The 67,260-nt window shown below is 34.6% G+C and overlaps 1 protein-coding gene across 1 annotated transcript; it reads left to right on the top strand.

Moving 5' to 3' along the window:
• The first annotated feature begins 20,885 nt into the window (after window positions 1-20,885).
• Window positions 20,886-50,050, top strand: FGF7 (fibroblast growth factor 7). The gene is made up of 4 exons (XM_067305820.1): window positions 20,886-21,058; window positions 21,927-22,165; window positions 48,473-48,576; window positions 48,966-50,050. The coding sequence occupies exons 1-4, from the start codon at window positions 20,994-20,996 to the stop codon at window positions 49,158-49,160; spliced, it is 603 nt and encodes a 200-aa protein (XP_067161921.1). The 5' UTR covers window positions 20,886-20,993; the 3' UTR covers window positions 49,161-50,050.
• The last annotated feature ends 17,210 nt before the right edge of the window (window positions 50,051-67,260 follow it).

Raw genomic sequence — 67,260 nt, 5'->3', positions numbered from 1 at the left:
TGCTGCCCAAACTTCTGCTTCCACAGCTAACAATAGTTTCTCTCACTAGAAGGATTTATTCCCTTTTTCCATTTTTTTTTCTTTATTAAATTAGTTTGTTAGAAGCCCAATTTCATTGTACAAGACAATGAATTCATAAAAGACCTCTTGGAGTTAAGTGATCACTTCGATCTTTGAAAAAGAATTCTGCCTTCCAACAAGTATGGGAAATCTTTAAGATATTCTAGATACACGCATATTACTGATGCAACCACTGCAGATTTGATGCCAGGATTGCTAGAAGCACAGAACTTTGTGAAGCCTATCTTGTAAGTGCCCTCAAATATAATTTTTCAGTTTCATATCAAGTATCTAATCTAATCCACTCCCAATCTGCAAGAGAGAAATACTGGATCAGTGCCCTGAGAACAAGAACTTCAAATTGTTACACGTCTTCAGGCAGCTGTAGCACAGCAGAAGGCTTCAAAGTGTCTGACTTGTTCATCTAAATGCAAGAAGTTGGACCTACATAATGATATTGAAGAACTGTTGAATGTGATCATTATTTCAGCACATAAAGAAGTCTGATTTCCATAATTAGTATTGGTGTTTATTCAGAAACATATTCTGTACATGGTCCTGCTTTAGTGATGAAAGGTCACAAGCAGGACTGTAGCTTCTGCCATCTCTAACTGAATGCATGCAATATTTTACTAAAAGTACTTGCAAAAAATAGAACCATTATTATAATCACCAGCTTTCAATTAACTTCTTTTGTTTACACCCTCTTGTACACTTGCACACGAGCAAAACTTCATAGCATATGAGTATGCAACACAATTAAAGAAACCTTTCTCTGGAGTGGCTTTTTATAATGTGAAAAGTAGTACAGCAGTGTTTCATTTTTCTCTTCCTCAGATTAATTAAAACATTCTGTTTTTGATGGCTTTAATGTACTAGGAGAACTGCTATTTTTTTTTTAAACAAGCTTTAAGAATATTCAGCTGCGGCTGCAACCTGTACTATCAGAGTAATCCTCACCATCACCACCAATGCCATACTATCCAATGTGCCAGACATGTTCCCAGCTGGAGTGTGATTTTAGGAAAACAGTGCGGTTGTATAAAAAGTCTACATTTTATGAAGTCTTCAGAGACCACTGCAAATATATGCAGCATAATTTACAGCTCATACTCACATGAGTAATATATACGCCCTTACTGCAATGAATGCCTAAGTTGCCTGCAGCGGTTGGTCATTTCATCTCAACTGAAATATCAGTAATAACTAGAAGTGCATGTAAAGTTTGTCGTTAGCATCCAGTGCTTTGAATCAGCTGCTTCTGGTGAACAAGTGATAGTTCTAGGAGTTCCTGTTCTTTCAACATTACTTTTACAGCACCTTAACTGTTAGCTCACATACACAATGAGGAAATAGCATGGAAACTTGCCACACAGCTGTGTTAGGCCTTAACAAAATACGGCAGTAACAGTAAGAACTCAGAAAAACTGCTTGTATCAACTCAGATATTATCTTTCTCACTTAGTATCTTACCAATATCTTATCTCATCAATATCTTAATGTGTAGCGGGAAGTAATGACATTTTCTGTTGCTAGCTGAAAGACCTGAAAGACCTGAAAGTGTCTAGTAATATTCAGAATGGCTCAGTTTAAGAGAGGACAAGCAGGCGACCCAGAAGACCAACTGTCATGACTGGCCTTCAGATTATTTTTTCTGTTTGTGCAGTGCTAAGTAATAATTGAATCAGTGTTTGGCTCTAACATCTGCTGCTGGTTGAGATACATAACTAGCTTTTCCAGCTTCAATCTGGGATACATTTTGAACACTATTAATTCCCAGGAGTTAGTGTCAAAGACTGATAGCGAAAGTGAGCTGGTTGCCTCCTATCTTCCAGTATTTAATATCAGTTCTGGATAGAAACAGCTGGAAACAATATCACATTTGCTACAATAAATTTTCAGAGGAATTTGTTGAAAATATCTCACATCTACAAAGAGCCAATTTAGAAAACAGCCTTATAAATCAGTGGTACCTACAGGAAGAGCCACATGAGCAAACTGCTTGAGTTGATTACCTAATCAAGTTAAAGGACACAGTTAGAGCTAAACTGACATCTTCCAGAGTCATATGGAAATCTAGGTACAATTTTGTCCCAAACTCTGAATCCAAATGTCCTCAATTAAGAGGAGTCCAAGCATCTCATATCTATCTATTTAGTAATGATTAAGCTGTGAATGAGTCCTGCAATTCTCATGTGCAGCTCCTGCTTATTTTAGTAGATGCTTAGCAGGTAGAAACTTAAACTCTGTTTGCTCTATTGCTGTCATGAACAAATTGCATTATATTAGCTTTTACTCTGCTGTTTCTTCTGGCTTAAGTGAAAGCACTGAACCCTTTTTTAAATCTAATGTTTTTCATTATTTTAACTTAAAATGCATACTATCTAGACTGTCATTAATTACTGTAACATGTCATAAACCACCCACAAATTAAAGTAAGAAATGAAAAGTCATTAAAAATTTAAAGTGAGGCTTTATTTATAATTGTGATAGTGAAAAAAGTATGGCACAACTTTGATGGCGGACTTTTTTTCTCTTTTATGATATGAGGCAAATGACTGTTGCATGCATACCTAGGAATTTCCACTAGTTGTGTGCGCACTGTCAGAGAGATTACATGGTGGATTAACACTTCCCGAGCCTTGCTGAATTGTAATTGTATGCCACAAGAGAAAATCTCTCTTGTCAGCTAGGGAGACACTAATAAAATATTTGAAAAATCTACAGAAGCAGATTTTAGGGAATATCACTGAATTCAGTCAACAATGAAAATAAACTCGCTCTCTTTTCTTATTGACCCCCAAATCATCTAACTGTTGAACAGTAATGCTACACATTATAGCTATAATTTCATTTAAAAAACCCACATATTTAAAATCAGGAACAAATATACATTAGACATTAAAATTCCAAAATGTTTTGCATATTTTGCATGTGGAGGAGCAACAGGAGTAAAAAATATGTATATTCTTTCTGCCTTTCTGGTTAAATACAGTATGCAACCCTGTGACTGACAACAGTAACAGTATTGGTAGGAAAAAGTTGATTGATTTTTAATACGGTGGCACACAATTTTATAGGTGTCTTGAAAAATGATTAGCAATACTGCGGTCATTCAAATACACATGCAAAAAAAAAAACAGGTACAGAAATTCTGTTCCCCATTACTGCCATTCAGATTTCTAGATACTCTTGATTGAAACAGCAGGTTCAGAGAGACTTCAGGAATTCAATTTTTTCAGTAAACAATGAAACGCCTTTCTATCCTCTGAGGCTATTTGAGACTTAGAAAGACGAAGGAGATAACATTCTGGTTCTAATTATTATGGTAATTTTGAATGAACAACTATCAGGTGATGAGGACTTCAGGTTGGTAAGCACTTAGTATGTTCCCCAATTTTTCTAAAATGGAAGCAGAGAAGAACTGGTACTGCAGATGGAACTCAATTCTTTCTGAGATCCGTTTTACTTAGTCCCATTACATATCTAAAAACACCTAAAACTGTTTCCTTCCTGAAAGAAAGTCTGAGAAATTTTGTCTTATAGTTCATTTTCTCATTCATAGCACTGGAATGCCTTATTTCTTATTTTTTATAATTTTTAATAATACTTATTATCTCCCTGAATATCAGAAAATAGCTTTTAATTCCTAATCCTAATTAATTAATTATTACCATATATACAGCAATCCGAATGCTTTTACAACAAGATGTTTATCATCACAGAAGAAGAGTTTATTAAAAATATGCAATCTCTGGATGCTTCTGAGTTGAACACTACAAGCTTATTCATACTATTTTGAGGTTCTGATACTTACATTCATATGTAACGATCATTTTTGAATACAGACATGAATATTTCAGTAAAGAAAGCAGGAGGGGTACTTAACAAAATATTGATTGTATTTATGTTCACCGCCAAAGGAAGGAAAAGCACTGTGATAAAGAAGCTAATCAGGAAAGATTTATGATCTTGCAAATGTTAATATCTCTGGCTCTGACAATTAGCAGCTTCATTAATGCAGCATCAGCAGGATCATTTCCCTGTATTTGTGTTGGTTCCGCTTTCTTTTCCTTCTGCACAAATCTACCAACATCCTATTCACTGGCTTCAATACAGTTGTCTCTAGTTTGATAGAGCATATCACTGCTTCCAATGCAAATATTTTCTTGCAGCCAAAGAAAGCTCTGTAGGTTGTAGCATCTGAAGAAAAAATGGTTTATTTTAGGCTAAAATAAATCATGAACATTTTTTCTTGAATTGAATTTAACCACTGTTATGGACTGAATTGATTTGCTTCCTAGTTCTCTTCATTAAACTGGGGACACCTGCTAATGAGCACTTTTCTGTAAATTGTCATATGGAAGTCATATGAAATTGCACTAGTGCTTTCAGGAAATATCTGGCTCGTTTTTTTTCGCACTTTCTCCTGTTCCTCCAAAATCATGTAGACTGCACTAAAGTTACATTCAAAGTAACTAGTAGTAATATTGCTTATCATCCAATTTCCTCGAAATTTCAGAAAGCTGGGATTTATGCTTTTCCCCAGTGTCCCAGGGAGTCCTTTGTTTTTTCCTCTTTCTGCAAAGCGTGCCTCTTTTCAGACAACTCTTTAGCTTTCAGCTACTGGAATGGATGCTAAGGGGAGGATACAGTGACTCACTCCTATCACTTCCTCTCTATTTGGAATTGCTGTACTTTTATTGGAAAATAAAAATTTAATGTAAGCCCTAGACACACTGTGTCGGCTCCCTAACAAGCCCCTCCAAAGAAGTCAGTACCTGCAATACTTAGTCCTATTCCTGCAGAAAAGCAAGAGATTTCCACTGTGGTATGAATCAACCTCCACGTGAGAAAAGACAAAAATACAGTAGCAGTTTGCTTGAAAATCAGATGCCCGAGGGGAACAGAAGAGTGATCTGTGAATAGCATGAATAAGAAATGCTTATTCACTGTTTTTAATGTCATGAGAAAAGGGGGAAGGGGCACCTAGGAAAATGAACAGGCAGCAGGTTCAAAACAAATACAAAGAAGTTCTTTTTTTTTTTTTTTTATGATTTCTGAAATAAATGGTCCCAATGCAACAGTTTAGGAAATCCCTAAATCATTAACTGATGGATTGATGCTAAGGAAAGATGCTTTGTTCCTCTTGCTCTTCTGTACTAACCATTGCTGTGAAGAGTAGTGGGTTACATCTGACCCTGTAACTTTTCTCACTTTTTCCAGCTTTTATTTCAGTACTCAAGTGGAACATTCTCCTCGTCTCTGCTTCCAAGCTGAGTGGCAAGCTGGAACTGTAATCTTTCCAAAGATGGACAATAAACCACAGATCATCATTTTTTCAGGTGTAAGTATGTAAAACTATTTGCTTTTAGTCTCCTAAAATATGGAGGGCCATTTTTGATTAATTAAATTAATGGCTAAAATGAGGGATAAGAATGAGCAATTATTTTAGCTTTGCTCCCTATATCTAGTACTGCTTACTAAACTGTGTCATCAATTTGTAGGTTAGACCATCTGAATTCCCCCAACTTTTAGTATAAAATTACAGTAAAAGTAGTGAGAGGGAAAGAATGACTTTTTTTTTTTTTTTAACATGACCAGGAAGGCACCAGGCTGAGTCTCTGAACACATTGGTTACTGCTGTGCAGAAAGCACTGGAAACGTATCTCCATTTAAAAAGCAGACTAGTTTTCACACACACAAATGTATTCTCAGAATAGCAAAAGGCTTCAACAGGTGCAGTCGTGCAAGGAATTGCATGTGGACGCAGGCATGTGGTAGAGGATCTAGCAGGAACCCAGCTCTATAACCTTGGGTATTTTCCTACAGTTTGAAACTCTGTCTCCAAATATTTAATATACATGTTTATCTGTTTGTAATTAAAAGAAAAAAAAGCAAAAAAAACCCAACACACAAAACAGTAGGTCTGACTCCTGAACTGACTCATCTCTTAACGAAGGTGTCAGAATAATTTATCCAGACAAGCAATACAACAGACTGAATCCATAGCAGGCTTAATTAATTTGTCACTTCAGTAAATAGATTAAAAAAAGTTGAAATAGAAAAGCTGAGCAACATATTCATTTAAAAGTGAGCAAAGGAAAATGTAACATTTTAACTAAAAATTAAGTTACAAAAGACTTAACTTCTTACAAAATATGCAGTGAAATATACAACAAATGAATAGAGAATTTGAGTTTCCTGGGGCTAAGTACAAAAACAGTATATTGATTTTAGAAACTTATTCCGCAACAGTTTAATTTTAAAATATAACTGGCCTACTCGAAGCATAGTTAATCAAAACGGATTGATTTCTGACAGCTGTTATTGTTTGAAAAGTTAATATCTAGGAATTCTGTATTGATTTGAAAGGGCATCTGTTTCTAGAATGTGTAAAGCTTTGATAAAGCAGAGATAATTTATCTGCTTTCATTTTGTACAATAAAGCTGCTCTCAATATTCTTATCCTTATCTTATAATATTGCATGTTAAATAGAGTGGCTTTATCACGCCATCAGTTTTCAAGCAGAATCATTGAAGTCAGGTGGGCTTTCTGCTCCAGAACGGAAGGAGGGATATGATCCAGTATCATCTTACTTGTAGTGGGAAAACGGAAGAAAACTAGTTATTTATAACTATATAAAATGAAATAGTAAAGGCTGTATTATGCCACTGATTTATAAATAGTTTGTTCACTGATAAAAGTGAAAAATTATACTTTGTAAGGTATAGCTAAATTCATATTTCATTCTATTATGGATTTATTAAAATTTATTGACCTTGCAACAGTAGTGGGGAAACGTTAACAACAGCAAAGTATTCCAATTTTTATTATTCAAAAATTCTTTTGAACTAATTATTTTTGCTTTTAAATATTCACTTTAAACAAATAAGTGCTATTGTAAAGAAAAACTGATGCACCTTTTTTCAGCCTTGAGGAGATACATTCTGGAAATAGTGCTCTGTTTCTGCTTCTCTTCCACCCCTCTGCATCTTATTTACTCATTTATTCAGCAAAACTCTAAATTGGCACTACACACCCAGAAAAAACAATTTTTGTGGTGCAGCTGTTTCTCCAGCCAAAGGCAAAATTGAGCTGCCTTCCATGCACAAGACAGTGGTATCTTCCAAAACAGAAGGTGGAACTAAGGATTTTTACAGGGGGTCAGGGCAGAGGGGAGGAGAGGCTTTCTCATAAGATTTGGCAAAAAAGAGCCTCTGTTCTTGTACTGAAGTCTAGGGTAGAGTTGTGACAAACTATATGCTTGACATCCAACTAGCTGAGCAATGAATTGGTAGGGAAAAAAAAACAACCCATAGCTTTCAAAAGTCATAGAAGTTCTATGACTACTAGCCATTTACTGAGCTTTTATCCTATTCTCTGAATGTGTTTTATTCCACAACAACATACCATTCCTAAATATATGCACACAGAATCTGTGTGTACGTGCATGTATTCTTCTGTACATATACAAAAATGAGCAACACATGACGACATGAGTCTACCAGAAAGTTAAGCTTGTAGTCCAGCAAGGGGGGTGGGGGGAAGACGCATGCTAAGTGGCTGTTCTCATTCTCAAAGCACCTGCAGTGAGGCCACCTGAATTTAACTCCCAAATTTATTTAACTCTATTGCTGTCTCATTTCATAACCTTGGAAAATTTACATCTCCTCTTCATACTTCCCCAGCTGTGATCCCAAGATCAAGAATTCTCTATATTTTTTTCTTCAGAATTAACGCTGCTTGCATATGCTCCTTGCTAGGGAGCTCCTAAGTGTTTTCTGAAGAATACTACAAAGTTTTAGAAAACATAAATTTTCATATTGGTGAGTTTCTTTTCTTTTTTGTTATTTATACAGTTTTGTCCAAGAATTCTGAAAGCAATCATGCAGCTCCTGCAGAAATAAAATTGCGATATATACAAGAAAAATACTAGAGGAAACCACTTGAAGTCAGACCACAAGAGTAGAAAAGTTAAACCGGGATCTTGAAAGACAAATTTGGTTTGCCTTCAGGGTATAATTTCAACACCTGAAACATTAGCCAACACACACCATCTATGACTTGAATTACATCCCAGGTTGGAACCTTGTTACCATACCAATAGCTTGAAATTGGCTACCAGGGAAATCTAACGAGGCCAAGCAGACGGAGAAGTGATTCTCCACCCCTTTCTTCAATAGAAGCAAAAATATTTTTGACTCATGAAAATACTTCCAAAATGGAACACTTAAGATGAGAACAGTTTATAAAATACAGCTGAAATATTTGAAATTATATAGTGTCAAAAAGGGAATAACAGTCAACCAAATAATAAAATCCAGTTCACCAAAGTAACATTTAAAAGAATCTTCAATCTTTCCATTCTTTTCAATTCTATAATTATTTTTCCCCAAACAAAATATTTCTTATTTATATTATCTGGCAGAGAAATAACAGCTCCGCAAATAGGATGAGAATTCCAAAGTACTTCTGCATGTAGTACATAGTAATATTTCCATTCATCTACCACTGAAATGCATCCATGTCCAATAGGAATATAGCATCACTTCAAAAGTGTGCAGCAGAACTGAGCAGTTTAGTATCTGAAGTGAAGAATATTTTGCCTGATAGAAATTATACAAACGGAATTTCCCCAGCAGAATGAACCCTTCTAGCAAGTAACTTGAGTGCCTAAGGTATACATCAGAGGTATATATTAAAGTGAGAGTTCTAAGAAGTATTTTCAAGGCTCAATCAAAGGCTCTGTAAAGTACTCTGTTATCAGCGTTTTCTCAATAAGTAACAGTAAATTCTCCCCGCCTCCCAAAGTTATTTCTAAAGGAGAGCTTCTTCAGATTATCCTGTCACATTATGGAAGCCTAGCCTGGAGATGGCATCAGAGTGGATTTACTTTAAAGTACGTGGCAATGCAGTGAGGCAAATACGAACGTAACTGAGGTAGGTCCACACTTCAGCAAAGCCTTGCCACATAAGGTATCAGTCTGCTGCTTTGCTGAAGGACTATTGTTAATCCACACAAAATTGCAGAGCTAGTATGTTTTAGTTTTACTTAATTGCTAAAAATAGGTATGTATGCATTAGTTAGAGACATGATAGCAGTCTCTCCTGCTTGTTGTTGGCTTGAATCAAGACAAGAAACGTAGAAAACAAGTATTGCCACCTGAAAGATTTTGGCAACCTACGTGAAACAACAGGGCTCAGCTTAGCTGCTAGTAAACAGTCTTGTAATTAAATTATTAGTCTTGTAATAAAATAACCACTGTCACTTTCTGGCAGTCTTACCATATAGGCCAAGTAGTGAATCAACTAATAAAGTAAAGAAAAACAAGACAAACCAACCCTATCCAACCTGATCACCTCTAGGTGTAGGACTGGCATCAAATAAAACACAGAAAAAGCTTACATGTAACCTAGCTGGGATTGCTTTACCCAAACTCTTTGTCAACAAGAATGCTTTATTTTCCACGACTATCAGTGGAATGCTCATACTTTAAAAAAAAACCAGGAATTTCTGACAGTCTGAAGAGTTTTCCTATGCGGATGTCAGATATTTCTCTGTTATTAAGACCCAGGGTGAGTTTAATCTGAAAAGAGATCAGTTGGCCTACATCATTAACACACTTCTACAAACAGTGGATAAAACAGTTTTAAATTACCAGAAGTTGCATCATTACAGATTATTATTTTAGCATTGTTAGCCCTCTATAATATGATGTTGCTCCCACAGGAATACTGATTAAAATAGGAACCAGATGTGCTTTTCATGACCAGATTGAAAAAGATAAACAACCAGAAAATCAATTCAAATAAAAAGGATGCCCTAGGGGTGTTTCTCAAAACTGAAGAGGGAGAGTGTATGTATCTTTTAGAAGGGTGGGGCAGGAACTGAAAAACACTTAAAAACAGAACTCTCATTAAAAAAAAACAAAAACAAAAAGCACCTAAGAAACATGGAATCATCTAGTCTTTTAGACACCGATTTTGATAATACTCCAAAGCAACATTAACTTAACGTGTTGTGCATAAGCAACACTAAAACAAAGAAAAAAAATCAGTATTTTCAGTTTTGCTCATAAAAGACATCCATGAGAAATAAAGCTCAAAGACTATTTTAGGCCTAGATTCCAGTGTTTTAAAGGAATACTGCTTTGGCTTACTGGCTTGTAAATACGATATTGAAGTTCCAAAGAAATTATCTGTCTTCACCTCCGGACAGACACTAAAAGGAAGCCTTATCTTCTTGCCAATCCTGATTGGAGCACTTTTTATATTAAATGCAGGCCAGTATCTGGAATCTTGAAGACTGTGACTAAGACTTAACAGTACTGCGTTCCAGAGCAGGCCAGCTGTTTCTTTTCTTCATATGCATTAGAAAACAGCAAGACTTCCATTCACGAAGGAAGAGGGATCACAAATCACAAAGGAAATTACAGGATCAGTCCCCAGTACCATAGATTCCACTGCAGATTTCAGTGTGGCTTTTTTGAAGCCATATATTTTTTCCCCAACTCCTTGCATGCACAGGCCATGAAACAGAAACCACTGAAGAAGGAACTTCCCTGTCTCCTCTAACAAGCATGGAGAAGAAAGGTTTTTCCCATTTGGGCAGGAAAAAAAAAAAAAATCCTATGTCTTTGTCCCTGATCTACCTTAATCTCGTAATAGCCAGTGAGCCAGTTGACTCTGCTCAGTACCGGCTCTAACGGCTTTTGTCCTGATTGCGCCAGGCCACTTTGCTTCAACTGAGAGTCACTTCCACTATGGAAAACAAAGGCCACATAATCAGGCCTATATAACTTGGCCTGAAATAGTACACCCTATAAAGGTAAAAGAGAGAACTTGTTCCCAGCTTTCACGAAGAAACACTTCTGGCTATCAGTATCTTATTTTTTGTATGAACAAAGCTTTGTCACTGCTTGGCACAGTAACTACTCCACCCCTACTAGTCCTTCACTGCAAATAACAAAAGTCAAAATACATTCTGTATTGAACATACTTAGCACAATACTTAGAAATAAAAGATTACATATATCTTAATACACATTTAGTTTGCCAAATGATATTTCTCTTAAATATGTTTTAAAAAACACCAGGCAGGAGGAAGGGGGATTTAAATGAGTAGCAACAAATAAATTCCTTGGTCCCTCCTTGCACTCTCTTAAAATGACCCCCAGGTTACTAGGGTTTACTTCCTGTGGACCTCCCCTCTATTTTGTAGCTCCTGTTTGCACAGTTTAGGAACTCATTACTTTCCTCTGTTGCTGCCTAGGTCTCACATCTCTCTCCCTCTTTCCAAGAATTCTCCAAATTTTTCCATTACTTCTTCTCTGCCAATGTTTTAAATGCCCCCTTAATTTCCCTTTCCCCATAACTGATTCCCCAGTCTCTTCCATATGCTGGCACCTGCTAGTGCAATATCAGGCCCCCTTGGATCCTTGAGGACAACGAGAGTTTACCAAGCTTGCCAACTCAGACAATAGCCTGGCTGAGAGGTAGTATTTGTGGATGTTAAAATATTGGTATTGGATCAAAATTGCATTCTTTGAGACATCATCTGCTGTGTTTGAGACGCTGATGTCTAATAGTTATTATAGAGACGATTCGGGTAGAAAAGTATTAAGTAAGATTCCTTGTTCCTCACACTGAAGAAAGAGGCAGAAGTAGCTGGAGTTGACAGAGCAAGCACCCCTCTGGAGGTATAAGAAACAATACTTCCACAGAGCAAAATATTTCAAATAGAACATAATGGCAGCTTTTGTGTGTCTGCAAAAGTTTTGTGATCCTACATTTCCTCCTGCCTCACACTACAGATTGTGGAAATAGACAACTATGATACCCTCTCAACTCCTCCAACATCAGAAGAATATTGTTTCCAAAGTCAAGCACTCAGACATTGGGAAATACCAGAATTAAGACTGTTCATGTAACCTTTTGGGGCACATAAGTGATCTTTCTTTGCATGACCACATATTTTTGCCACAACTGTAAAACTAGACACTTCTATAAAAATTATCTTCTCGTTATTGAAGTAATGGCTATCAAAGTTGTGTTGGTTGCAAGTCAAATGAAAAGGCAGGCAAACATACGGGGCATTACTGATAAAACCTCACAGTCCTCATACTAGGGTTTAAGAATTGTAATAAACCTCCAAATTTTAAGAATACTTTAAGAGATCTGTCTTTTCTTCCACATCTTTTTGAGGTCTTGAAATTAGTTCTTACCCCATCTCCCAGGTATTACTGAGAATTAACACAAAACAGGGGAATGAGGACTTCTCAAATCAAGAAAGGAGCCAGACAGAAAAAGTTTTAGTCACCAACAGGAACAATCAGGAAGGGCACAGCCCATTTACTCAAGTAGAAAAATTAATCTGTACCTCAAGATTATAGAATACATGTTAAATTTGATAAGCTATTCACCAGAGACATTTAGAGACCAAGAATTCATACCAGACACTGCCAATGTATTGTTCTCATCTAACAATACTATGAAACAAATAAAGGCATGATCTTCAGAGAGGAATTTTATTGAAATGTGGTTAACTAGCAAAAAACTGCTTGTCAAAATTCTTAAAAAAAACTTTTCAGTAACTTTTCTTAAATATTTATATCTTCTTATTCTGCGGTTTTCAGTCAACCGAATTAAAAAAAATAAAACCTTGTTGGCTGCCATGTCAAGGGACTGTCACGTTCTGTAACTCAGCACGATGCATTTCAGCACAGTAGCTTCCACACTGGAGTTCATACACCTATTCATTGTGAACACTTGGACAAGGTTTTTTCATTTAGAAAGTCTCTGGAAAAATCAACCTTAGTATATGCATGTATATTGAACAGTTTTGAAAAGATATTTTCAGGGTATTGGGTATTTATGAATTGTTTGTTGTGCACACTTACTATTTTTGGTCACTAGTCTCCAAAATCACATTATTTCTACTTCCTGAGTGAATGATGGGCATTCTCAAGAACAGCTATTCCTCAAAGATATCGCATATGTTTTTCAAACATATGCCACATAGTTTTTCATCCATGATATATAGGGCAAAAGCAAGGCGATCTGTACCACTTAAATCCTTGTGGCAAAAGGGTTGTACTCATATGTTTTCCCTCTTTTATAGGATGAAAAAGTTGTTTGCCATGGCAGAAAAGGGAAAACACAGATGCCTTAGTCCTAGCTTTTTTTAAATCTATCTACCTACCTACCTATCTTTTATCTACCAAATGCTCTGCATTTCAGCTTCACAGGACAGCAATATTTAGGCTTGAGTGGAGAAGGTTTTATGTACAATGAGTAGTCTTTCTCAGCAGTAAGCATGAAAAATTGTCAACTGGAAATAATGTTAAAAGCGTAGAAATGATTTTAGTAATGTGATAGTTATGATAAGCAGAGTAAGCCAGGGCTCAAGAGGCAGAGCAGCCAATATCAGTTCTGACTAAGATCTGTTTCAAAGCCTGCCCTTCATCAGTTGCTGGCAAAATTCAATCCTTGCGGATGCCGTGAGAGAGGCGCATATCCATCTAACATAGCAACAGCTGCAGCAGGAGACATTTAAATTCACAGAAGTACAGCTGTTCGCATATAGAAGAGATTACTCTTTGAATCTACAGAAGAACTACACAAACAGAGAGGCAGGAGGGTGCTATTTACTCAGAATAGAAACTCTCTGGTAATCTTTAGGCCAAGCATCTTTATATTTCAGTCAGTTTGAAATCAGGGAAGTGTCCCACCCTGCTTCAGCTCTCTTGCCGGAATTCTGCACTTTTAACACGTGCTCAGTTTGCCCTGCTATTTTGAATGCAAAAGTATTTTGAAACTTTCTTTTCTTCTCTTTTATAATCAGGCCATAAAAAAACTGGTCCATTGGTCCATACCCACATTAGACAGATGTCTCAGGAATGATGTTTACATGCTCATTCTAATGCAGCACTCAATTCTGTGGAACTGCACTCATATCACTAGCACTTTACATCCTCCTCTCATACCTGTACTAATTATCTAATGACTATTCTAGCCAGAAGTTATATAGATTTAGCAGGACATTGTGTAATTTGATTACCAGTAAATGGGGAAATGGAAAGAGTGAGGAAATGTGGTGGAGATCACTCTGTAAATTAGTTATTATCACAGTTTCTCTACTAAAAACTCCATTTTATTAGATTTCCTCACTTCAGCAAATGCTTATCTATCATTCAAGTGGTAAACAGCTGAAAAACTTTACAATTTTGTGACTAAATGGTGTCCCTGTTTCTGATGGATTGGGTAATGAATAATGTTAGCATTACAAAGAACTGCTCTTGTTCTGAATCCACTGAACCCACAATTTTTTTTTAAACTACAAACAGCACAGCTTTGCAGGGGAACAGGGCACTTTTCTCCTACCTTATTTTGCTTCTAGAATGCATGTAATGATAGGCCATATAATTAGCTGAAGATTAGGAAAGGTCTTACTCAAGCTATTTACTAAAATCAAATATTAAACGTACAGTTGTTAACCAGTAGCATTTGTACCATACATAGTCCCACATTTTATTATTTTGCATTTACTTGTACTGATTATACCAATCTTCTTCATTACCAACTTTGCACACCAAACAGCAAGCGACTGAAAAAAAAATCTAGTTAAATTTGAAGACTTAAGACATTCCCAAATGACAGGTCATTATAAAGGGAACCCCTGTTAAACCTCAGGTGAAATCCTGGACCTACTGAAGTACATTGAATTCTGCCGCTGACTTAAAAGTAGCCATAAACCTTAAACTGAAGAAGCCATAATTTGTCTCAATGTTATTCCACATGGTGACACTTTTAAAGCATCGTGCATGCAAGTCTTTAATAAACCAACTGCAAAGGCTAAACAACACCGGGAAACTGAAAATTCCATAGTTAAATCACATCCTGCTTACAATTTCTACATACAATTTCAGTAGCAATTTATATATACATCATAGTTAAACATTCTGCTGTTAGGTGAATGTGCCTCAGTGAAGGGACAGAGCTTTCAGAAGCTACACAATAAAATTAAATATTTGAAGATTTGAGGAAAGCCTGCTTGAACAAATGTAAATGGATAACTTACAGAAGCAAAGACTAGCAACAAAATCCAGGAAACCCACACTACATACATTCCTATAATTGAGGGCCAGATGTTTAACTGTGTAAATCACTGCAGTATGACAGAAATCTGACTCATAAATCATTCTGATTTAAATAAGAATATATTACACATACATTTTAAAAGAACTTTAAGGTTATAAAGTTAAATATTCATAAGTCAGGAGATGAGAGGGGCTTTCTTTGATAAAACAGATTTGGCTGCCTTTTTGTGTATGTAGCTCGATACAGAGTTTAATTTTTAGCATCATTCTTTTCTTCACAAGTTCCATGATTCATTTAATGGAAAAGATGGATAAATAGTATTTTGTGGCTTTTGAGTATTTTATAACATTAATAATGTTTCAAGGTAGAGTGTGTATGTGCGTGTGATGAGGCTTTTAAAATTCCATCACAGAAGCAATAGGGGTTCAATAGGGGTGGTACATACTGGATCTATCATGCTTAATTTAACTGGGGAAACTATAACTGTAGAATGTTGCAATCACATGTAAGCACCTAGCATTTTGGGCTATGCCAAAAATTTGCAGTGTAGGCCCACATGCAGCTGAAAAAAATGCTTCTGTATAAGGCTTGGTTTCAACTTCAGGCTTTGGAAAAAAATTCCAGATGCATTCTCCTTGTTTACCTACTCCCAATCTCCATGCTTCAGGCCCAGTCCTTTGCTCAACTTTCCGCAGTTCCCTTTGTGAACTACCTATCTTCCTCTTTTTGGTGCTGGCCTCTCTCTTCCTCTGTACATTCCCAAGAGTGCCTAATCCCAGTCTCCTAATTAAATCCTAGTGTTTTCCCACCCACAGCATTTTTTGTCCAAAATCTGACCAATCACTCTTTTTTGTGCATAGCCAGCTCACCTTCAGATGAGTTATAGACTACTTTATACATATAAGATTACCAATCCTTTAATTATGAACAGGCATACATACTTGTAAGATGTTAACAGCCATGTCCCATTATACTTGCAGTACATTTTCACTAATTTCACTGTTACCCTTCTTTCCTTTCTGACTTTAACTGGTAGCATCTTTATGTCAGAAAATGCAACAATTCTAAAAGCAGTCCTTAATGCACTGCCATCTAACTAGATGTCAACAGATAGTTGCTGGTGGTCTATTAATTATTCCAGCTTTATGGTGGTCTAGTTGCAAATCAAAGAGTAGACCATATAATTTGCACAATCCAGTTCTTTGTTATGAATAGATTTTAATTAGGGATATAAAGAAATATTTGACTAAGAGGATAATTTTCTATTCTCAACCAACCTCTGTTCAATAAAGTATATAGGTAGTATTAGTAGATCAGTGAAGCCAGTTTTAAACCTAGGGGGGGAAAAAAAAAAAAAAAAGGGCTGAAAAGTCTGCCATCCAAAATCTGCCTTGCAAGGGGCTCCAATTAGAAGGCACTAAAATTGTTTTCTAAGATTAAAAGACTAGCAGACAGACAGCTAACAATGGGTATATATTATAATGGCAACAAGGCTTTATTACTGCTTTAAACTTTATTTATCTATTATATTTTTCCCATGTTAAAAACTCTTATGAGCCTTGAAATGCTTAATCATCAAGTAAATTACAGTAACAGTTATGCTTTATATGGACCCATGTGAAGGGTTAAAAAATACTAGCTTCTTTGAACACTTAAACAAAAAACAGAAACCATTTGTATATCCCATTCTTGGATTATATGCAATATTCAAATCTGTGAATAGCTATACTCAGAGATAAAAGCAGAGCTTGAAGACTATTTCATATTTATTACTACTAATTGAAGACTTAATAATATGAGGTAAACTCATGGGAATAATATTTTTAGCAATGTTTTTAAAAAGATTTTTTGACAAAGTTCTAGGAATCTAAGTCTTAAATTAATTCTTATCCAATCAGCTGTGTCTACAAAAAGATACTGCATATCTTAAAATGAAAGAAATAAAATATATTTAAAATCAGGCAGAAGAAATCACTACATCATAAGTATTCTGGTAAAAGTAAAACTTGAATACAAATGTGCTAGTCACATAAGAAATATAGGCTTTCCCAAGTTCATACCTGGTAATAGATAAACCAAACTTTTCTCTTCAATAGTTTATCATCTCAGTTTTTAAATCTTTCCACCTTCACCAAAAAGTTACTGTTACAGTTCAGTTCTGCTACATCTTACACTGTGTTAATGGCACTCTAAGTGTCCTGATGTCATCACAAGTGGAAGGATTCCCTGAAGCTGACTGACAGCATGGTTTATCAAGCTATTAATAGCAAGGAGACCTATCACAACCATATACTATGCAAGCTACATTGAGAAAGGAGGGATTTATCTGACTCCCAGAGGGTTCATCTTTAGATAGACAGAATAAAGCAGTGTGGGATTCTATCTCCTTCAAAAGTCAGTATCATGGTGTTTCATCCTCCTAGGGAAATAAGCTGGGATGCCTTTACCTTTTAAACTTATTACTGATTGAGGCAAGGTATTCCCAGCCTTTATGTTTCCTAAAATAAGTTACATACAAATAATTTGCTGGAGTTAATTAATAAAAAAAAATTGTTATGTATTTGTAAATTATTTGATAATAATTTTTTTCTTAATATCTCCTGCATCCCATTCCAATTTTCCTGTAGATTTAAATCAGCTTGACATGTTCTGGATGAATAATGGAGCAAACAAATATAAATTAATGATGTTTCAGGGATTCATTTTGAAAATTGCTAGGAAAAACGTTTGCCTCTAAAAGGAGAAAAAGTAGCTTCCCAGGTGAGTGAAGAGAGATAAAAGTTTATCATGCTGTTTCTATTTGAATTGGAGGCCTGGGCACAATCCTCGTAACTGGAACCAAAGTGGTTGGCGTTCATTTTCTGTCTTTTCAGGCCATGCACTGCAGCAGTGCTGTGGACAACTGCCTGCCAATTAGCAGGCAGGAACCAAAACAAGGATTACTGTAAAAAAGGGAGCAGATTTAGTTAAACATTAAAGGATGGCTTAAAGTGTGTGGATTTTATGCATTTCTCTAAGTTTTCATGTTTCATGTGGTCATGATGTCTTAACACATTTCTTCAAATGCATTTTGCCAAAGAAACACAAAATTTCTAGCATTTTAGGGGAACAATTTCTCTATTTTATTAAAGAATTGCTTGGGATTTGATTTGCAAAGTCCTGGGCATGCATGTTTGTAAGAAGATAGAGGAAGAAGTGCAGCTCAAGTCAACTACATGATCTTCCATAAAACTAAAATAGGTCAGTTTGAGAGAGGAATTAATTATGCTTGTCCTGAACAGAAGTGGGCTGAACCATTCAAGGGACCTGGGATTTATGTGAGAAATCCTGACTTGCATATGCAGATCAAGATGGCATTCTTTCATTAAAAAAAACATGCAGTTGTACTTGTACAGTAAGACATAAAACTGCATGATTAAATAATACTACAGTAAAAACATTTTGGAAAAATTTATTCTATAATTAGATAATAAGAGGACATGAAAGTTAGCAGTAATTGAAGATTAACTGCATTGCTCACTGACCAAACTTACAGCTAGTGCCTTATTTAAACTGCTTTTACAAAACTTCATAAAGATCTGAACTGAAGCACCACTTCAAAACATACTTACAGCAAATGATTTATTTTGCAAAGCCAGGAGAAATACATGCCTATGCCTGGACACAAGTAGCTCCAGCTTTCTGAAACTGAAACTTCAGGTATGTATTCCCCCCCCCCCCCAAACAGTCAGAAAAAGAAACAGTGAGTTAGCAAAGAGAAAGAAAAATTTAAAAAGTATGGATCTAAAAGTGAAAGTTGTTACTGCTCATAAAAGACCCAAAATATTTACAAAAATATTTCTGCTTGCATCCTACTTTGAGGAGTAAAACACAGATTACATTTTATCCTTGACTGCTTTCTTTATAATACAAATACATAAGCCTTCTGAACACCACAGATTTTTTTTAAATTGCTATCATTCTGAATTCAGGCTGTGGAATGGATCTGAGATCATACTGATACAAACAACAAATGTACTGGCAAAAGTGCAACTGCAGTAAGTCCTTTCAGTTCCCACTTCTGGCCAGAATAGCGGTCATGGGTTGACAAGGTACAAGCTAAATTGGGAACAGCAGTGATCACAGTTTACAGGGGTTAGCCTTAATGAGATCCACTTCCTTCTGTATCTACTGGAGGCATCCAACCTCTGAAAGGCACACAGTGCCACCTCTTCCATATCGTAAGAGGTGTATATATCAAGCTCTTTGCTGAATTAGGAAATTTTAGTTGAATCACAGAACATGGAAAACTGCCTAATAGGCTGAAATGGAGATAATGAGAAGGAAAGTTGATCACCTTTGGACTTTGAGGGAAAATGGTTCAAAAAAAAGACAAAGTAAGTGACAAATGGGATTAATCCAAGCAAGCTCTGAGGAAGAAGTCGAGGACTTTAAGGAAGGAAATGACTCATTCTCTGTGCTTGTGTACAGGAAAGATCGAGTAATATAAGATCTCCTGGTGTCATACACCTTTGATGCTCATTTTGGAACATTTCAGTGAAAAAAACTAATTTACTATGTCCCCCTTACCACAAGGTGGCACATATGTACTCCCTATGATTTTTAACTACCTCTACAGTTTGTTTCAATCAAGTTTTAAGAAGTAACTGTTCCTATTTCTACAAAGAGTGAGGAGTGGGGGTGGGAGAAAAAACAGGAAAAGGCAAACTACATTATAATACCAGTTATAGACAACTACAGGTTCTTGATACATCTACTCCTTATAGAAAACCAGAGTTTCCATATGTTTTACAAATACATTCATCAGAATACCAACAGAATCTTTTAAGGCTGAAATGGAACACAGACTTTGGATGCCAGGCTGGTGCCACAGCTGAAAATGAGCATATAGCGGCAGAAAACCCAGCATATTTAGCCATTACTTTGATCCTCTGCCATTTAAGCCTGCTGGTCATCCATTGTTCAGTGTGCAATAAATAGGTTTTACTTGCATTGCTCTAACTTTTCATTCTCATGTTGCGAGTTTCAGGACCTAATATCTACATATGCTAAGGAAGACTGTTCCCTAGTAGTTCTTTTTTTCCTTCATGCTGATAAAAGTTGTGCTTGAATGTCAGACTCTGAAACATCCAAATACACATTCTTATTTTCCCCTAGTGGCTGATTAAATAAAAATCTCAGCGATTTTCTGTGCAGTTGTTCCTCTTTTACAAGTCTATGATACACAAATATGCCACACAATCTATAATGACCACAGCACGCCCTCTCCACAGTACATAATGGACCCACATGTTTCATTTATCCATCAGAAAGGCAGTAAGCAGCATATGAATCTATCAAACTGCAAAAAAGATTTGAAAGAAAACAGAGATAAGTGTGTGTGTGTGAAAGAGAGAAGAAAGATTTTTTCTAAGAAGAGAAAAATACTGACTTAAAATCAAAGAACAGAAACTCTAACTGGTATGTGAAGCAACTCTATCTACACACCATAGAAAATATGTTTTTACAAAGTAGATTCTTGGAGATTTAAAGTATAAACTATGTACATAGCTCCCTCTGATGACCATTGGACACTATACAACACAAGTCTCCTTTTATTTTTGTTCGTGGATTCAACTGACAGCTGACTGGTTAAATTCTAATTGCTTCCAAGTGAGGTCAGCAAAGGTATTTATCGAAAAGGACTGAACAACAGGCTCAACACACACATGCACGCGCACGCATAAGCACATACACACCACCTCTCTAGCGTCTTGATTTATGGAAACAATTATCATTCTGGTGGAGTCTCTCTGAGCTGAGAAAGTTTGTAGCTACAGTAGAGTGTCTCATGTTGCAAAACGCAGAAAACAGAAATGGAATACTTGGGTATCCAGCTGTTATCAACAGAAACAAGTAAGTTATCTGTCCTTTACAAGAACATTCAACAGTTACTAATAGCTAATAGCTTTTATCTTGATTTCTAGATGTTAGATGCTAAAAAAGTATTGAGTAATTTTTCTATTAATAAACTGAAAAATGTAGGCATAAAGAGGAAGGGATAAGACTACGTGGTCTGTCTTGAAATTTGGACTAGAGAAATGTTCTCCGATAAAATGTGGCTAATAGTGAAGATATATGTATGAAGTAATCAGCAGTATTTTTCAGTGCATGAGAACATAGTTCAGCTGAATTGGTAGGGGTTTTTTGGAAGGACTTATAACTGAACTGAAGACAGAAGTATGTTTACAATCAGTTTAAATGTCTGTTTATGCAAAAAGCTTTATAAAGATATCTGTTGTATATACATTTGCATATTTTTAAAAATCAGCTTAGCATGTTATACATTTATGTTTGGTACATTTCAATAGTTTAATATATTCTTGCACATTTGTAACAACTGATCATAAAGACTTATACATGCAACTTTTCTCACAGATCTTTTACTTTCAGTGCAAGCAGCAAATTCAAGTAGTACAGAAGGTCACAGCAACAAAGGTTTTTATAACTTGTGTCTTTAAAGGATATTTTGACTGAAAAGATATTTAAGAAGCTCTTCCATTTCACCATTAACTATTAAGGAATAAGGATCAGAATTCTAGAAGAGGGAACAATCTCATTTAAATCAATCTGTAACTCATAAAGACAGAAGGCAGGTCGGTGACCTAAGAGCAACAGTCTACTTGAGATTTAATTTTCATTATGTTGTTCATGAACACCCAGAACACTGCACTATAATGCACAAATGGATACTGACATGGATCCTGCCAATTTTGCTCTACAGATCATACTTTTACATTATCTTTCTAATGGGCACTATATCTTTAGCTTGCAATGACATGACTCCAGAGCAAATGGCTACAAATGTGAACTGTTCCAGCCCTGAGCGACATACCAGAAGCTATGATTATATGGAAGGGGGGGATGTAAGAGTGAGAAGACTTTTCTGTCGAACTCAGTGGTATATGAGGATTGATAAGCGAGGCAAAGTAAAAGGGACAAGAGAAGCAAACAACAACTACAGTAAGTAATATCTTTGCTTTTGCTATTTGTCTTCTAAGTTTTTAGAAAATCACGCATTATTGTTTCCTATCCCTTGACTTACAGTAATTTCAAAAGAATTTGTATAGCGTACTGACCATTGTATAAGACAAGTTTTCCAATTAATCCTACAGTGGGACATTTGTTATTGATTTTGAAATGCGTCATTTTAAATACTACATTGTAGATCTGCTAATGTATTAGTTACAGCTGGTAACTATTAGCAAACAGAGAGCCTATTTTAACAAGTGAATTAAGGTTGTAAGTATGAAAATGCATAACCACAAATTCTGCTCATAAAATACTTAAGAAACATTAAACCACATTTATATATTCCACAAACTACCTACAAGTTTGGTATGTTTGAGTTAACAATTGAAACATATGCAATACTAGAAAGTTCAATGGAAAGAATTATGTAAACCGTCTTGCAAAATCTTTTAGATATTTTGCCAAGCCAGGAACAAAATCTATTATAGTTTCTGCAGTTCATTATTACAATGATCATGATGATGGAAAAAATATTCTCTCCTTTTTCTTCCAAAAAGGTGACTCATCTAGAGAGAATGGACATATAAAATTTTGCTAAGTTCTACCAAATACAATTTTTGAACTGGCAAAAGAATCATTGTTCTAGAATATATTTTCCACATGTATACCTGTATAACTTTCATTTGTAACTACTTGAAGGCATCACTTTTACATTCACTATTTTTGCCAATTTAGCTTTTATGTTATCACAAATATGCTGTATGTCTGGAGAAATATCACATCTCCTTTAAAAGACTACATTAATTTTTAAAAATATAACAGAAAAAAAGCATAGGATTATATTTCATACTTTAAAACAAAATGAGAAGGAAAAAGGGCCAGAGACATTCTGGTCTAGTGTTTACAGTCAACTGAAAGGACAAATATCTGTCCAAGGATGCAATTAAACGCCATTTTAATATATGTTGCACAGATTATTGTGCTTTATATAACAGAAAAAAAAACAAAAAAAAACATACTTCAAGAACTGTTAATGTGTTTCAGCTTTCAACTGAAGATGACCGCTTATTTTCCACAAAAACAGCACTTTTCAATACTAAGTGCCTAGCTAGTGCCTAGCCTTCATAATTTATTGCTCTACTTCATGACTGCACTAAGTATGTGGCATCTTGCATGGCTAAAACTTCATTGACTGAAGTTACCGTTTCTTTCAAAATTTGTTTCTATAGGTCTGCTTTCTTCCCACACTATATTCTGCAAAACCATAATGCTCTGAAAGGTATCACATGGCCAGAGGCCAGATAAATTTGGTCCATATTCAAGAGTCTCATTGAGTTTCAGGAGGACATTGCTAAACTAGCCCTATAGGTCTTTATTCTAGAAGTGAAATGTTGCTCCCATAGAAATCAATGGAAAAACTGTTACTGTTGAAATAGTTTCTTCTTATTTTTTTTTGCAGAGAAATGAATATCGATTTTACCCACTTTTTCTGTTATTATTTACAAAGAAGTATTTTAAAGAGATTACGACAACATATAGAGCTAAATAATTATATAAATTTGCTTTTTGTGGTCCCATGCCACTTAACTAAGGACTTGGTTAGTAATTTAGCAATATTTCAAATTCAAGTAAAGACTCTCAATTCTCTGCAGGATTCCATGCTGCTGAAGCACACTAATGATACCCTGAAATGTTCTGTAGTGAAACCATTAGAGGATATCAGGTCATCTTGTGCTAAAGGCAGTCTATTTTCTTGTAGAGTTTTCTGAACGCTTTATGAAGATTTACTGATGGCAATAAACTACTACAAATTACAGGACTATTACCTTGATTCATTAAACATTTATACTGAAAAAAAAACCAACAAACCTTTAATCTCTTTTTTGGTAAATATAATGGTTATCAGGAGAAAAAGAATCACAACTTGAATGGTTTATCTGGTAACCGAGATGCGCTATGATGTGCTGAGATGTCTCTACTGTATTTAACTAAAGTATGTGGGAAGTCTCCCACCATATTAAAGTCTCTCATTGTAATTTATTTACTGCACACTAGGAAATAATTATGTGAATGCTTCTGTTGGATAAGTAGAATAGGGAAATATAGATGAAGGGGACTGGAAAAGTCTGAACACTGATAACATTTTCTGAAAAATACAGAAATTTAATATTGTAAGACTTATTTTTTTATCATACTCTCTACTCAACAGAATATGTAAAAAGCCTTCTTGACGATGTGTTTATGGCCCTATACCACACTTTTAAAGTATATGACAGAAAAAAAGACTGCACTAATTTGCTTTCCCCAAACAATTTTTTTTTACACTAGAAGACTCAACAGGCTATTTTTATCCAGGGTCTCTGAAAAGCATAATTTAAAAATTATATGCATTACCAAGATGGATTAATTTGTGTGTTTAAACATTCCTGTTCTGTGATTTCCAGTTCTGAAATTTTTAAGTTGGTAAATGGTAAATAAGACCTGTTTCTCAGGATGGAATCCCAGAACAGCTGTAGCCAAATTAATCAACAGCTGTCAAAAATGTTGCTCTGAGAAGTATCTTCATACTTTATTCTAACTGTCCATTTATACACTATCATAATAATACAAAAACAATTAACAAGTTCTCTACCTTTCACAGAGGAAAGCCCAACTTCTACTCTTATATTAAGTGGAGATGCTTCTATAAATAATAAAATATCCTGTTTCCATGATCCTTTACCTTGTTACAGGTGTGAGAAAAGGAATCCCTTTGCCTTTTGAATCACTAACATAAGATACTCAAATGAAATAAAGAAAAATTTCATATTTTTAACCATCATAAGTTAACTTAATAAAAGAAGCTGCATTGACAGTCTTGCAAAATCAATAAATTGTTTCCAGCTCATGAATTGTGAAGCACGAACACTGTGTAGTGCAATCATCTTCACAATTTGAAATGTCTCTGGAATTATGATAACATCATTATTCTACACTGTAACGTTGGCAAGTGCCAAAATACATGGATCTCCTCATCAGTCAAGACTACAAATATAAGAATGTAAAGACAGCAGGGAACAGGATCTCTGCAGTAGACTTCTGCAGTCTAACTTCTGTAGTAAGTTACAAAATTAAAAAATATATATTTTTATACAAGTCCTATAAGAGCAACAGGTGAAATAGGAAGCTATAACACTGTCATTAAGATATTGATGCAAAATCCACCATATTAAATATATGTGGATTGAAATTCCATGACCAAATTAAGTACTTAACCAAATCTTTACTCACAAATCATAATTAATCTATCTGTATTTATCATTCACTGGTTTCAAAATGCATTAAAATTTAACTGCTTACTTCAAGAAATATTTGCATACCACATCATTGCAAGAAAATTGTTGAATCCTATCTATAATAGCGATGACCTTGTTAGGTACTCAAAGAACATTTATTCCGTGCATAGTTCAGTAACCAGTAGAGCCTTCTTGTGGATGTAATGCAGATAACTCAATAGTGAACTAAGCAAATCAGAGGACAGTGATTTCCACCAAGCAGAGACCTGACAGAAACAGCTCTGCTTTTCAGTCTGAAAACTAAAATGCAGAGTGAAAACTGAGAGCCACATACTGAAAAGCTAAAGTAAGCATCAGGAAACAGCCAAGAGACACAAGACCATCCAGTACAATTTATAATTATTTATAAAACATTTTTCTCTTTGACAATCATTTATTATACCTTATCCAAGCATAGATTATTTGCTTCTTTAATTCAAAAATGATTTTTCTATCTAGTTCATTTAAAATAATCCAAGTGGGCACACAAACCAGACTCACAGAATTCATGATTAAAAAGTGAGAGTGACTGAGCAGATGATGGCGATAATCTGGCAATTTGTTAACTCTCCATCTTTGATGAAAAGCAAGTCTCTCTATTACTGCTCAGGTTTTCTTTCATTTCAGTTTTATGTTTATGAATTTTGCCAGATTTATTTGGTTTTGTACAGAAAAAAAGAAAAGGCCAAAACCAGAGTTTATTTTGACTCTATCCAGAGGATTTACAACTACAACTGGATGATGCTTTAGGACTTTCCACGCTCTGTTGCCTTTGGAATCTCATTTTAAAGACTTCAAAGGGCCTCTTAGTTACTGAAAAGCCTTCCCGGAACCTGAGTCCTAACATGTCTGATCCTATCATATTCCATGTGTGCTCTAAACCCAGAAAGTGCCTATTTCCTCCTTTTTTTCAGTGGAGGAAGCCAAAAACATAAAAAGAAGAGGAAAAAAAGAAAAGAAAGAAAAGACAGTCTGCTGATATATTGGTACAAATAGGAACACATTTTACATGGGGAAATTTTTTCTATTTTCATCAAAATCCAACAATTCAGTTTTCAGCATCATTAAATGAACTCTAACTCAGTTTTGTTCAAACCTAGACCCTAAACTGATGACAAAATACGTTTTAAATGCATTTAAGCAGTTAAATACTCAAACCCACTTAGAAATCAAAGTGATCTTCAATAGCATTTCATATATACTTTTTACGATAAAACAGACATTGGGATATGCATGCCATGCCATTATACCAAATTTTATTTTTGTTATTTAAATATATATTGCATAAAGAAACAAAAGATTCGATATCTAAAAATCATAAAATATATTTCAAGACAGGCTTGTCAGCACGCCCAGCAAATTTCTCTCAATAGCTTCAGAAGCAGTCATCCAGATTCAGTTAAGGATTATGTGCACTCCAACCAAATAGAAAGTCTGTCTTTGTAACTGCATCCCTGATTTTTCCAAGGTTTGTTGGTTCAACCAATGTGCTGGCCTAAGTGGAAGATAAACCTTGACATACTTTTGCTTCACATTATTACTCTGCTAATCTTTTATTATACCAGAAAGGGGTTTCATTTAATGACGATATATGTATTTCCTCTGGAAACTTAACTTACAGTGCCAGGGATAGTATTCTCTCCTAATGAGATTAATTAATCAGATCTATAGATAACATACTTTCCCTACTCCTTGCTTCCCTCTAGTTCTTTGTGTAGCCCTGGCGGTAATTACCCTCCCTATGTCTGCACAGGCAGAAGAGACTCTATACCTACACCTTAGTCTATACCTCACCACAAATCCTAGCTTTTCACCATCAACTGCTGCTGAAGATGGGTTTTAGCAAAGATGCAGTTAGCAGCAGCAGCTGAGGTATGGCTGGCTGCCAGCTTCAGCTGACTTTTTGATAAGAGCACCCTTTGGAGGAAGTGAGGAGAAGAAAGGTGGGAGTAAAATCTTGAATCATTGCAGCAAGATTCTTCAGAGCTCATGTATCAATGTCCAGATCAGGATTCAGCTGACACAAGATGACAGGTGTGCCACAAAACCGAGGAAAAACTGTCCATTACTTCTGAATTAGCTTCCTGAATTGTCATCACCTTGTCTATTCTATGGTACTTAACAGCTGAAAAACAAGTGTAAAGTACTAGCAAATCAGAACAGTAGCAGTTTACACTCACTTTCTCTCACTCTGAGCACTGCAGGAGTGCCTAAGCTGTGCGAGGGGAGAACCGAACCTCTGGGCTCAGGCACAGTCAGCTGCTTCCCAAGCTAACATACACCAACTGGGCCATACGCGTCTGTGCATGCTTCAAAACTGGGGGATGAGCTAAGAGCAATGCGAGTAGTGAAAAACATTTAGGATGAGTCTACATAGCTAAACTGATGCACTTGACCTTAATATACCCTTGTAATTTGGTTGCAACTCTGCAGTTTTTTTCCAAATCTCTTAATATTGAGATTTATCAGAAATGTAAAATGTTACATTTTTATGGAACCATCAACTAACTGCAGAAGCAGTTAATGGATATTTTTGTTTAAAAAGATAAATTACAGACCCATCACCCACACAGCTTTTTTTCTCCTCATTGTTTATAATTTCTGAATGTAAACAAAATTCAGTATTGTATCATTAAGCATGTTATTGCTCCATCCTGAAGAAAATGTGCTGAAGTGAGACCTGAGACTCAAGAGACTTGAGGCTAATCCAAATTTTTAAGCAATTTGCTTACAGACTTTGGGAAAAATTTTCAAACTCTCTGTGCGTCTATAAAGGAGAATTATTTGCCTCTGTGTAAAGAGCTGTAAAAGTTATTAGTGAAGAAATCTCCAAACCTACAAATGAATTGTGTAGTAATGTTATAGACAGTAAATACTTTTATTATGGAATACTAATTGCAAACTAAAATAACTAGAGGGAGGAGCTGGACAGAACACAGAGCTTAAATGAATCTCAAAGAAGCAATTTTCCATACTAGTAAACAGAATTTTCAGTAATTTGATAGAATATTTAATTTCTAAAGCAGTCTTTCTTGCAAAACAAAAACAAAATCCAGATTTTCCTCTTTGCAGCTTCCAGCTTTCTGTATTGTTTGAGTATCTGAAAGTGATTTTTTTAGATTTCTAGGATCTTAGAGTACTGAGCAAAGCCCTTTTTTCCCTTGCACCCTCCTTAAAGTTCATGAACACCAAGACATCCTAAAACATGTAATTATACTGTTCCACACTGCAAGACTTATCAACTAGTAGTATATTTTGGAACATTTTCCTCATCAAAACAGAATCTGTTTAGCCAAATGAAGGCTGTTACTCTTCTTGGGTGGCACACTGCTTTCATTGCATAATTGACTGTCTATGACTATATTTGGCAACGGTATTTCAATTGTCTTTTTTGACCTTTGACTTTACTTTTAATTTTTAATTCTGGATATGAGCTGATGTAAAGGTCAAGTTAGCCTTCTGGTGTATGTAATTTAGAAACATTATTAAGAAAAAGTTAACAGTGAAAATTCCTATGACAATAACATAATAGAGGTTAACAGTTATAGCACTGGATTGTCACACTTTAAAACTTTCATAACACTGACATCATTTATACAAATGGAAAAAATTCTTTGTAACAATTGGTGTTGAAAAGTTGGAAACAGATATTCACAGATGTGTCCAACAACTTCATGAAAACACAAAAAAGGCAATAAAAATACCAATGCAATCAACATGCACTCTTGATTATTATTTAGCTTTTGAAACAAAGAACAAGATGAGGATCAAATTCTAACAGGATTTCTTTACAACGTTCACATGCTGCCTAGGACATGAATCTAATACCTGCACAATTTATCAGCAGAAGACCACAATATTCTAAACAGGCTGAATCAGACAACCAGCCAAGTAAATCCATGTATGCCAGTTAACAGCAGTAAATTCAACTTATTGCAACTGGGGATTAGCTCTTTTAAATTCAAAGTTATAGTGGGAATCTAACAATTCAAATTAAAAACTACAGGCTGAAACGACAAAAGAATCCAGACGTTTCATTAAAAACACTGGTTTTTGAAAAGTTGCTGCTTTTCAAAATTCATCACAGTCAGGACATCAACAGATCAACGCAAAATCATAAATGAAAACACAGGTAGCACGCTCATGCCGTAGAACTTATAACTACAAGAACTTCTAAAATAGGGGGAAGTAACAATCACCATTCATCTCCACCATCAAAACATTTTTCAAATACTCCCATTAGCTGTTTGGGGTTTTTTTGTTTGTTTGTTTTTTGATGGAGTCTCCTAACATTACTATTTCAACCCTTAATAATACATATGCCTTATCTTACTTCCATTTTTGGTAAACTGTCTTGCTTTATTTTAAGTATGCTAATAGACACTGGGAGGTGCTATAGACTATAAAAAGAAGCTGATCAGACTTGTCCTCAAGTCATTCTGATACTTGGAAAGTTTGATGCTTGTCTAGCTAGAAGGCAATGTCTTCCAAAAAAAGGAAAAAAAAATCCCCACTAACAGGAATCACATATTCATTAATAATCTGTGCTAATTTGCAAGGGTTTTTTTTTATTATGACCTTTAAATGTCAGATGTGATTTGACATTTCAGTCAAACAGAAGTGACTGTGTACAGTAAATATGTCTAAATGAAGAACTTTATGATTGTTAATGACAGAAATGATTATACATGAACATGCATATTATCTAGAGCAGGAGATATTAGGAAAAAAATTCACAACTTGCATCAACTCTTAACACAGTGGCATGTGTAGCTGTGCTGTGCTGAAGTCCCGTAGTTGCTCAGATGAATTGGTGTCATAATTTTGTAGGCTATTTGTATGCACAGCTGTAAGCAATGTAGCGGTAAATGTAAAGTTTTTTGTGCTTATCAGGTGCACAGAAATGTCCACTAAAAGAGCTTTCTGGCTTCTTGGACAACGCATGCCATACCATTTGCATTACCATGACAGATTTACCTTTTGAGTGGTCTACACAAACTCAGAGGGACAATGTTCAGGCTCTCTAGCTAGCCACTGAGCGTACAGATTTGGGAGTGAATGCTGACGTAGCTAACTCAGAGGAGGAAGGTAGCACACAGCAGAGAATGAACCAGTACCATCCATTCCTGTTGTAGCTTCTGCCACAAAAGACCTTATAAAAACAAAAGCTTTACTCCCTGACAGAAACTCTGAAGAAAAACAGAAAAGATTACTTAATTCTAGAGACTGCAGTGAGTACTAATACAGCTGGAAAGTGCAACTTTCACCAACAAGAGCAACTCCAATTGCACCATGCTCATTTGTTTCCTTTCAAGTAGCTTATACTGTTTAGGTATGCCACATAATGTGCAAGATTATACAGAGAAATCCAGATAGTTCTTGAGTGGTTATTGGTGAGATTTTACAGTGATTTAGGAAAACCAGCTATGTAAGTCTAGGAAATAAATTTTCTTAGTGAAAATACATGAATTTTAGATATCTTTCTAGATATATATAGGCATATATCTATCTCTATATATACAAGCACACACACACACATTTTATAGCAGAGAGACTTGCTTATTAGGGCCACCTTGCAACCAAAGACAAATTTATGCTGTGGGAAAGGCCAGTAGAAGATCTTCCTCAGCAAGTGCTTCATGTTTATGTTATGTGGGGGAACTGCAGATAAGAAGCCTTGAAATGGACATAGCCATATCTCTTTCCAATGCTGCAGCAAAATATTTTATACATCCCTAACATAAGGATAGAGACACAGACAAGTCTGTGGCTAAAGTGAGATTCCGCCTCATTGACCTTTCCAGCCAACCTTTTAGCTTTCATTAATGTGGCACCTCCAAACAATACCATGCTACAACACAGCACAAAAAGAAGTTTCTGCACGTGTCTAAGAACATATGAACTATAAGCATGACAAATAACCTGTCTGCAGGTATTATTACTAATCAAAACCCAAATTGCATGCAACTTCAAGGGGCTGTTTTCAAACTAATTGGCAACAAAAAGCCATTCTCCTAATTAAAGTAAACACCCATCCCTATAATTGAACCTTTTACATTTTTAATAGAGCACAGAGTTCCTGGCCATTATTTCTTACTTCAATTTAAAACCACAAAAAAGTTACATAATGGCTAGGACAAGCAAGCTCTTGCTTAGAACACTCTAAAACAGTGTATACAAGGCAGAGGAAAAAGAAAGAAACACTTTCTTATACCTTACATCCAAATTATGATTCCAAAAAGACTATTCATCCACTCAGGAAACAAATACTATCCACCTGCTTAATGACATAAGAAACAACATGACCACAGGCAGGAACGAGTCCATAGGAGGAGAAAACCACACTGGGAAAGAGAACAGGAGCCTTTTCCCTGTATGGAACCCTCCTTACTTGCTGTTGGCCAACCCCAAGGAGCTGGCTGGGTCCTCCTTCCTCACACTTAATAATGTGATCAGCTGCACAGGTGTTTTGAGCCTCTTGCTCTCTTTTACACCCTGCCACCCTGCAGCAATGGTACTATTTTTTCAGGGTGCTAAACAGCAGTTTGAGCATCTCTTTCAGCAGTCAGGCAGCAAGTTTTCTTATTGAGACAACGATATGGTATGTTTTTCTGCCTTGCTACTAGCATACCAGCCATACATTTGGGTGAATTGATGTTGGAGTTTGCAGTCATGAGTTCACAGGAAACCAAACGTGATGTCAATTTTGAGAGTCAGCTTAGGAGAGTCTGCTCAAGTTATAAAGTAAATGGCAAGAGTCCTAGGCCACCTATACTGACCCCTTTAAAAGCCTCTTAAGTTGAGCAACAGAAATAATGCAACTATTAATAAAACCATTCTTTTAAATTATTTTATACCCATTTCAGTCAGAATGTCCAAATTAGCAAAGTGGTGCCCAAACTACTTGATTGTAAATACAGCAGCAGAATTACTGAGTATGCCTTCATTTCTGTCTGCTTGCGTGCCTTGAGAAATTCAGTCTATAATGCTGAAGATAACTGTCATGCAACAATATTAAAGGAAAAAAAGATTACCACATCTTTCAAGGAAATCATGCTCTGCTAATTTGTTAACGAAATAACCCAGTCTTTTAAATTTGAATTAATCTATTTTAATCATATTGTTCCAGGACACGTTCTGAATAATTTAATAAGAATTTCTAAAATGGCACTTTTATCCAGAAGGAACACTGGAGTCAATACTGGTCTATACAAAAATGGTAACACTATCATCACTTAGACTAAAAGCAGAATTTTGAAGGTGATTCATAACACAGGAGGCATAAAACCCTTAATTTAGTACAGTGGTGAACAACCAAGCTCTGATCATTTAAAAGAATGTGATGAGTTCCAGTGCCTATACAAGTAGAAAATAATCTAGGGATGGAAGATATATTTAAGCATAGTGGAGAAATTTTTCAAAAATTTTTAATATTCGGGACATAACAAATACCTGTTTTTGGCAAAACAGAAATACATATTAATCTCATTTTTTCTTAGATATCAAAATATTTCATGGCTGACATGACAAAAATCTTTTTTTCTCTCCCCTTTTTCTCATTAGCAGCTCATTTTTTCTTTCGGTGATCCCTTTTTTGTTTGGGGTATCCCACATTGAATAGTTCATCCATATATGAGAAAAATTTAAAAATACTAGTTTTGTATAAATTACACAAGAAAGTAATCATACTTATCTCCCCAAACAATTAACTATGTGAACTCCAGACCTAGCACGTGTCCTACCCCCCACTCTAGGAGATGCAGGAAAATGCAGAGTATTTCTGCCTCTATACAGTGACACAGTGTAAATACTGAAGATTTTGGACCATCACTTATTAGATTGTCTTCTGATTGTGAAGCCTACTCTCATACTTCAGCAATGCAGTTACGCGCACTTTCGGCTGAACTCTGTAGCAAAGTGGAATTGCCAGCTGCAGCTCCTGTGCCACGAGTCAACTCTCTTTTGGCTCCAGGCCCACCAAGTGGAATGCTGCTTTTCGTATTTTCCCCTTAATGTCTATCTGGCAGCTCCATTCCAAACATCGGCTTTGGTAATCACATGTGCTGCGTTCTACCTCACACGTGGTCTTGTACAAAAAAGTCTGATTTGAACCCTGTCGGGGGGACTGTGCCATGCTTATTTCATTAACATAGATTTCTACGGGAAAAGCTGTTCCCTTCTCAGTTGCACAATATTTGACTGAAACACACTCTCAATAACTACAGAGATGTAATCAACCTGAGAAAAGAATCATTGGCAAAGTACAACATTAGCTCTTTTTTTCAGCCTAGAGTCAAGATTTGGTTCTTCTGATCATATTGGCTTACTGATAAACTACAATGAGCTATCATTAATAGTCTAAAGAGTTGTTTTTGAAAGCAAAGAAACATTGCACAGCTGTGGAGGAGTTAAGTTACTGACTAGTGGAAAAGCTATCTAACCCTGTGATTCATCAAGGAAAAGTCTGCTCAGGAGTTGAAAGACCCATATTAGGAAAGAGAAGAATATGTGCAGTTTGTAAAAGTCTGGCTCTACCAAAATCAGTAAGAGTTTTGTTACTGATTTCCTACAAATGGGTTCAGGAGCTAACTTAAAGGATGCCAAATAAAAAAAACTATTGATACTACAAATTATTTGCTTTACTTTAAAATATGATTCCATAACCCTGGTAAAATAGACTGGACATAGACAAAAATGAAATCTCTGTTTCACCAGTAATCTCTTCCTGACTTTCAAGTCAGCATTACTCATTTGTATCTTACCAATATCTCTGGAGTAATGTTGCTATCTCTAATTATTCTACTACTCAAGATATGGGCTTTAAGGTGCAATACACCAGAATATACCCAATTTAGGATACTCGATTTAACATACTTAGCTATAACTTTTCAAATATAAGTAAGGAAATACATGTGCAAATTTATTTTTCTGTATAGAAGATACTAATGGATGTTATCACTGAGTTTTCTAGAGCTATATTAAAACAACACAACTACATATCTATACTGAATAGAAAGTGATTCCATTATTTACACCAAATAGAATTTAATAGTAGATATACAACAATCTATTTATGTAAAACTTTTCTACAGTGTAACATTTGCATCCACACATGACTCAAGAATACAGTGATAGTCACAGAGGAATTAAGGTGGCACAAAAAGAGCAAGTTAAGAAAGGCAGAAACACTTTGTTTCATGCTGTGCAGTAAAACCCAACATTTTTCTCCGTCAATTTTGGTACTTTTTCTCCAACTTCTTGTTGCAATACAGTGGAAGTCACGAACACTTTAGGCAAAAAAAGAAAAGGTTTCTTCACCACTTTAAGTTCTTGGAATACCCCTAATTGTTTCAGTCACAGCAAAAAAACATGACAAATCCTTCACACACAAATGAGGTTTTTGTATGTATTTTAGAATGTACCAGTACTTGTACAGCCAAGCTCCATGCTGCTTTAACTTTATGGTCTTCAAGAGAGTTCTGATAGGGCAAAATTTCCTGCTGAGTTTAGTGTTACACAGTAACTGATCTTCCATGTTACAATCACTAGGGAAGCACAGTACCCTAAGGGGAAGATGTGCCCTACAGAAGAAATCTCTACCATGTTACTGTTTCCTACAGAGAACTTATTTTACTCTTCCTTGCTTGAATAAGGTCCCTGTTTAAGCCCATTAGCTGAAAAGCATGTTTTCAAATATCTACATATCATAGACCACCTGCTTTCCAGATTTTATAGGGGTCTGTATATTCTGTTATAAATTGCTTATATATTACCTCTATGGAGCTCCTCAGAATTTCATGACATCAAGACATACAAAAGTGAAATAAGAATTATGCCAATTGTAGCAGAGAAATTGAAAAGTGAAGGATGTCCCAAAGGCTCCAGTCTGAAGATGTTATCAAATGCCTGAGTGGTACGAAATCTTCCATTTTTTTCAAGATCAAGAGAAAAGTATGTCTTATGCCAGTGCACTACACTGTAGTCTATCAAAAATGTTGTTTGAATATTGTTAGAGATGGAAATTTAGAATTCTGCCAATATAATAATATGGCTGCCAGGATGGATCTGAATTTAATATCCTAAATATTTTAACAGACTGGTCACAGATAACTTTATTATAAATAGTGACACTATAGCGATACAGTACCTATGTGCCCAGAGAGCCAAGAAAACAAACTACTGCAGTTTACAGGCATAGGCATCAAATAGAGCTAAGTTTTTAAGGATGTTACAGTAAATAAAGATGGAGATAGGCAGCAGCACCTATATGAAAATCCTTCTTTTAAACTAGCCTGTAGATGGAGTTATTGGGGTAGTGTGAAGGAACAGCTGATAACAATGCAAGGCAGCTTTTTACCTTCATAGTTTCCCCTCTAGATATTTAGCTGACATAAACAATCATAATTTCATTGAAATAAACATAACTGCACTGATTTACACATGAGGATATAACAGGATTAGATCACAAGCAATGGGAAACTAGGGTGTGTATACAAACCAATAATATATAATAAAAATGGATTGTTAAGCTTATGTTTTATGTTAACTACTCAGTCCATTTATTTCATGACTTTTTACATTTTAACTATGACTGATAATTTCTCTTCAGAACATAGCATCACCATATAATAACACACTGGAAGCATGCAGACAGTAGTTCTAGACTCCTTCTTTCTAGTTTTCAGGTACAAGTAACTTCCACTAAAAAGCTAGTACGTTGTTTCTCTGTAACAGTTGGGAAAAGCTAAGCACAGAAAGGCTGTGGTCAAGTCATGGCAAAGATAACAGCCGACCAGCGACAGATGCCGCAAGGTGCTTAACACTTTGTGTAACGTGATGAGCAATCTCACATCAGGTCTCATGGTCACCATATGTACTGTTTTGATAGCATCCTTCTGGAAAAAAGAATTGTCAGCTCATAGTACTAAAATAAAAATAATTATTTATATAGCTGAGGCATGTGTGTTTACAAACCCATCACCTTTCAGGATCTACTACAGGCAACTGCCAATGGCATTATAAAGGATTCATTCTAGAAAATATTTACATGACATCCATCTCAAAAGTATTCTCACAGACTACAAGATTATTCACATGGGCAAAACTAAGCCGTGTGCATGAATATTTGTACCATCAGACTTAAAAGGGTAACAGCTGATTTCCTCTACAGCCTAGTACCTGAAGTCATTACAACAAAATAGATTGATTTTGAATCTGGAAAATTCAGCTGAATTAAGAAAGATTAAAAAACATAAAAATAAAAAAAAATTATACAAACAAATACAAAGTAAGAAATTTGGCTACAGTTCCCTTGGTATATTTGGTCCAGTAACAGTAGTTGTTCCTGAATGAAAGAAATAATTTTCTCCATTGCAGCGGACGCTGTTTTTTCAGTTTTGATATGGAACTGTAGAGCTAGAAGCCAACTAAAGATTAACTGGAGAAAAGTAACATATTTATAAACATCTGATGATGTAAACAAACAGAGAAGTTTTAAAATTCTGCATGTGTGTAAGTCACTGGTAAACATCCTATTGGTTTCCCCACAGTCAGGATTTCACCTTAGACAAAGAATTTTTAGACTGGTAAAATTGTTTGTAACTAGAAGTAAATTAATGACATAAATAAGACAAGGATATATTAAGCTCAAAATAAACTACTTGGAAAAAATCTGCTTGAAAAAAACTGATTGTTGGATAACTGGCAAACACCCATTTTGAACTGTATACTGAGTAAGACCTGAGAAAATTCCAGGTTCAAAAATCTTGATTTATTTAATCAGAATTGGATTAGATGAATTGATATGGGGGGGGTTGTTTGGGATTTTTTATTCATTTTGTTTTAGTCTACATTTCAGTTGGTCTAATGTAGATTTTGCAAGTTCAACTAAAATCTGAAGTATTTGTCATCAGCAAACCCAAAGAATTTGAGAGACCATATCATCTAAATATATGTCCAGTAATGTTCTGAAGCCATTAAGAATGAGCCAGCTGGTTTCTATCACTACCCACTCTGTGGTGCAGCATGGGGTTAGCACGACTTTCCTAGCAGCTTCTTGCATTTTGAACCCTGAAAGGAATTACAGACTGCCTGCTTGTGTTCTTGTAGATGCTGTGATTAATGTATTTAGATGTCTGGCTTCAGTTGTTTCTGCACCAAGAAACAAGTCTGGAGTGATTGAGTTTGGAAATTGAACTAAAATGTATTCAGTTGGATAGTATTTGCTCTACCTTTTACATAAGTACTTAGTCTGAAAAAGTCTTGCACTATGGATTGCATTGTTTATGAAAGAAATTATTTCTTAACTGTGTCAGACAAGATTTTACTGTCCAAAATTTCAAATCATTTAAATCTATCTGCTCCTCTGCTAGCGGCTCGAAAGTGTTAAGTTTGAGCTCTGGAATACTACAGTCAGCTTCTTGTGTGTTCACTTTCTCCGTTTTACTTATTTTAAATAATTCAGCTACTAGCTATATCTGGAAAACATTTTCACTATTAAGAACACATTTTACTTTGTATTTAAATGGATTTTACAGTTTTCAGCACTGAGAATGTCATTGCGATCATTTGTGAGCATTTAAAAATAGTTCTTAGAATTGTTTGTCAACAATGTATAATTCTAAATAATCCTAAAAGAACAGGAAAGTTTTTAGATTCAGTTTGTCTCCAGTATGTGGCTATGATATTCCTCTGTAAAGCCTATGCCAGGGACCAGAAAAGCTGTGGCAGGAATGGTTGCAGACAGTACAATAAACAGAACAAAACAGGTACATCTCTAGGGTGAGCGAACACTTCATATAAAAAAGAACACATTTTGACTTAAATGTATTTTTGCCTCCTTTAACTTTGAGATGAGTCTAGCACCCTTTGCCAGGTGATATTTACATAATAATTATGTCATATTTACTACTGTCCATAGCCGGCTTATACAGGTAGAAGCCATAGTATCACAAGAAATTCACCTGGAACTGAAATTCTTCAGAACACAATAATCAATCACACAGTTTCTCACACAGAAGACAATATGTGCATATGCTCTCCAATTTTCCTAAGAAAACCAAGGGAAAAAGTCTTCCAGAGAGATGTGATAAATGACTAATTTTATGTCAGCTATGATCACTAATTATACACATGAAAGAGGGAAGGAAATTCCCTTTTCCAGATGAAAACACCAAATAGAATAGTAATAAATACCAAAGAACAAGTTAATTTATTTAAAGACTTTTCCATTAAGGAAGAATTTGGAAAGACAGGAGACTCTGGTCCTATGTGAAATTTTCCAAGTGTCAGGTAATCAAAACAGCTGTAAGCACTGAAACTCTAAATTTGGGAGGTTTCATACCACTAAATAGATGCATCTCATTTTGCTATGAAAAGGTTCACTGCCAGTAAGATTTTTATGCAGTTTTGCCATTTTGAAGCTAGATTTCCAAAAGTCTGCAAAGTTTAAAGAGATCATTTATTCTAGCGAAACTAGCACAACAGCTTCCAGATTAGGAACATCCTTGATCCGAGCAGTAGAGAAATTATTTTGTTGTGCAAGTTTAGTTCTAAACCATTAAACCATTAATTTTCTTACTGCTTGGAAGCTATTATCTTTTGTAAACAGTGGTTCTTTCCTCCTTTCCCCCCCCCATTTTTAATATGAGTAAATTAAATTATTAATGCCATAACAGAAGAGTGCTATGTCAGACTGAAGATTGAGTTTTATAGGACACTATTAATTCTAAAAAATATACATTTTTCTTCATTATAAGCATATGTTTAGCTCCAAGGCAATTTTTACTGCAATGTAGTTTCCAGCAAAAATGAGAGGTGACTAAGTGCTGTACAAGAAGTTGTTCAAGAAAATATTTATATGAAGTGCACGGTGGAGATCAGCAAAAGTGAAGGGTTCTAATGAGTTTAATGAGAAATTCATGAGTCTATGCTTGCTTGGGGCATGGTATTCAGTGGTTGATACTATATAGTGCTGCCCACAAGACAGACCTCTAAATTGCAGAAGTTCCACAGTTTTACAATCTACTTAAGTGAAAAATGTCATGCTCTTTTTGTTTCCAGGATCAGATCGAGAGACATACCGGAAACAGAGTGGTCCAAAGTGCTAACAGTCCAAAGAGACATACATAGGAGAGAAGGCAATAAATTCTTATTAAACTATCATTTACAAAAAGGAAGGAAGCTTTCCTTTGATTTACAAAAGCCTACATAACCCACCAACATTAAAGGATAGTCAAAGAGGTTGTACAATAAGGACAAGTATTCTCAAACATTCTGAACAATTTCTTTTCAGCGATACAGAATCATATACATTTTTATTCAAGAGAATATTGTCACTGAAATCCTTGCTGCGATACTTAGTGGAGATAAACTTTACAGACTATTGTCAACTGATGAGCACTATTTTACATTTCTCATTCACTTTGAAAAGTAACTGGAAAAGGTATTATGGATTTTAATATTTCTCACTCAGGCTGCAGATTAAATGGGGTAAGGTTATAAGTAAAAAGAAAGGTTCATTTCCTAAACATCAGTCTGGAAATTCAGCCAGACTTTTCTTCTCATGCTGTGGTACCAGTAATACATATTCAGAAGGTCAGATTATACCTTTGATGATGCATGTGAAACTGAGTAAATAAATGCTTCAAACAATGCAGACTTAAGAGTCAAATTTAGCTTACTCCTTCCTTCTCTGTCATGAAGGTAAATGCTCACAAGTCCAAGTACAAATGCAAAGAACAGATCTTGTAAGTAAAACAACAGCATTTCTAAACAGTCGTTTTAGCTCCCTGTTGTGTTTTCTTTCTTCTATTTGGTTCTCATCTTATCCTTTTTATGCTATCTTCATAGCAGTTAAGTCAGTGGTTTCTTTCAGAAACCTTCACCTGGCTTAACTTCCATAACTATCTTATCTGTCAGCTGTTGAACACCACCAATGACAATGGCTTATTATTAAGTTGTTCTGTTTAGCAATCCATGTATTGAACTGTTTTGGGGATTAACAAACAGCTCAGAAAATTATGGGCAATACAATGTCAAGAAAGAAGGCTTTAAAATGATCAGTAAATGAAAATACACCAAAGTAGAAAAATAGATGGTCTTCTGTTTATCAATTAGTTGATGTTTTAAATAGCATGCCTACTGTTTTTGTGCCCAAAGAATTGCAAACAAACTAATTAACCATCAGTCACTTATGCTCAACCAAACAGCTGTTCTGAATATGGACTTGCAGGCTTAGAAGCAAATTCTGCTACTTGAGGTGCCTGACCAAAAAATATGCTGCACCAAGTCCTCGAGGAATATATCTGTATTGTCTCTTATGTTTCCTGAGACAACTACAATCTTCCTGCTTGAAAATTAGGTACAGGAGGAAAACAGGAATTTTGAATGCTTTGGACATTTGTCCATGATATCCAGATGTTTGGCACCGCATTGAAGCAGTAGCTTCAACTGGACTATTGAAAATCCTTGACAGAGCTATTGTTTATATGCAGATCATTTTTAGTCATATTTATAACTAGAGTGCTTCAGACAGCCTACGCATGAACGGTAAAGGCATGCATGGATACAACACAAAACCTCTTAATAAAAAGCTTTTTTTAGCCTTTCACATTGGTCTCTGCCATAAATAACAATGTATTTTGCATGTAGTTATGCCATAAAATCTACTATGAGTATCACAGGGAGAAGCAAAAATATTACAAATAAAAAATGAAAGTAATAGTGAATGTATGTACTGGCTGGGGTGTGCCTTCTATGTAACTTGTTTTCTGTTACCATTTCTTAAAAACACAACCACAGACAGAAAATTCCTGGTGTGGGAATGATCTCTTCCCTGTTGTCAAACCTATTATAACACGTACTTTTATATCTAAATCTACTTACAGAGCTTACGAATGTAAATTCTGTGTGGCACCATCTTGAAAACTCTTTCACTCTCTTGTTAAGGACAGTACAGAATACAAATGCAAATTCTAAATATTATCAATTTAGTAATGAGGGGAGGGGAAAAAAAGAATTAAATAATCCTACAATATCTTTTAAATGAGTGCCTTTACTTGTGGGAATCTTTACATCATTAGGTTTTATATTTGAGAATGAGCATACAAATTCTCTACCTAAAAATGAACTTTAAAATAAATGTATTTTGAAAAGTCATTAAGAATCAAAGTAACTTAAGCAAAAACTAATGCTTCATATATATACACACTTTTTTTTTTTTAAGAAGATATACAAAGGGGTAATGCTTCTTGAAACCAATGACTTACAAAACTATCCAATGAAAGTACTCATTTACTTTCAGAAAACAAATATTGATAGAGTCCTCTGGAAAAACACGTCAAGTTTAATAAACCAGCTAATGAACATTACCATGCTGACTTACTGAATGCACTAGTAACACCAGTAAAAGCTATCAGATTTTTCCAAAATTCTATATGATTGACATCTTTATTTGTATTTTCTTGCTTTAAGAGACACAATACTTAATAAACACCAGAATAAAAGAGAAAATAATCTTAAATACCATTAAGTTCTTTCTTATAAACAATGACCTGAGCGTTTTTCTTGGCCTTCAGTCACCTCTAAATGTCACTTGAATTCATAAATATGTACCCCAAATTTAATTAATTAGAAACACAAGTTAGTCATATTTAAGAAGTTTCATTCTGTTTTGACTTATTCTCCATCCAAGTCTTTTCTGCTCCCTCTTTGAGGTTTCAAACACTTTACTTTAGGAAAATGCTACCTAGAAAAGGGTGTTTCACAAGCACATTCCTCACAAGTGCTTAGTTGTCAGTGCCAGCTTTCATACCCTTAAGCACCAGCAGCAGACTCTTTTTTTTCCAGCTTCAATACACAGAGAGGCCATGAGAGATAAACCGCTATAAGCATTAAACAAAATTTGGTACTGTAAAGCATTTAGAACATTTAAAAATCAGCTTTAGATATATTATGTTAGCTATTTTTTTAAAAGGAAATTCTAAGAATGTAAAATAACAGTTAGGTCCTGCACATTTGACTTTTTCTTTCCTTAAAAAATCCTACTTTCCCTTTTCTTCCTTCCTTCTTTCCAGCATTTACAAGTCTTAAAAGCCACAGTAGCTAAACTTCCAGCTTATCCTTAAATATTTTCTCATAATATATGTACCTAATAGAAAAAACTCCTGGGATAAAATTGCTGCATGCCTCACTGAAAAAATGTATTTGATGCCAAAACTTTTCTTCATATTAGGGTCTACAGAAATACTGATACTAACAAGTACAGGAGCAGCGACCAGAAATGCCATGAAATATTCCATGAATATCAGCAACACATGAAACATCTGGAAAAACAGCCAGCTCATAAGGGACTCAACAAAATGTGTACTTTAAAATCTCTTTCTATATTTTCTTGAACAACCTTACCACCTTGATATGTTATGGAAGCTCCCTAGCAGGTGAAAAAATATCTAGTCTCAGAAGTTCTCTTCTCTTCCAAAGAAGCTTCATTGAGCAGGTTGTTCCCACCTATTGAGTCTTCAGCAACTTGCTGCACTTACTGTTTTTTTTACAGCTCTCAGAAGCATGCAGAATTTGCTTATATTATGTTTTTCTATTCTTTCAGCCTTCTGGCTGCAAAATGATCAATGACAACCCCCCCCAATCTTGCAAAATCACAATGCCTTCATTACTTTGGAAAAGATAAGATGTTACTCTTTGAGGATATTGTGGGCAAACATAAAACTGTGCCAAGTCAGCTGTGGCTACATCCAGTTAGAAATTAGTTTAATATAATCTGTAAAAAGATTCTATAGTAATACAAGCAAATGTCTACTTTAAAAAAAGAAAACATCGTGGTATTATTAAAATATGTTTTTAAAGAAAAGAGTTTATAAAAAGAACATGAAAAAATCAATGTGAAATTATTAATTACAACAGAAAAAGATACTAATATCAGGTGATTCAGAACAAAACTATTCAATACCATTTGACCAAGAAAAGGATAATCTCACAGGAGAATGTTCAATTTTGTATCAGTGACAGTGAAATGCCAATTTTTGTACCTAGATTTCCAGACCAAGGTACAGTCCTGACCTCCAGGTCACAGTCATGGAATAAATCCAGAAATATGTGTCTACTTTTGAAGCACTGAGGGACCACCATCCTAGACCAAAATGCCAGTAAACTCACCTCATTTATTATGCAAATTGTCCCCAAAAACTGACACAGTTCCACCCATTAAAATTGTTGCATTGACCCAAACGGTTGTTTTGTTTCTGTTTTTTCTACTGGATTTTCTATCAGCTGTCTGATATTTAAATGCCCCAAGTGGTTGAACACACAGCAGCCGGTATCTATAGTCGTCTTCTCCTAAAGAAAAACTATAGTCAGTCACAGCTGAGTGTCAGTAATCTTTTAAGTACACTGGACAATTTCAGCTCTGCAGGAAACTTCATTCACTCCAGGAATCTGAAGCTACACTGACCATGCAACCATATAAAATTGTTTGGAATTTCATGTTGATTTTCTAGCAATTACAGTTGTTTTCAATTTTGTGGGTCCATTTTCAGCTTGCTTACTTTCTGGCTTTAATTTGATTTCCTTCCCAGTCACTTCATCATAAATTCAACTCTTCTCTTAAATCTCTTCTGAACATTTATGTGGATCCTTTAAAGTAATTCACAAACACAACTTAGATTTGCATTTTTAAACTGAGGATACTTAAGACCTTCTCATCAGCAGCATCTTATCAATTTAAGCTTGTCTCTAAAGCAATTTTGAAGTTATTAAAACAGAGTATTTAAACGGAACAATTGAAGGGCTTTTTTGGAAATAAAATCTAAAGATGAGAAATTTCTCTTTCTCATCGCAGCTTGGTGAATTTTTCCTTTTCATGAACAGAGATTGAAAGGATTAGAATTTTTTACTTCAAATGGAGGCATTTAGGAATGGACAGATCTGACGATGCATGGTATACTATTACACTGAAGAGGAGAGCAGAATTTCTGACTTAGATTGTAGTTGTTTCTTTTTCATTTTTCTAAAGTATCTGGTGCTACATAAACTAAAATTTAGAAAGGGAAACAGCTAAATCGCACATATGAACCAGTTTGCAGTTTCTCTATTTCTGTGATTTTACAGAAAATATTTTAGCTTATTGTACTGCTCCTGCCTCACTGAAGAAATTACCTTTTGGATAAGACCCTGGCCCTACCGAGTTTGCTGAGATCTTACTATTAACTTTAATGAGGAGAGAATTTTTGCCTTCATGTATAAAATTGCCTTCAAGCATAACATAACATAGTAATTTTACTTCCATTATTGTTTTTCTGTTGATGTAGAGATCTATCTCCTTCCAGTGAATCAGCCAACAGGAATTAAGCATGAAGACTGAAGTACAGCTACATTTAAGTTCCCAGGAGAGGAGCAAAGAAATTAACACATTTTCATTTTGTTCATGTCTTATGCTCATATCCTAAAGGCAGTCAAAGAAGATGTACTAGAAAAGACACTCTAGCTCCAGCAAGATTTGCTTGACTCAGATTACTGTTCCTTATAAAGTCAACCTTCAGAGTAGATTGCTGTTTTGTTATTAATTTTAACACCTTCAGTTGCTTAGAAGCAAAGTACTTCCTGCATTTCTAAAAAATGCAGGTTACTTTCCAGTAAAGCAAAAATTGTTTATGGCCAGTCCTATTAAAAGCATAGCAATCATGCAGAAATTCATGCTCTGTTTCTTCTTTTGGGATTGGTTAAGAGACTACAGAACAAAAAAGACATGATCTAGTACTGGGAACAGAAAAATGAGTGTATGCACAGTTTGTGACAGGCAAGTTACTTCTGAGACATACATGTTCTGAACAAAGAATCAAGAACACAAACTCTATTTCTACTTAATTCTCTGTGGTCTCTTCCTCTCTCTTTAATATTGCTAATAATGCAACCGTCTGTGACAAATATTGGCGAGTTCATGTAATGTTCCCAGACTAAACTTTACAAAGATATACACATAAAGAGCATTTTTAGAAAAGTGCTATTCAAAGACTTAAAAGTGTCCTTCAGATTCAATATCACCTCTGAGTCAGGCAGTCAAAGGTTATTTATGTGAGAGTTGGCCCTAATTTTGGGGGCAACTAATTGCTTAAAATTGTGAAAATTATATAATAATAATATAGCAAAGAGTACTAAATATGCATTCCAATTTATGAATCTTAAATTATCTGTCTTTAATTATAATAAATGTATTGGTTTGTATGCACAAACAGGATTTAACAAATAAGATGAAAAGCCATGTAATGGTCTCCGAATACTGTAAATCTGTTACAGATACTGTCCTTTCAATATATGCATAGAATATAATTTTGATAGCTAACATTTTATTTTGCAAAGTGCTTCAGATTTGCCTTATGGGAGGCTTACAAAATATTTCAACATCCCCAATTTCTATTCTTAACTCAAAAATTGGAAAAACTATGCCGAATTCCATTTGCATACTCAAATATCTTGAGTAAGTGCTATGTATTCACCTTCAGGATAAGTTCAAGAGCTTTTTTGATAATTTGTCTACCCACACAGTTATGATTATTGATTCTTTAATTACAGCCTTCTGCAACCTTATAACAAGGATGACAACATAGCAAAACTCTCCTGTAAGACATGTAAGACATTTATGTCTTAAATGAAAATAAAACAGAAAAACAAGTACCCAAAACCAAAACAAAGTAATTCTTACAAGTTAGTATGAATTTCATCATCCACTTCAGAAAAAAAACAAATAACGTAAAATTCTAATAATAATATTGTCTTGGGCAAAAGCTTTTGGCATTTCCTTTTTAAAAGTAGCAGTATTTCTTACTGCTGTAATTTCAGCCAACAGCAGCTTACTGAAGGAAATCTCAATTCTTATTAGCGTAATTTGTGTTACAGAATCATTCTAACTCTTTCACTTTTTTACTGCTGTAAAAATAGAAAACTCAAACAGTTTTGAAAAGAACTCTCCTTAAGATAATGGCCAACATAGGCAAGAGAAAAAATGAATATAAGCTGTCCCTGAAAACATGCAGATTACAAATTACTAGACAGTCTCTAGCCATTAAAATAAATCAAGGTCTGAACAGCCTTCAGTGGAAATACTGGGGGCAAAGAAATAACTCCTATTTAGTATTGGCAAAGTTTATGAAAAGAGAATTATCTGATGTTATTCCCAGGGTAAGAGAGGACTGGACTTGATGACCCAGAGATCCCTTCCACTCTTTTCTTTGTTTGGCTAGATGCAGATGTTCATCTGTTTTTCAGCCTTCACTGTGGTTTCTCTCAAGTGAAATTTAAATGAAAGTTAACATAATTTTTAAGTTTCAGTTGAAATTGCCTTTTGCAAGAACTGTTGCTATGCCTGCAGCAGAGTGGAACTTGTCAAAGAATTCAGAAAGCTATATTTAAAGTTGGCTTAGCTTTACAGAGAAGTACAGAACTGTAAGTGTTCAGAGATGAATGCCCAGCAAAGCACATACCAAGAAATAGGTAACTGATCTACTGGTAGGGAAATAGGAAGAAAAAAGCAAGCAATAACAGGCTAGGGCTGATACATGAGTAAATCAAGGAACAGGAAGAAAGCAAAACAGAATAGTAAGGACATCAGGATATAGAAAAGATATAAGTAAGGAGAAATTTCAGAGATACTCATGCCATCTTTTAAAAAGCTACTTAATGAAAAATTATCATCACTTGTGGCAGCTGTGAAGAGTCAATACAAACTTGAAAGAGGAAAATTTTGTTCAAGAGGAAGGTCATCTCCTCAGGTGACAGTCTAACCCAATGTGACTCTAACACTCTCGAACTCCTCCTGAAATTGGAATAATGCTGCCAGTATAAGATTATTGGCTAAGGATGGATGCACTCGGGAGTTAATTCTGGATCTTTGGGGCAAAACATTCTTTTGGGAAAAGAAGAGTAACATAAGTAAATAGTCCTTGCAAAAATGCAATATTTAATCTCTCTCTCTCCCCCCTCCTCCCCTTAGCTGCCAGAATCTGCCTATATTTGGCTGACTTTGAAAGACCCCTTCTTTTGGGGGAATGAGTCATAATACAAATTCTACTACATGCAGCTTTGTAGGTGACTCAATATTGGAAAAACATGGCTCAAACTCAGAAGTATAATTCTAAAGTATTACTTAAAACAACAACAATAATATTTAAGTTTGAAAACTATCCGATGTTCCTTAATACCTTTTACCATCCTCCTGCCTTCACTCAATCTTATTCTTTTTTAATTTACAGAAATATATATTTTACGTTACAGGTAACTTAAGTGTATTGTAGTAACCACAGAAAGCTGTTAAAGATACACATCAGCCAGATGAAAATGAAGTAATTTATATAAGATAACTCCAAATGTTTTCTGTGTAAAATATTTGAATAAGTAAGTTCTCACAGTAGCTTTTAATTGTTTTCAAATGCAGGCATCTTTAGAGCTCCTATCAGTTTTAAAAGCATGTAGGGTCAAGCAAATCCTTTATCTTATTTAAGACACTGCGGTCTGTTTTCTGTCATTTGCAAGTTCTAAGGTTTACTCTTGTTCAAGGAGATGGTACAGCTAAACAAGTCTTCAAAATACAGGCTCTACACAAATTCTGTGAACCGTGATGACTACATATATAACCTTTCCAAGTGAAACCCTGAAGCTGGTAAATTCTAAGATATGTTGATTTTTCGAAAATTAAAAAATTGCTTATACTAACATGGCAACTTCAGAATATAATACCTAAAAGCTATCATACAGTTTTCTTTAAGTGATTTTGTGCAGACATGCTCACATACAGAAGATTTTTAAAGTCTAACTTGTTCTCACATGAATAAACAAGTATTTCTGTTTTCTTTTTAAGAACCATTGCTGCATATATCCAATAAACACAGAAACATTACAGAACATTAGTTTAATTAAACCCTGTAAGCTGATTGCACAAAAACAACCATTTTACAGAACTCACTGTGTTCCTTTGCAGGTATTCTAGAAATCAGAACAGTGGCAGTTGGAGTAGTGGCAATCAAAGGAGTGGAAAGTGAATACTTCCTAGCAATGAACAAGTCGGGAAGACTGTATGGAAAGGTATGGATGCAAATTTTTCTTGGTGTACAATCATCATGTACAATCTTAAAAATATATAGTTTAAATAATCTTAATGTAGTATCTGCATAGTTTGTTTAAAATGATTCCTAACAAATTAAAATGTATTCCATACTTACCTACCAATACCCTTTTATGCCCATTTAAAAATTCAGTGATTAAAGCCATATACTTATTAAAAACGTGAACTACTAAGGGGGAATATGCTAAGCTAAAATATTCCACCAGATAGATTCAAGACTTGTTATTTATTAAACATGTTAATAATATGTACTATTTATGACGCATATTCTTCTCCCATCTTCCCTAATCTATGTATTTAAAAAACACTTGTACTTATTTTATTCTACACTGTTATTCATTCTCAACAGAAAGTATGCAATGAGGACTGCAACTTCATAGAACTGATTGAAGAAAACCATTATAACACATATGCTTCTGCAAAATGGACACACAAAGGAAAAGAGATGTTTGTTACATTAAACCACAAAGGTGTTCCCATGAAAGGTAAAAAAACGAAGAAGGAACATAGAGCATCCCACTTTCTTCCTCTGGCAATATCCTAATCATAAATGATCTATACAGAACTAGTTCCAGCAGGAAGATTATTTTTAAGGAAACTATTGGACAAGATACCGAGAGAGGCTGGAATACTACTGAGAAACTGAACAAGCTGGACTTGCGCATTTATGTTTATTTTTAAGAGACTACATGAAAAAGATTTGAAAATATACACAAAACCAGATTTACTAACTAAAAGTTGTAAAAAATTCTAAAGAGTTGTACAATCATTATCTTAGTCATTGTAACTGGGTAGTTTCTTAAATTAATTTACCCTGAAGAGTAAGTCGTGACTTGATTATCTGATAATATTTTATTTAAAAAAAAACCCTATCTGCTTCTTAAATATGGCTGCTATAATAATAATAAGCAGATGATAATGTTGTGTAAAATATGTCAGACTTTAAGGCTGCTGGAATGAGTTGTCAGATTATCAAGTCAATAGTAAACATGGAGGTTGAGCAGTATTTTAAATACTTCCCCCAAGAAACTGATATCCTATACATAAACTATATGATCAGAAAAAAATATATAATCCTGTAAATGTTTATTGTTGTATTCATATAAAAGAGTTAGTTTGGAAAAATTAAGTTTACTCTACTACAAAATGTTCCTATCTATTAATGAAACAAATACCTAATGCTGCTCTAAAAGATGTTTCAAAATAGTGTATGTAAAATAAGAATAGGAATAAATAATGTACTTCATCTCACTTTTCACAAAGCAACATTTTATATAACGACGAAGCAAAAATTCAGACATATTATGGTTTTTTATGTAACATATCCTATCTTTTGTATAATTCCTGTTAGGGCATACAGCTTTTAATATTGTTTTTCCATCGTTATACATGCTTTTTCTGTTGTTACAGCATTAAACTTTATTTTAAGTTGTATTTGAACTTTATTGTTCTAAGTTATTTAAATGTTATTTATAAAAAAAACTTATTAAGCTGCATCTGTTTCATATGCTTTTAATTCTAAAGGAATAACAAAATGGTCTGGCTGAGATGCATGAATTTTTTCTGTGACCAGACACAAAGTCTAGTACACAACCCTCTTGCCAACGTACATTGGATGGCAGACAAAAACGACAGCCTGCAGCAAATCTCACAATGGACGTCTCAGTGGGAACAATGTAAAAATGTAAAAAATCTTTGCCACATACTCATGCTAATTGAATTTAATCGCATGCCCATAGTTACATCAGGTAAAGGAAAGCTACAATTCCAGCAGGTAATGGAATAAATGCTCAGATGGCAGAAACTGTACCAACAGGTATAGGGCTATGTAAAGAACCTACATGACTAATTTCAGACTCCAGCCAAAATCAATGTGATCTGATGAAGAAAAGATATTTTAATTTCCTAGCTATTAAAGTGTTCAGCTAAGTCCTAGTGGCTTGTCTCATTTCATTCTGCTTAGTTTGCCTACAAGTTTTCTCGTTATTACGATACTTGTGCACAGATAAAGATCACCAAAAAATTAACTAAAACAGCTACTGGATGATCATCACCAGTGTGGGACGGAGTCAGGGTAATTACGAAAGGACTTAAATGCTCTACTTTCCATTACAAGTGTCTTGTAGAGAACACTGATTTGTTCTAATGAGATACTTTCTTTGTAAATACAGTCACAAAAAATTGTCTGCAAGGAATTTAACAATCTTTTTAAACAAATACTTTTTAACAAATACTTTAACTTGGAAATCATTTATGATTTTTGACTTGCATATCAAACATCAAAATGTAGAGATAACCTGATCCATGCAGAAATATTTGTCCATACAGCTAGATCAGTAAACCTTCACTGTGCTTTTGCTAGTTTATCTATTACTTGTTCACTGTATACAATAGACTGTACTAGGAAAGAAACATTTTTGCTGTAAGTATATGTCTAAACTACCTTCTGTGAATATATAAACATTGTAACAAAATTCACACCCCTGATCAACATTAATATACTAGCAAAAGTTTCTAGACCTAAAAACTAGGTTAGTTTACATTCTGAAATAAAAATTAAAAAAAAAATCTCACTGAGATTGTTTGTGTTTAGAATCTCTATTGAAGTTTGAATTAAAATACAAGTATATACCAAAAAGCTTAAAGCAGACAGGCTCTTCTAAAGATCTTTTTATTGGGTTATTCAAGAATACAGGTATACAGTCAAACGATTCTTGAACCCCACTGGTAATTCACACTTTTGATATATGCTTTATCAGAAGGATTACTACATGTACCATCACTATCAACAGATGACTCAGGACAAGGAGGTGCTGGCACATACATTCATGCTGAAGTGAAGAGTAATAAAAGGAAATGGATAAGTAAAAGAAAAACAAAATCAATACAAGGGACATAACAAGCCAAACTGAGCTCTCCTTGATTAATTCGGAGAGATTCTTCATTCACAGCTTGTTATCTTTATATGTGAATCTCAAAGGTTGCCAAACATACGAATATTAAAATTCATTCTTCTATATGGACCAATATCTGGCTGGTTTAAGAAACTCCTGAGCAGTGGGTGGATGTGGAATGGAGCAGTATATACTTCTATAGTTAAATCTGCTCATTTTAGTTACCTCTAACTAGTAACTACTTACAAATTTGACCAGATCATTTTAGTATTACTGAAATATATGTTTCTCTACTGAAGTTCTGAAATAAATGGACTGCACATTTGCAAATGCAAAACATGTTTTCTTTACAATATTCAAGATAATATACATATTGTACATATTATTACATTATATTCTATCTATATATCATTTTATATATTATGGAACATCTGGTTATTTTTAAGATGTGAAATCATTAATAAAAAATGTTTTTTTCTATACTGCACTTCATTCCCACTACCTGTAAAATGATTTCTCTTTCATCCAGTACTGATCAAGGAGAGCAGGCTTGTAGAGCCCTATGCTGGACTTTCTAACTTTTTCTGTGAATCCCCTTCAGTAGCAGAAATCACCCCTCTAACAGCAGTGCTCAAGGATAACAAAGACCATGGAATATCCTTGATATTAAGTCTCCTTATGAGACTGAAGATGAGTGACTTACCAAGCTATCAGAGCTGCATGGTTGCATCATACTGATTTTTCATTTATACCCAGGGAATTCCAGGGTATGGCAGAAACTTCTGTGATGCTAATTGAATGATCTGAGATAAACCACCCAAGATGATCCTTGAATTTTCTTTCCCAAGGTTTATCTTTCAGATTTTACTGTGAGAAGGAGAGAGTCAGACTTCTGTAATCAGAATCAATATGTTTTAAAGCGCTTTTAGCACTAGGTTTCATGCAGTATAATATCCTTCTTATTTTTTCCTCTAAGAGAATAGAAATGTATGTTATCAAAGAACTTTAATATAAAACTATAGTGCATTATTTTTAACAACTTCTTCATGTTAATACTGTATATCACAAACTGCTGATGTTTGTCAAGATTTTGTGCTTCACCAGCCACACTGTATAAGCCATCATTATTATCCAGGCAACAAGAACTGAAAATATCAATCCACCTACCAAGTAACACAAAGGACTACAAGGAACCCAAGTAATTTCCTAGAAAAATCCTTTGAGTTAACAGTTTTATTTTGTGCTATAAAAGTAGACCTTTGGAATCAAATTTAAACTACTGTGGCAACACATGGCCTGCACTCTGTTCTTTGTAGTGGTGCAAACATACACTCAGAAATGAGGTATGGAAATGTAGTGAAATATGCATTTTGATGAGGTGAGGAGGACTGCCACCATAAGGTATTACTTATCCAGCTATCTGAATTATTCTGCCATAAAAGCTGATAACTTTTCAAATGCTGGCAAGACCCTGCCTTATTTTCAGAGGGATGCCACAGCAATCTCAGTTAAGTAGAACTCTGATGATCCAAGACGCTTTCATGCTACTGCAGAACTAAACAATGAAAGAATACTCACGGAAGGCAGAAACAACAGGAATGTAAGCGTGAAAGCTAAGAAAAATACGGCACTTGTGTGGTGGAGAAAGTGAGAAAGATAGAACACGCATAATGTGAAGGAAAGATTCTATCCAACTGTAAGAAGAGAAAACAAGCAACAGAAATGAAAGTGAGAACAAAGATAATTATGAAGCAGAGATAACATGCATAGAAATTGCCAACAAGAGCTACAAATTAGAAAACAATCAGAAAAATATAGGCAATAAAAATCTGAAGGAAAAAAAGAAATATATCCTCAGGTAAGCCAAGGCTGCTTTAGGTTTTACAGCTGTCATATCCAAAATGCATCTTGTGAATGAATGGCTCAGGAAAAGATACTCAAATGCAAATGATGTGATCCCTCAGTAGCTCAGAGTCATATGGCCTTACATGGTGCAATAACTTCTTTATGTTGACTAAGCAGAGATGGGGTCATAATTGAGAAAAATCAGTATTTTACCTTTCTTTTACATTTTCCCTTTCATTTCTTCTGGCATTTTATTAGTCAAATAGACTTAGAGGGTAGAACATACACTAGGTTGTTCTATTCCGGTATGTAATGGAAAAGGTGAACAGAAAAGCAAAGACAGATCAATCCAGTTGAGAAATTTTCTAAATATCTTTAAATTAGAAAATCATTTCTAAAAGAAAATGTATTTCTTTTCAGCTGTAGAGGGACTGCCTCAAAAAATGGGTTTGGATGTTAAAAATGGAGAGGAAAACGCAGAAAATTTATAATGATGACCAACAAGAGCAAACTATTAAAAGATAAGAAAAAGAATTGGTTCTGTTTTCATGGGTATTATTCAAATAGACATCAGAAATTCTCATAGCAGCCTCTCACATCAGTTACCTCACAATCCAATCTTAACATCAACCATATAGTATGCCATATGGGAGGAAAACTGATTCATATGAAAAGAAAGAAACAGATATACCTGTCTGGACATGATTCATTACTAACCTTTATAATCCTACAGGTTCAAGAAAATCCAAATAAACTGGGCTGTAAAAGCCACTGTCAATTGTAATTTCTTTGTTATTCCTACAGTGCATTGGCCTAAATTATGTTTTTTTTCATGTTTACCACAGATATTACAAAGTATGAATAGACTGTGGTTTAGAACTGAAATATAAACTTCTGCGGTTTAAATAGCCATTCTATTTAGCCACCTTCAATAACCATTCACATTTCCCAGAAACTATTCCATTACGCAGTCCCTTAAATTTAATTAACAAGGTTCTACTTACTTCTTACCTTTTGCATTAGTGCTGATAAATAGTCTATGACACAGAACGAGCTATTTTCATCTGGAGAATCTTGTAGAAGACTGTAAAAGCCCATTCCTTGGAGGTTTTCAAGACCTGACTAGACAAAGTCTGAAACAAATTGGTCTGAATTCAGTATGGGCCCTGCTTTGAACAAGAGATTGTACTAGACCTCCAGAGTCCTTCCAACCCAGATGAGTCTATGGTCCCAGACGAAAGTTGTTTTTCTTAAAAAAAACTCTGTTCAAACTCTGAACGACAACACAAAACATGAATTCCTTGTATGGGATAACTACGCATTTGTCTCATACTGGGTCTATAATAACTTGTATGTCATTAGAGGTATGTAAAATGGTGTCATTAGAGGTATGTAAAATGGTGTAAATACATCCTATAACAAAATAATGAGAAAAAAAGAAAAAAAAGAAAAAAGAAAATAGGGCAATTTCCATAGCGTTTTGAAGACATGATACGGTACAATATGGTCTCACTTTTAGTTCTCTATTTCAAGCACTTTAAAACACCACCACGCATATAATCAGATTACTAAACAATGAATCAATTCAGTAGTTATGAAAACATTTGTACAATGTATACTACTCCTTTAAATAAATACTTGGCTATATTTTTAAATGACTCTAGCAAATAATTTTGATGACATGTTAACCATGTGATTAGTGCCACCACAGGCAAAAGAATTCAAGGAAAGGATTAACACTCTTTTTGCACGAGCATTTTGTTGAAAAAAATTTAAGCTAATATTACATCAATGAAGTAATAATAAGAGAGCAATAATATTTCCCTTCTCTCAACAACCATTATCTGAATAGTCTAAATACTACATAAGCATACGTAATTTATCTCCTCAACACTTCAACTTCTTAAGAACCATAAGAATTTCATAATATTTAACGATGTAGGAAATGAAAGTTAGAGGTTAGATAATTTTCCCAAAATCAGTGAAGCAGTCATCATCAGAGTAGAGGTCCATGCTTAGAAGTAATATTACACTTCTTTTTTACTAACATTTAATAACAGAGAAATTCAACTGCTCACACCACCGGATGTGTTTTCAAAGCTAACAGTTATTTAAATTAAATGTTCACTTGAAGGAGAGAAGGTGAACTCATTAAGAGAAAAAAAATTGAAGCCCTCTACTATTAACAGAATCATTCTGAAGAGTAGGACTGTCTTTAAAGCAGAAACTCAGAAGGGAAAATTTTCAAGGAGCTGCATGAGGTTTTAAACATGACATTAACTTCAATGGTATTCACACAGCTAAAATTTCTGAAAAAAACAGCGTAGGCTTAAATTGATAGTCTTACATAAAATACCACTGTACAGTATAACATTAAAAATTTGCAAACAAAAAATCATATAGTATTAGAAATACCATGTGTTCAAACTTCAGCTCTGTAAATAACTTCACAATACCTGGCTGAGGAATGCTAGCTTGTAAATCTCAAGTGTTCCAGACACTGCAATTCTATAACTGCTTACATTCCAGACCTAAAAAGGGAGATTTTTCTCAATTCTGTTTGGAAGGCAGATCCTATCTTACCACCATTGGTTTATTTCATTCAGAAAACTCTTTTACTTAGAGGCCTGGCACTTGAAAAGACTGATTCTTAATACAGAGGAAAAAGAACTCAGGTCAGAGGAAATTGCTTCCTGATGAGAATCAAATATTTTCCTTCAGTGATAACCAGAAAAGCACAGGATTTTGAATGACTATGCATATACTTGACACATAAAGGTTACAGTGTTTTTAGACTGAAGTCCAATAGCAAATAATAATCCTTACTTTTATAGTCATTTCTAAAACAGTGTTTTAGTGAGGATGGTTAAAGATGTGAACACTGAGCATTGTTAAATGATACAGGTTTTCAGAGATACCAGGTACCTAAATGTGGGTATTGGTACCTCATGAAAACTTGAAGGTGTTCAGGTAAGTAGGTTGCCAAAGTCCTACCTATTTCAATAGGAAGTATCTAGTGTACTCAGCTACTAGCTGTTTGCCTTACTTAGTGGTTAGATACCTTTGTGAAACTGGTTACAAGTTCACTTCACATATATCAACAATTATCCTATCTTTGACGAGACAGACTGGTCAATTTTAAGGGCGCAATCCTCTGCAAACTAAGCTCTTTCTACAGCTAATGGAGTCAGTGAAATTAGGCAGCATTTGTGTCACCTGGATGATGTGTCACAGAATTTTGTACAACCAACACCGAAATATTCTTTTGCTAGCTTTGCAACATAAACACCGAAAACAATTCATTCTACAGACCAGTCTTCATTGGCTTGCATCTATATTTTCTGATAATGTGCCAACATTTGACTGAATGCAATTACAGTAGACTGACGTATCTATAGTGTGATGTTGACTGAACAATTCACATAGACCCTAATGTCTAATGTCTTAATTTAAATATTTCTGTTTTCATAAAGTACAACAGTCCCTACTTCTAGTTTAGATCTATTTACCCTGAGGAAAGAACCCCAACCAAAAATGTTTCATTGTCCTAAGTTCATTTAAAAGAATCTCAGCTTTATATTTTATTCTTATAACTAATTCAGTATTATTTTTATTCACATTGGAAATTTTTTTTTACAATAAGGTTATGTGCTATAATTTTAGTCAGAATTCAGGACAACTCCCTTTACAATTACAATTTACAGCTGGTTGCTTCAGCATAAAAATGATTTAATTTTACCTTGGACAGCACCAGTTATGATGGACCTGAAGCAAGTCATCAGCTAGTGATTGCTGAATTTTCATGGTTCATCAACCAGCCTTTGAAACCTGGTTCTGCTACAGATTTGTTACATAACTTTAAGCAAGCCACTTCCAACATCCTATTCCCTACCCAAGAAAAGAAAGTACAAGTCTGATATGTGCTGCTCAAACATTAAACATATGCCCACACCAGCTTTAAATTACCAGAATAACCACGACAGGGCAGAGTTCAGCAGGGAGGATGTCACTTATTTTCTACCCACACCTGGACAAGCAACCAGCTTCTCATTGGTCATAAATGAGAACATGGGACTATTAAACAAAACTGTGAGCATCCTGCAAGCCTAAAGCAATATGGTAGATTGCAGAATAGGATATTAAAAGAACTAAAATGTTCAGGCTTCTCCTTTTCATGTTGCCATTGGAAAAAATAAGTCATTCCATCTTCTCTTGGAGATATATATCAAGATCACAATAGCTTCAGGGACTTCAGAAATTACTGCAGTTAAAACAGACTCAGTTAGGGCATAAGGGTTATTATAATAAACACCTGAGGTGATTTACCAAACCTGTTCCACAAACAATTGCGTTCTACTCAATTTCATACTCTTGTTTTCATATACTAGTGAAGTACTACAATGACAGAGATCCAAAAGGCAAAGGAAATATGATTCTATAAAAACAAAACCATGGGAATTTATAAAAATCATGCAAACATTTCCACTGGTTTTAGGTTTTGTAAAAGCATATTATTTTTTAAACCCAAATGTTCCTCTGACAATTGTCTTCAACAACACAGATACATTTCTATTTTTAAAAAACTGTACTGCAAACTGCGCAACACACAAAAAAGGATTCTGTAAACAAGAGTTTCCTTTCAAGACTGTAACTTTATGAAAATAACATTGACTGTCAACTTTAAAGCAACTTTATTTATTTATTTAACTATTCTGCATGAAAAGAACCACTAAACTCAAAAAGGAAAATGATGGAAAGCTAACAGGCAATACATAATGCCAGTAAGATGCTTCACTTTATCACGCCACAGATGTGTGCAGCCAATTCATATACAGATTCTGCAAAGCTCTGCGCTTGGGAAAATGCTCATTTATAGAGACCATTTCAGCTCATTTTCAAGAGCAACTCTCCTCTTTGCTCAGAGAGCCCATCTCACCGGGAAGAACCCACGGAGTTCTCTTACATTTACATTATAAGAGAGAGCTTTGCAGGAATCATGGCACATGCTACAACACTTCCCTTCCTCTGACACGTCTGCAGTATTTCACTAGCTCAGGATTTCCTGAGTACAGCATGCTCCATATCTTAACTCCTTATGACATTAAGAGCCTAGTTTTGATAGAAGCTTATCTATCTTTTCCTTTAAAACATTTAACATAACTGTAGAGAAAACAAAGCTTATCGGAGTGACATTGACAACAGTGGGAAGGCAAGGGAAGACTGCTATCAATAGAGCAGGGTGAATAGCCTTGAAAATTTGCACAGAGATATCATTCAGAGGATATCTTATTCAGGTAAATTCCACCAATAAAGAATTTCTAAAATCATTCCTCAGATTATCTTTAAGTCTGGCAAAGAATCTTCCTATTTTATATAGGCAATTATACATTAACAAATGGAAAATCATAGAGTCACAGACTTCACTGACTTAAATGACACCTATGTTTGATGCACAGGTATTTCCCTCTGAATCACTCTGCAGCAAAAATAATGTTTTTCTCCCTTGGAGACTGAAGAAATTATTTAAAAACAGAAAAAGCACATGAGTCCATGGAAAAAAAAAATCCACACAAATTCAGGTACACAAAGTTAACATTTCCCCATCTACATCTTTCCCTGATAACACAGGACCTGAATACCATGGAAGGAAAGTCAGTCTCTATAGGAAACACCAATTCTCAAGAAATCACAGAATTTCAGTGGATCTGCAACCAGCTGGCTATGGCACATAGTTGCTCACAGCTATATGTAAATTTTTATCCATAGAAAACTTCTAGTCTGTCCACAGTGCTTGGACTTCACTGGAATATTCAGAAGAGATCCTATCGGCTTCCAAAAGTATAAATAAAATGAATCAGAGGTAATAACCCCACATCTGTACAGTCCTTTAATATGCATCAGATCTTGCTCTCCAACTGCTTAGCTGGACAGAAACACTAGCACTTACCCAATTAGAAGATCTCATTGCTTGATACATGATACACTTCTAGTCTTGTTATAGAAAAAAGCAAATGTAAGCTTATAATGACTGCATCTTAAGTGGTAAGTCATATAAAAGAGCACTTAAGCATCATGCAAAAAGATAAAATTCAAATAAATGGACCAGCCTACACAAAAAACTCAGCTAGCACTGAGCATATTATTATATATATGGAATATAGCATATCATTTGCACTTTCATAAACAATAAATTGCAATTGACAGAGATGATTACATTCTGAACAATAATAATTTTGGCAACATCTGTAGATAGTGAATGGATCATAAAAAGAACATGTAAATAATTTGGTCACTGGAAACAAAGTGGCAGGTAAGGATGGGAAAAGTTGTTGGGTTATGGTTGGGGGAGAAGGAAGATAATGAACAAGAGAAGAGAGATAGCATAAAATGATGCCTGTAGGTGCTAGAAAGAGCATGGTATCTTCATACATGGGGAATAAGACAGTAAGAAGAATTTGGTTAGCTTGAAGAAGCAAAAAGTTAGATCACATACAAAAAAGGAGCAAGCTAGAAGGAATCAGTAAGCAACAGCAGCACAAAAGGCTTAAGATAAGATCTTAACAGCATGCTAGTATCAAATCATAAAACAGTCTAAGATCTGATCCATCAGGACAGAGAAGACAAAGTGGTAGAAGGTACAGGAGAGAATGCATGGGAAAAATGAAAACGTGATCCAAGTATCAGCAACTCAGCATTAGCAGCTTCTTTAAATACCTTGCAGTGATATTGTTTAGAGCTTCAATTAAATGCAAATATCAGTAAATTGGGAGGATATATGTTAAGACTCAATAAAAATTCACAACTCATTTTTAATTACTGTAACACTTCGATTCTTTGCAAAATAAAGGGAAATAATACTAACAATTTCTGTTGACAATTAGATTTTGCAATGTACCGTAAGTTTCATTCCAATATGCATAATGTGTATTGTGTGTTTAAAAATATTTACAAGACTTACAGGCTGCTACAGAACCAGCAGATCCGCTAACTTGCACATTAGTAGTAGCATCTTTACTAGTACCATTTACTGTGGTTGCTTTAAAGCTATTAAGATGCCATTTCCTCCATGTACATTTCTTTGGTTTTAGACCTGGAAAGCAAAAGATAAATTTAGAAAAATGTTGATATTAATTTTGAAAACCACCCTATGAATCTTTCCAAATTAAATTAAAATTGATTTCTTCCCTGTCTGAAATATGCATATTGTTATACCCATGCACAACCTTAAGCTTTGGAGCAAAACTGTTAACTTAAACAGTAGTATTCACATATTTAAAGTAAGCCAACATCTTCATGGACAATTTTTGCTATCATTCTTCTGCTGCTGCTTGGTTTTGCACATGAATGAATATCTTTATCTTGTGGTTGTTCCAATACTGGTAATTTAATACATTTGCATGTTCTGTTGAGGTTGTGAATTATTCTGGCAGTGATATATAATTTACTTTACTCAGTGGTTTTCAATATTCATTCCAGCAGAATTTTGCACAGCTCCCACACCATAAGTTTCATGTAGATATGGAATCCATGTCATCGCAGTGATCTCCTAGTTTGTTGGGATTTTTTTTTTTTTTTGGTCTGACTAAATTTCAGATAATTCAACCCATTATCTATTTATAGTGGTTACATATTACAGACTAGACTGTGGGTTATCCAGCTCTTCAAAGTGCAAGGCCCATTTGGAATTTGGTGCATATGACTTTGAAGTACGCAAACCTTCTCTAAATTAGATTTTTCAGTGTATTTTTTTCTATATACAATTTTCTGTTTGTCTGTAACTAAAAGGAAAATTCTGCTGAAGAAACAGTGACTGATACAGAGAAAGGTTTTCAGAAAATATTTTTGTATTTTGCATCTACTTCAAAAACATATTTCTATCGCATTTGTCAATCAGCTGCAACACACAAGATAATGAATTCCATATTGTCATAAAATCTAAATAAATAAGCACTAAAGATAGAAATCTGCTCTAAATCTAAGTATTGGAATGGATATTAAATGACACATACAATCCATAAATCATGAACTGTTACTGTTAAACCATGCGGATATTTAATGGTAATAATACCATTTCCAGCAGAAGACTCCAAGACAGGTACAGTCTGAGTCTTGTAAGAATATTCATACCAGCTGACCATTTTTTATATAGAAAAAATTTCAAGGCCACTTACATATAATGAGAAAGATCTTTGGCTTTAACCAAGAAAATATGAATCCTCACTATGTTCATTATTTTTCCTGGTACTTATTAATAGTGTTGCTTAGGCCTTGAATTTTAAGGCTTCAATCCTAACTGCATGAATGTGCTTACCATAGATTCTTCCAGAATACTTCTCTGACAGAGTACCACAATGAAAGCAGCAAAAGGAACTCTACATTCACCAGTTCAATTATAAAAGTTACATCCTACAGTATTGTTATATCCTTGCCGACCAAATCTGCAACAGTTAAGTACTTACACAGCTGAAAGAGCTACTCCAGAACAGAGTCTCTCTGCAATACGGCAATGACTTGGACTGGATTACAGCCTATACAATCTTAAAAATAACGCACTTACATTTCAGTATCATCCAGAAAATTAGCATCTCCAAAGAGATTATCAATTCACATCCATTCAAATTCTGAGACATATTAAGCTTCTAAAAACTAACATTACAGCTCTTATTATATTCATAATTCCAGAGCAGAATGAATAAAGGTTTTGGACTTTCACAATTAAATTTGTCCTTGAAATTACTTAATTTAAGAGGGAAAAATACTGACTTAAATCCAACTGACAAATACTCACATAACTTCAATCATCTTACATAGGAACAGTTCTAAAACTGGATCTAAAACATATGAAAGTGATAGAAAGACAGAAAGGCAAGTAAGTTTCAAAAATTCTCATACTTGCAGTAAGACATCACCACCATCACTACTGAGCCCCGGAAGCTCCACTTCGGCTAATCTTGCTATGCAAATAAACAATCTGAATGCAGTATGCTTCCACAGTGTCAGCTGCATTCAGACAACAGGATATTAAACAGGCAGTCAAAACAGATATATAGCAGTTGAACAATTAAAGTAGATTAAGCACTTTGACATGCTTTTGCCAAAAACATTTTCAAATGTCAGATCCAGTTTTATTTTTTCTTAAATTAGAAAGAGAACTAATGCTGTATAGTCAGCTGACATTCTTTGTTTCCTTTCCAGACTGACACCTATTGTTTTTAAACATTTACTCCTACTTACATATACCAAGAATCAGAATTACATTATTATTATTATTATTTGAACACAGAAAGTCAACTTTGACAGTAGTATTACTAATACTGAACTCTGTTATTAAATATTTTTATTAAGGGAAAAGCATTAGATTCTCAATGGAATGCAAATCTGTAGCCTGGACAAAATATGGAAAATAAGGAAAAAATATACATATACACTATCAGTACCTGATATCCACTGAAAAATTAAATCTACTAATTCATCCTTAAAATCATCATCAAAACATTTAATGGATTCTGGAAATGCTTCACAGAAAGTGACATAAATGACTTGTGACAAACAATCGGGATATACCTGTCAAAATAACAACAACACCATATCTAACAAGGCTACAAAGAGCTTTCATATTACAATTTTTTTAAGTTAATGTAAAATATTCAAGTAAAACATTGTAATCACAAAGCCATTCTGTTAAAAAATAGTACAAGCTTTTATTATTTGTATGACACATTAGGCAACTGTATCAATTATAAGCGAGTGCACGTCTCAGTAATTTGTTTAACCATTGTATAAGTCAAAGTTCCCAGTTAAGTCTGAACTGTAGAATACTGATTTAAACAAACTGTAGATTTGAACAAGTCACTTAAGGCTAAAATTAGGATTCAGAATAAAATATTTGTTTATTTTTAACTAATCATGATATGTAAAGAAAAACAAGAATTTTGGAAAAAGCTTGTCTTTTTATACTGTCATGAAATTTTATTATTCACATATTATATGAGACAAAAAATTCACTTCTGATTGCTCATGATTTCTAGCTTTTCCTCAACAACATTTCTGATTGTTGTCTTGCATGTACATACTTGCAGCTCTCTTGTGCTCAGAGTACTGCTGATCTGGCTATATGCAAATTGGTTTATGTGACATGTTAGCATTATGAGCTGAAATATAGTATCTAGCCATATATCACTGCAAAAGCCAAGTAATTTTACTGTTGTACTGTTGTACAGTAACTTTACTGTTGTACTATTACCTGAAAAAAAGCATCTTTAGTATCCCTGGGAACAAGAAGAAAAAGTGCCACAAAACTTTCTGCAATTCTGTCAAATAAGTGGTCTTGATCTTCTCGGTTAGGCTTCAAAGGGGGAAAAAAATAGGAATAAAGGTAACAACATAAATTCAGAAACAGTTGTGTGCTAAAATACTGATGCACGACATTACTAAAGCACTTGTATCCCATGATGTGAGGCACTGACAGCATAAAGGAACACCACCGAAATACAAATACTTAAATTAATTTGGCCTCTTTCTGCAATATTTTTTCTTCAAACTTATTAACAGATGTTTTCCTTAGTTTATTGCAGTAGTTCCTGATTCAGCATAGCACTTAAGTACATGCAATATTTGAAGCATATGTTAAGTCTACCAGCCCACAATTAAGATGGAATCTAAATGCTGTGTTGAATCGAAGCCAGTGTATATAAGCAGTCTCCTACCATATGAACATTTTCCTTCTCTTCTTAATAGAAAACATAGTGATCACCTGAGGTAACAAAATATATACCTTTTTGATTTATGTTCTTAACCTAAATATTCCAAAATCATATCTTATATAAATCCTACCATCATTACACAAAGTAAGCAAAGTAAAATAAACAGTCAATTTTAGCCTAAAGGTTTATTTTAAGCCTCATGGTATAAACCTGCTAACTAAATTAGCTCTTCATAAGTTCAATTACTGCTGTTTGAAGTTATATGAAAAGGTAATTTTGGTGCTACACTTCGTATAGTTGAGTCTAGTCAGTAAAACATTTACAGGTTTGTATTTTTGAATCTACAGTTTATTTCTTTGATTATAAAAGTTCTAAAAATGCTTTAAATTCATTTATACCTTAAACTTTTGAAGAAACCACCACCAGAAAGAATCCTGAAACACTGCAATAGATGATTTTGAGAGAAACAAACTTCTCCAAACTTTAAGAACATCTTTCTGTTAAAACAACAATAAAAATATTCCTTATCCTGATTGCAGAGATTTAAAAACCCCTAGAACCACAAAACAAACCAAAACTAGACAAAGATAAAAAGTACAAGATTTTTCATTTTTTAACACAGTCCAAAAGAAAATAGGAACTTCTTTCCGGTTGGTAAATTACTGGACAGAAAATTAAAAAAAATAAAAAAAACTTGTGGGAGAAATGTTTAAAAAAAAGCAAGTTCTTTAAAGAATCCATTACTTTGGGTACCTCAGCATCAGGTCCTCAAAATACAGACACTGATCTGCATTTCTCAGAAACACGCAACTCTCAGTTTTTTACTGAATTTATAAATTTTCAGTAAACCTAGGACTCAGAGTCCAAACATCTCAAGTTTAACATACAAAAATGAAGGTATACAAATTAGCAAGACAGCAAGTCATACCTGTTGCATTGAAATCTTAGCACAATGACAACTAACAACGATCTAAAAGCATAAATATTATAAATAAAGAAAACAACAAAGCAAATTCAGAGACTGGATTCACTTATTTCTGTTGACATGTAGTGATTTAAATTGTGCCAAAACCGTGCCCAGAAGTGCTGAGAGGGTTTGGAGAGTCCTTGCATCATCCTCATCTGGGTACATTTGCACATATTTAAGCAAAAATAAACAAAATTTTAAAATCAATCCTCTAAAGGATTTTTTAAAACATGCATGTGGTATTTCAGAAAGCTACATCAGGTTCTGGCTGTGTATTACAAACATCTTTATTAGGCTAGCTGCAGATTATAAACTCTTACCAGCCTTTTATCCAATGCAAGTAATAAGGTCAACAGCTGTTCTTTGAGCATGAATACATTAGGTTTTATACAAAAAAATTATGATGTTTTATATTTGTAGGACCAGTGATTACTGCAGTATATTGATATTGCACTAACAATTCAACAAGAATGCTTCTGATTATATTTAAACATTTTCACTCAAAAAAGTTACATTTGTGCACACATGTTTTCAGCAAGCGCTGCCAAAAGCCACTACTTAAACATAGAGTATACCAAGACTGCTCGAAAATATGAATCTTGAGTCTCCCCCCAACTCTGCAAAATTTGTTTTTGCCAGCTTGATGTTACTTGGACTTGAACAAGTAACAGGAATTAACACTTTCTATCATTTATAAATATCTGAAACAGTCAAAATTCATTCAGAAAAATCTAACATATAAACAACATAACATTTAAAATATTCTTCAGTCTTATCTGGTGGTAACTGTTTTCACATAAATTGTGAAATTCAGTCTGTGTAGCACTATTTAATCATAGTTTAATTTGTAAAAAGACGTAAAAATCATTTTTATACTGCTTAACAGTAACAACTTAACATGCAAAACAGATCAAACATCAGGATTTCATAGTATCTGATGATACCAGTAACAGACTAGTGACAGTTTTATGTTAGTGCTAACTATGTTCACATTCCTATTAGGAATCTGCTCTTCTGTAATCTTGTGTGTGTGTACATATATAGAAATATATATACTTTTTTGTGCGTGTGTGTGTATCTTGTGTATTATATATATATGCACATACATTTATATATATATATATCTTTGCGTGTATTTATACATATATACATAAACACACACATACACACACACATATATATATCTTGTTCCTATCTGTTCTTCTTGTTTATATATTTACATACCAACGCAGACCTACTGATCCTGCAACATAAAGCATAATAGCATAAAGGAAGTAATTTTGGATGATCTAATTAAGATATTGAATTTCTAAAATATTTGTATGGTGAGAATTCAAATTTGTTCTTAAAATAAATTACTTTTCTTTTTTCCTTATCACCTAATTTATAGTCTATGTATATTTGTCTAATCTATAACTGATTACATTAAACATTTATATTTTCAACATAAATACTAATAAAAGATTACACATTTCCACTTCAAGTGGAAGTTACAATAAAATCTAATATACTATATCTTGGCCTTCCATGGTGCTATGAATTCTGACTCTGCTGCAAACTGACTCTTCCAAGGAGAAGGCTACTCTGGGCCAAATAACTAGGCACAGGAACAGGGATCACTACTGGAAGCAGATCACAAACATGGGAGAGAGATAGCTCAAAAATATCCCTACTGATTTCACAGGGGAAAGAATATGCCTCCTTGTTTGTCTGCTGGTGGGGTAACTAAAGCATTTAAAGCCATAGCTAATTCCTATTAAAGTCAGTAATAATTAGAATACAAAGGTTAGGGTTGAAATTATATTCTAAATTGTCATTTACAATTTCTGTCATAGATGGCTAATTCAGCCCAGGGGGAGGTACAAAAGCTATACCTTTACATGTAAATAGTATCCACATCAGTCCTGTAAAAGATGGGTGTACGCATACTGGAGAAGTTATTATATTATCAGATAATCTTGCCTTGGCTGACAAAAAAAGAGCTGTTAACTATCATTAATGAACAGTGCACACAGAAGCAGCTGGACACCATAAGGCCTTCATCTTGCTGCTGTTGGTCATATGAAAGAAATAAGGAACGGTTTCACTTTTTACATCCTCAAGTGAGAGACATGAGGAGATATATACGTGACGCAGATGCAGTGAGGTTCTATCTGACACTGCTGCTACAAGATCATTTTCACAAATATGAGGTTTGTGCCCACCAGCTATGAATGATCACCCGCAGGAGAAACA

Source organism: Apteryx mantelli, chromosome 15 (genome assembly GCF_036417845.1).
Source record: "Apteryx mantelli isolate bAptMan1 chromosome 15, bAptMan1.hap1, whole genome shotgun sequence".
NCBI classification, from domain to species: Eukaryota; Metazoa; Chordata; class Aves; order Apterygiformes; family Apterygidae; genus Apteryx; species Apteryx mantelli.
Note: the sequence above shows the minus strand (reverse complement) of the source record. Positions and strands in the feature narration are given on the sequence as shown.

Bases quoted from the DNA above. Each gene is read 5' to 3' on its own strand.
- FGF7 (XM_067305820.1), top strand. From the start codon at position 20,994: ATGTTGCAAAACGCAGAAAACAGAAATGGAATACTTGGGTATCCAGCT. The intron at 22,166-48,472 runs GTAAGTAATATC...GTTCCTTTGCAG, and splicing joins AGAAGCAAACAACAACTACA to GTATTCTAGAAATCAGAACA. The intron at 48,577-48,965 runs GTATGGATGCAA...CATTCTCAACAG, and splicing joins CGGGAAGACTGTATGGAAAG to AAAGTATGCAATGAGGACTG.